The sequence below is a fragment of the Oncorhynchus masou genome, chromosome 15 (assembly GCF_036934945.1).
Source record: "Oncorhynchus masou masou isolate Uvic2021 chromosome 15, UVic_Omas_1.1, whole genome shotgun sequence".
Classification (NCBI taxonomy): Eukaryota; Metazoa; Chordata; class Actinopteri; order Salmoniformes; family Salmonidae; genus Oncorhynchus; species Oncorhynchus masou.
In genome coordinates this window covers 38200558-38266587 of record NC_088226.1, presented here as the reverse complement: position 1 = coordinate 38266587, position 66030 = coordinate 38200558, and the positions used below count along the sequence as shown (strand labels likewise).

The 66030-nt window shown below is 44.9% G+C and overlaps 2 protein-coding genes across 2 annotated transcripts; one reads left to right on the top strand and one right to left on the bottom strand.

The window, feature by feature from the left end:
- Positions 1–35970: 35970 nt before the first annotated feature.
- Positions 35971–37548, top strand: psmg4 (proteasome (prosome, macropain) assembly chaperone 4). Its single transcript, XM_064989235.1, has 3 exons — positions 35971–36245; positions 36429–36504; positions 37355–37548. Exons 1-3 carry the CDS (start codon positions 36069–36071, stop codon positions 37474–37476), a joined length of 375 nt encoding a protein of 124 aa, XP_064845307.1. The 5' UTR covers positions 35971–36068; the 3' UTR covers positions 37477–37548.
- Positions 37549–37687: 139 nt separating this feature from the next.
- On the bottom strand, positions 37688–64877 carry LOC135556222 (solute carrier family 22 member 23). Its single transcript, XM_064989234.1, has 10 exons — positions 63849–64877; positions 61690–61793; positions 61138–61292; positions 55694–55880; positions 50530–50657; positions 48076–48178; positions 45729–45955; positions 45244–45276; positions 44865–44988; positions 37688–40116 (listed from the first exon to the last, which is right to left on the bottom strand). The coding sequence occupies exons 1-10, from the start codon at positions 64284–64286 to the stop codon at positions 39672–39674; spliced, it is 1944 nt and encodes a 647-aa protein (XP_064845306.1). The 5' UTR covers positions 64287–64877; the 3' UTR covers positions 37688–39671.
- Positions 64878–66030: the final 1153 nt, after the last annotated feature.

Below are 66030 nucleotides of genomic sequence, written 5' to 3'. Positions count from 1 at the left end.
CATTCAAGGGAGGCCATGTAGTGTAGATCACCGATTCTACAGTGAGTATTTCTCCTTTGGCAAGATAATCCATCCATCTACCAGGTGTGACATATCAAGAAGCTGATTTAACATCATGATCATTACACAGGTGTATCTTGTACTGGGAACAATAAAAGACCACTCTAAAATGTGCAGTTGGCATGCTGATTGCAAGAATGTCCGCCAAAACTGTTGCCAGAGAATGTAATGTTAATTTCTCTACCATAAGCCACCTCCAATGTCATTTTAAGACCACGTGTAACCACGTCAGCCCAGGACCTCCACATCTGCATGATCGTCATCCTCACATATTAGCATTTTCTTACAAGTCTTTATTGACACGTGCTTCTATGTCACATTTACAAAGACATCTGAAGTGGTAGCCAATATGTTCAAACATTGATTAACATCAACCTAGACCAATTAAACTGGTATAACACTTTCACTCACAGGTGGCCAAAAATAACTAATTCAAAGCCACTCCCCGACTAAGCCATGCCTCCAATATAATTTCCCAGTGTGACTTGCCTTTTTGAGTAATTTGTAGCGTTACCACCCATGTCAGCATTTGTTCGTGACAGAGACAAATTTATTCAAATCCAATTTTATTTGTAACTGTAATGCCCGGGTTGTAGTGGAGCAAGAACTCAGGCGCAGGAAATAGAGAGTTCAAGGTAGTGATACTTTTAATTCACCGCACAGGTGAAACCGACACCAACCCAAACAAATGCCCCAAAACACGGGGAACTAAACAGTCCAGACAATACACACATACGCGGACAACCGTGACCTACAGTCGTGCACAAATGTACACCGAGAATAATCCCGCACACCCAGTAGGAGGGCCGACTGGATAATAAAGCCCGACCAATAAACCTAATTAATCACAGGTGTAACTAATAAACAGACAAGGGGGAAAAAAGGATCAGTGGCAGCTCGTAGGCCGGTGACAACGACCGTTGTGCGCCACCCGAACAGGAAGGGGAGCCACCTTCGGTGTAGACCTTAATGTGAAATTCTTACTTATAAGCCCTTAACCAACAATGCAGTTTAAAAAAAAATAAGAGTTGAGCAAATATTTACTAAATGAACTAAAGTAAAACAATTACTGAGTAACAATAAAATAACAATAACGAGGATATATACAGGGGGTACCAGTACCGAGTCAATGTGCAGGGATACAGGTTAGTCAAGGTAATTGAGGTCATACATATATAGGGGTAAAAGGACTATGCACTTTGTTGAATTTGTTCATTTTCTGTCCTGTGGACTTCACCACATTAGTTCTTACTGTTGTTGAATGTTATCATTACAAGTAAAGTGATTATGACAATACGTTACATATATCATGAGGCTTTACTTTGATGTCCAAGATGAACCCTAACACAGTGGTGTTAGGAACCTCCTGGGTGACATGCCGCATAGGGCCAGCAAGTCTGATTATGTTGGCTTACAACATGATGTGTAATTCCAATTGGAATCCAGCCAAAGTTAAGACATCCAACAGTTCTAATTTTCATACACCCACAACCTGCATTCTGAATGTCTATCATTAGGAACTGTAAGGGGTGCGTAACTGGTGGTAGGGAAGTCAGACGCAGGAGAGCAGAACTAGGTAATAGCCGGAGCAGTTTAATTCCAAAACCAACGGCATCAAGAAAATAACAACTTGGGTACAAAAGCCAACTTGCACCAGTCAACATGTGCACAAGTACTTACAAACAAACAATAACACACAAAGACATGGGGGGAACGGAGGGTTAAATACAGAACACGTAATGAGGGAATGAAAACCAGGTGTGTGGGAAAACAAGACAAAACAAATGGAAAGGCGATGGCTAGAAGGCCGGTGACGTTGACCACCGAAACACTGCCCGAACAAGGAGAGGAACCGACTTTGGTAGAAGTCATGACAGGGACATTGATAAAAAAGACTACCTAAACCATTTAAACTAGAACTACCATTTTAGTAACAGGTGCAATAAATCTAACTAACTGATTGAATTAGTTTAGAAAAATGTATGTTATTTATCTTTGTGTAACATAAGCTCAATCAATCAATCAATGTACATGCAACAACACAAATATTAAAAACAATCCTAAAAAATCTAGCTGCATATAGCAGATAATGATGGTGAAACAATGTGATTTTCATGGTCCACAGAGTAAAACTGACCCAATCACACCCTCACACTCAACACTGATTATTAACATCAACACTGGGGTTATTTTACACAACTGTTGTTAATTTCACTGTTAGATAGTTCATTTAAATCCGGAATCAACACGTACACAAAAAAATCTACATTAAGTAACACAATTTGCTGTGCAGATACATGCATTTGCAGTAGGTGTTCAACCACATTAGGTCTATAAATTGAAGAAAGAAAAACATTTTTGGACGTCCAGTAGGCCCCGTGGTTTGGCCACAAATCTGTTTCTCACAAAAATGGACTATAGAGTATTCATTCATTATATTCTGTTCTAATTCAATATGCTTCTGCTGCTGTTGTCATTGTGGTAGGTTATTCTATTAAATGTTTTTATTCATGTCAATTACAGTAACCTTTGACGTTAAACATTGTTTCACCCCCACTGTTCTGATGATGCATTTTTAGCAGAGCTTTGGGTCTAGCATGTTCATGCGTGTGGTTTGTGTGTACAGCAGGAGATGGCACGCAGCTGAGAGGAGAGGCGTTCACAATAAAACAGAAGTTTCATGAAGAGAAACATCCATAGAGATATGACGGATGTGTGGGTGTATGGTACAATGGTACTTGGGGGTGAAGAACTCATGCACAGTGCAGAAGTATGAATACCGACACTGGTGAAAGTAAGGGGGTGGAGAGGGTGTTGGACACAGTAATGAGGGAGGTCATGTTCGAATCAACCTAAAAGAAAATGACTTCAACTGGTTACAAGTAAATGAGTTAGGTTCTCTCAATTGAACAAAAACTAAATTTGTTGAAGCCAAATATAGGATTCAATGCCAAATGTTATTTGAGTATTTAGAAACCTATATTTCAATTTGCAACCTATTTCGTTCAACATTCAACTTACTTTTCCTCTTTGTTTAAATCTAATAAATTACACAAACAAACTAATATTTAATTTATAATCAACTAATCTTGTTTTAAGTTCACTTTTTACTATGGAATGTTTAAATTTCCTCAATTCAGTAAGGAGCAATTATAAACAGCTAGCCAACCTCTACCGAATTGAACTCCAACTACCCGGTCAACATTCCGCGTCGCTCCACAGGTAGTATCACATTTTCATTTCACTTCATTACAGTACAACGGTTTGATTTGTTTGATCGTAGCTAGCCAGCTACATAGCCGTCTTTGTATCTAAGACAATTGTGTAGTCTAGAGCGATTTTCTAGGTTAGCTGGCCAGCTATTGTCGTTCTTTTAACGTAGCTAGCCAGCTAGCCCCCGAATAGCAGCACTGTAGTAACTATTACAGTACAACGGTTTGTTTTGTTTGATCGTAGCTAGCTAGCTACATACCCGTCTTTGTATCTAAGACAATTGCGTAGCCTAGAGTGATTTTCTAGGTTAGCTAGCCAGCTATTGTCGTTCTATTAAGGTAACGTAACGCAATCAACCTGCTAGCTAGCCAGCTAGCCCCCGAATAGCAGCACTGTAGAAACTATTACACTCGACGGAACGACTTGATTAGTGTAGTGTCAACATCGCAGCCACTACCAGCTAGCCTACTCCAGCAGTACTGTATCATTTCAATCATTTTAGTCAATAAGATTCTTGCTACGTAAGCTTAACTTTCTGAACATTCGAGACGTGTAGTCCACTTGTCATTCCAATCTCCTTTGCATTAGCGTAGCCTCTTCTGTAGCCTGTCAACTATGTGTCTATCTATCCCTGTTCTCTCCTCTCTGCACAGACCATACAAACGCTCCACACCGCGTGGCCGCGGACACCCTAATCTGGTGGTCCCAGCGCGCACGACCCACGTGGAGTTCCTGGTCTCCGGTAGCCTCTGGAACTGCCGATCTGCGGCCAACAAGACAGAGTTCATCTCAGCCTATGCCTCCCTCCAGTCCCTCGACTTCCTGGCACTGACGGAAACATGGATCACCACAGATAACACTGCTACTCCTACTGCTCTCTCTTCGTCCGCCCACGTGTTCTCGCACACCCCGAGAGCTTCTGGTCAGCGGGGTGGTGGCACCGGGATCCTCATCTCTCCCAAGTGGTCATTCTCTCTCTCTCCCCTTACCCATCTATCTATCGCCTCCTTTGAATTCCATGCTGTCACAGTTACCAGCCCTTTCAAGCTTAACATCCTTATCATTTATCGCCCTCCAGGTTCCCTCGGAGAGTTCATCAATGAGCTTGATGCCTTGATAAGCTCATTTCCTGAGGACGGCTCACCTCTCACAGTCCTGGGCGACTTTAACCTCCCCACGTCTACCTTTGACTCATTCCTCTCTGCCTCCTTCTTTCCACTCCTCTCCTCTTTTGACCTCACCCTCTCACCTTCCCCCCCTACTCACAAGGCAGGCAACACGCTCGACCTCATCTTTACTAGATGCTGTTCTTCCACTAACCTCATTGCAACTCCCCTCCAAGTCTCCGACCACTACCTTGTATCCTTTTCCCTCTCGCTCTCATCCAACACTTCCCACACTGCCCCTGCTCGGATGGTATCGCGCCGTCCCAACCTTCGCTCTCTCTCCCCCGCTACTCTCTCCTCTTCCATCCTATCATCTCTTCCCTCTGCTCATACCTTCTCCAACCTTTCTCCTGATTCTGCCTCCTCAACCCTCCTCTCTTCCCTTTCTGCATCCTTTGACTCTCTATGTCCCCTATCCTCCAGGCCGGCTCGGTCCTCCCCTCCCGCTCCGTGGCTCGATGACTCATTGCGAGCTCACAGAACAGAGCTCCGGGCAGCCGAGCGGAAATGGAGGAAAACTCGCCTCCCTGCGGACCTGGCATCCTTTCACTCCCTCCTCTCTACATTTTCCTCCTCTGTCTCTGCTGCTAAAGCCACTTTCTACCACTCTAAATTCCAAGCATCTGCCTCTAACCCTAGGAAGCTCTTTGCCACCTTCTCCTCCCTCCTGAATCCTCCTCCCCCTCCCCCCTCCTCCCTCTCTGCAGATGACTTCGTCAACCATTTTGAAAAGAAGGTCGACGACATCCGATCCTCGTTTGCTAAGTCAAACGACACCGCTGGTTCTGCTCACACTGCCCTACCCTGTGCTCTGACCTCTTTCTCCCCTCTCTCTCCAGATGAAATCTCGCTTCTTGTGACGGCCGGCCGCCCAACAACCTGCCCGCTTGACCCTATCCCCTCCTCTCTTCTCCAGACCATTTCCGGAGACCTTCTCCCTTACCTCACCTTGCTCATCAACTCATCCCTGACCGCTGGCTACGTCCCTTCCGTCTTCAAGAGAGCGAGAGTTGCACCCCTTCTGAAAAAACCTACACTCGATCCTTCCGATGTCAACAACTACAGACCAGTATCCCTTCTTTCTTTTCTCTCCAAAACTCTTGAACGTGCCGTCCTTGGCCAGCTCTCCCGCTATCTCTCTCAGAATGACCTTCTTGATCCAAATCAGTCAGGTTTCAAGACTAGTTATTCAACTGAGACTGCTCTTCTCTGTATCACGGAGGCGCTCCGCACTGCTAAAGCTAACTCTCTCTCCTCTGCTCTCATCCTTCTAGACCTATCGGCTGCCTTCGATACTGTGAACCATCAGATCCTCCTCTCCACCCTCTCCGAGTTGGGCATCTCCGGCGCGGCCCACGCTTGGATTGCGTCCTACCTGACAGGTCGCTCCTACCAGGTGGCGTGGCGAGAATCTGTCTCCTCGCCACGCGCTCTCACCACTGGTGTCCCCCAGGGCTCTGTTCTAGGCCCTCTCCTATTCTCGCTATACACCAAGTCACTTGGCTCTGTCATAACCTCACATGGTCTCTCCTATCATTGCTATGCAGACGACACACAATTAATCTTCTCCTTTCCCCCTTCTGATGACCAGGTGGCGAATCGCATCTCTGCATGTCTGGCAGACATATCAGTGTGGATGACGGATCACCACCTCAAGCTGAACCTCGGCAAGACGGAGCTGCTCTTCCTCCCGGGGAAGGACTGCCCGTTCCATGATCTCGCCATCACGGTTGACAACTCCATTGTGTCCTCCTCCCAGAGCGCTAAGAACCTTGGCGTGATCCTGGACAACACCCTGTCGTTCTCAACCAACATCATGGCGGTGGCCCGCTCCTGTAGGTTCATGCTCTACAACATCCGCAGAGTACGACCCTGCCTCACACAGGAAGCGGCGCAGGTCCTAATCCAGGCACTTGTCATCTCCCGTCTGGATTATTGCAACTCGCTGTTGGCTGGGCTCCCTGCCTGTGCCATTAAACCCCTACAACTCATCCAGAACGCCGCAGCCCGTCTGGTGTTCAACCTTCCCAAGTTCTCTCACGTCACCCCGCTCCTCCGCTCTCTACACTGGCTTCCAGTTGAAGCTCGCATCCGCTACAAGACCATGGTGCTTGCCTACGGAGCTGTGAGGGGAACGGCACCGCAGTACCTCCAGGCTCTGATCAGGCCCTACACCCAAGCAAGGGCACTGCGTTCATCCACCTCTGGCCTGCTCGCCTCCCTACCATTGAGGAAGTACAGTTCCCGCTCAGCCCAGTCAAAACTGTTCGCTGCTCTGGCCCCCCAATGGTGGAACAAACTCCCTCACGACGCCAGGACAGCGGAGTCAATCACCACCTTCCGGAGACACCTGAAACCCCACCTCTTCAAGGAATACCTAGGATAGGATAAGTAATCCTTCTCACCACCCCCCTTAATGATTTAGATGCACTATTGTAAAGTGGCTGTTCCACTGGATGTCAGAAGGTGAATTCACCAATTTGTAAGTCGCTCTGGATAAGAGCGTCTGCTAAATGACTTAAATGTAATGTAAATGTAATAAACACTAACGGTCAAAAGTCTTAGAACACCCACTCATTCAAGGGTTTTTCATTATTTTTAAAATGTTCTACATTGTAGAATTATAGTGAAGACATGAAAACTATGATATAACACATTTGGAATCATGCAGTAACCAAAAAAGTGTTAAACAAATTCAAATATATTTTAGATTTTAGATTCTTCAAAGTAGCCACCCTTTTGCCTTGATGACAGCTTTGCACACGCTTGGCATTCTCTCAACCAGCTTCACCTGGAATGCTTTTCCAACAGTCTTGAAGGAGTTCCCACATATGCTGAGCACTTGTTGGCTGCTTTTCCTTCACTCTTCTGTCCGACTCATTCCAAACCATCTCAATTTGGTTGAGGTTGGGGGATTGTGGAGGCCAGGTCATCTGATGCATCACTCTCCTCCTTTGTAAAATAGCCATTACACAGCCTCGAGGTATGTTGGGTCATTGTCTTGTTGAAAAACAAATGATAGTCCCACTAAGCCCAAAACAGATGGGATGGCGTATCGCTCTAGAATGTGGTAGCCATGCTGGCTAAGTATGCCTTGAATTCGAAATAAATCCCAGAAAGTGTCACTAGCAAAGCCCAACCACACCATCTCACCTCCTGCTCCATGCTTTACGGTGGGAAATACACATGTGGAGATCATCCGTTCACCCACACCGTGTCTCACAAAGACACAACGGTTGGAACCAAAAAATCTCAAATTTGGACTCCAGACTAAAGGACAGATTCCCACCAGTCTCGTGACCATTGTTCATGGTTCTTAGCCCACGCAAGTCTCTTCTTATTATTGGTGTCCTTTAGTAGTGGATTCTTTGCACCAATTTGACCATGAAGGCTTGATTCACACAGTTTGCTCTGAACAGTTGATGTTGAGATGTGTCTGTTACTTGATCTCTGTGAATCATTTATTTGGGCTGCAATTTCTGAGGCTGGTAACTCTAATGAACATATAATCTGCAGAAGAGGTAACTCTGGGTCTTCCATTCCTTTGGCGGTCCTCCAGAGAGCCAGTTTCATCATAGCACTGTATGGTTTTGCGACTGCACTTGAAGAAACGTTCAGTTTTTGAAATGTCTGTATTGACTGACCCTCATGTCTTAACATAATGATGGACTGTTGTTTCTCTTTGCTTATTTGAGCTGTTCTTGCCATAATATGGACTTGGTCTTTTACCAAATAAAGCTATCTTCTCCATACCCCCCTACCATGTCACAACACAACTGATTGGCTCAAACACATTAAGAAGGAAAGAAATTCCACAAATGAACTTTTAAGAAGGCACACCTGTTAATTGAAATGCATTCCAGGTGACTACATCGTGAAGCTGGTTGAGAGAATGCCAAGAGTATGCAAAGCTGTCATCAAGGCAAAGGGTGGCTATTTGAAGAATTTCAAACATAAAATATATTTTGATTTGATTAACACTTTTTTGGTTACTACATGATTCCATATATCTTATTTCATAGTTTTGATGTCTTCACTATTATTCTACAATGTAGAAAATTGTAAAAAAAAATAAAAATAAAGAAAAACTCTTGAATGAGTGAGTGTTCTAAAACTTTTGACTGGTATTGTACATTCCTTGCACAATGAGAAGTACCTTTTTGTCCAATGTGAAATAATGTTTCCAAACTTACTCTGCACCTTTACAGTAAGCAACCATAACTCCATAAATAAGTAACGACTACCTTAACACAGAAACCCTATCAGGGTCATTATCTTCACATGTAATTATGCAAGAATTACAAAGTGTAAAGATGTCAGTGGATAACAAATACAACAGACCACATTAACTAGAATGACATTAGTTTTCATGGGTGGGCAAAAAAAAATTGGGAAGCCAGGCCCTTGTGCATTGAACAGAGGTGGGGGCAATGTAGCAGCGGCAGTTTATCAGAATAGTTGGAGGTGTGGCTTATTGGGGATAAGCCACACCTTCAACTATTCTGATAGACTGCCGCTGCTACATTGCCCCCACCTCTGTTCAATGCACTTGTGCATGAGGTGTTGAAAGCAATTTAGAAGCTTTCACTACATTTTTTAAATCAAACTGATAATGCAGATTCCTTATTTCATTTCAGACAAATTTAATTGAATACGTTCAACAAACCCAATTTTCCATTTCAGTAAAAGCACTTCAGATGAACAACAGCACCATCCCACATTGTACAGTGTGAGGTGGCAGAAGAGGGTAGTAGGTTCATAAGATTTGAGGAAATGATTATGAAACAAGGAAGAGGGGGCATTTTCTCTAAGAGTTGGAGGTAAATGGAGAACAGAGGTACATTTCCCACCTAGGAGTGTGTTTCAATAAATAAAGCTTAAAATAAATGTAGGCTACAGAAAGGCATGTGAGAAAGGACTGTACAACAGGCCTATAGGCTACTCGTATGGAAGATCAAACCTGCCATAATTAGAAATGAATAAATAAATAAATGCACACTTAAATAAGTAAATGAGCAAGGAAATACAAAACTACTGACCTACATACAGTATATATTTGTATTAAATGATTGATCTACTATCATCAAACGTCTGTGGGTGGTATCTAACACACCATTGGTTGGTTTGTCCTAAAAAGTAAACATTTGAACTACACACACAAATCAAATCAAATGTATTTATAGAGCCCTTTTTACATCAGCAGATGTTACAATACTTTAGGAGATCACTGTAGCTACAGTAGCCCAGTTCTTCTGGCAGGTTGTACAGCTGCAAGTGATAACAGAGTGTCCTGGTGCAGCACACCATAGATAATAACCCTTTGGGCAATCATAATCATACTGTTTTCAACTGGTCGTTCAGTACAGTACCGTTTCCATTTAATTAAACATTGAACACCCTGCTGTCCTACAGAACGCACCCCAGGCAAATCCAAATTGAGCAGAGCGCCGTGACATTGATCAAGCAATTGTCTGTTAGATATCACCCACATATGTTTTCTTGACAACCCCTCATTGTCATTTTGGATGAAGCAAAGTAAAAATAAATAAATTAAGAAATAATATACATTTTAAAAAATGAATGAAAGTGGGAATAATTACTCTATATGTGCATTTATTTATTTATTTATTTATTCATGTATTTATCTATTTATCCATTTATTTATTCATTTATTTGTAATTATGGCAGGTTTGATCTTCCATAGTATGAAGGCCAGGTATTGAAGATGCATTTGACAAAGATTTGTGGAGCTTTGACTAACATTTACCAGTAATTCAAAACTATTTGATTTTTCATGTCTTTATTTCTATTTAATCGTTTACATATTTTCATGTTATTTCAAAATATTTTTTTCTGAATCAATTGTTATTTTATTAACATAGTTTATTTGCTCAATTGCAGTAGAATTAAATTATATTGTAATTACATGTTAGGCTAATTTGAGCTAGTGAAAGATTCCCGTCCGTACTTTAGCCAAAACGCACACTTGTGTCGGCAGGAACTTCAAGCTATTGATTCAACAAAACAAACTTTACTTTATACGTTAACCTGATGATAATTGTGAGTCAAGTGTAAACCGTTCAAAGTGATTTAGAAACATTTTTGAAAATTGCTTGTTATTGTGGGGGAGAGGACTTTGCAATACAGTTAGCAAAAAAAAAGCTGTGCATGGTCCAGCTCTACTGGTAATTAAAATGAAGTGTTCGTGTCAGTAAATATGATGTCCATTCTACAGTAGCTAGCTTGCTAACTCTTTGCAAATACTGCAGTGTTCTATGTTTGTGGTTAGCAGTTCACTACCTAGAATAGTCTATGGCACCAACACAGCTGTCATGCTTGTTGTCTGGCTTTCAGTGCAGTTTCATTTAGGGACAGGAGATGGTGTTGTTCACTCAGCTCAGGCTTCAGTTGCGTTGTTTGACAAGTAATAACAATTTGATTTGTGATACTTCTATATGTCATATATTTCCACTTAAAATACATACGAATTGTCAGTATTATTCATCAAGTAGATATCTAATTGTTTTTTGTTTTTTTCCCACATAGTACCTCAGTGGTATCAGGCAGACCGTGTGTGAATGGAGTGGATCTCTTCTACCAGCAGGCTGGAACAGGAAAGCATGCTGTTTCACTACTTCCTGGAGCTCTGGGTAGGTAACAACACTAGTAACATGGTCCCCAGGCTATAAGTGTCTGGTGCACAACACTCTGACCTGTCACTTCATCCAAACTTGTCCATTAACTGTCTAAAGTTGTAGATGATGAGCTCTTTCAAACGTAAAGTAGCCTAAATCATGAATGTCGCACTACTGATTAAGGCGTCTGCCCATCAGAGCATCAACACTAATTATAGTGACTTTGATGCTGAGAGGTGACTGATGTTGAGAGGACCTCAAACCTATTAGCCTACAGTTTGACAACTTCATAAATACCATTTTTTTCTGCCCTCAACAGTAGAATAGAAACCTTTGTTTGTTACCGGTGTTGTGCGGGTTAAATGTTCTGTGAAGCTGTGTGTGTTCTTATCACAGAAAGTGCTCAGACTTACTTTGGGCCGCAGCTCAAGACTGTTATAGTTTTTATTGATTGCTTAGGCACTGTCTTTGAAGCTATAGGCTATTTTTGCAAAACTCTACACACAAACCAGAAAACCTTACACCAAACCAGCAAAACATTATACATCTCTTGCAAAAGCAAACAATTCTTGCAAAACTCTTCAAACTCTTTTTTTAAAAATTGTGTTTTTGTATCAATACAGTACACACAAACCATCAATTGAATAAGCACACAAAGCACCAACTACGCATTTGATAGTATAAATGAAAAACACTTGTGGCTTTTTCTTTTTCTGTGTGCAGGGTATAGCAGTTTGCAAGTTTTGTCATACATGAGGTTCTAAAAATGTTCAAACACTCCTCAAACGACAAAAGCACAGTAGAAGAAAACAAAAACATTTGTGCTAGAAAGAAAATAACAGAATAGAATGAGGCTACATCTCGCCTTCTTTGTGGGTTTGGCCATAAGACTTCATCCACATCACATGCGATGTTGTCTTGAGCTAGTCAGCGTGGAAAGTATCGCCTGGAGTGCCTTATCCAGGCCTGGCATGACCCCTGACCGATGTCTCCACAAGCCTTCTCTATTGCCTGTAGAAAGAGTATGTGTTGGTGGGGCTGGAGATCATACACCTTCCAATGCCATGCAGAGAATAATTATTCTATTGGATTCAAGAACGGAGAGTATGGGGGGGGATTGAGTGCGATGAAAAGTGGGTGACTTGTGAACCAATTGCGGACCACAGCAGCCCGGTGGAAACTAACATTGTCCCAGATGATAACGTACCTGGGATGCTCTGGCCCCTGGTCATTAGGGATTAGTCTGTTGTGGAGGGTGTCCAGAAATGTGATAATGTGTGCAGTGTTGTATGGGCCTAGAATTGCATGATGGTAAGGATGCCATTTTGACTAATAGCCGCACATATTATGTTGCCACCACGTTGTCCCGGGATGTTGATGATGGCACGGTGTCCGATGATATTTCTGCCGCGGGCCCTTGTTTTTGCAAGGTTGAAACCTGCCTTGTGCACTTATATTAGCTCATGATGCACTTCTAGCTCCATGTCTCTCTGAAAGAGACAAAACAAAACAATGTAGCACAGTATGAAAAGACAGGCATCAGTCAATATGATGTAGCACCATACACTTCCAGATGCAGTACCAATGACAGGATAGTATAGCTTACCTGCACATATTCATATCTAAGTTGTTTAACACGGTCTGAGTTTCTTTTTCGAAAGGAACTCTGTATAGCTGCTTCATCCTAATTATGTTGCGTTTCAGTAGACGAGACAGTGCATAGAGACTCACTCTGTTGACGTTTTGGAATATGGTGTTATATGCCATTATGTGGTCCTGCAGTTCTGAGTCTGATGCAGTTAATTACAATGACCATATTTACAATGTGGGTCTCCTGCTCTGGGGTGAACAGTCGACCTCTTCCACCAGTTCTGTAAAAACATTTGAATGGTTTTAGTGATCCTTCTCATTATGGAAGTACAATACATATTACTGTACCAGTAAGACTACAGCACTTACAGTTACTTACCGGTTCTCATTTAGAAATACCCGGATGATACCTGCAACAGTATAGCGGCTCAGATTTGGTTGAGCCCATTGCACAGCCTCCCTCATGCTCATCCCATGGTTGACAACATGGTCAACCACAGTCACTCTGATTTCATCAGTTATTGTGTTCCTGACTCCCCTTCCTCTACTTCTCCCCTGTCCTCTTCCTCCTCCTCGTCCTCCTTTAGTTCTCACCCCTCTTACTCTTTGTCCAATATTGGCCTCCATTGTTGTCCAAACCAAATGTTTACCTGTGGCCTATTTATAGTGTTCTGATTTGTAAGTGAACTCATTATCTAATAGTGTTTTCACATGTGTCAATGTGGAAAGGCAATTGGCGAATAATATAGGCTCTTTCTGGTAATACATTTTCTTATCAAAAGTTACAAGTACAACGTGATATTGTTTACTAATTAAAAAAGCTTTCACTTTGTGACTATTCATATGCTATTCCTCCCAAGATGGCGTAGCAGTGCAGACGTAGTTTGTCGTCCTCTTGTTTACTTTTGGTATTTTTCATATTTTTTGTATATATTTCAATTTATTTTTCAATCTCTTTTGAAATTTTGAAATTAAATATACCTTCCGGTAACCTGCCTCACTCAATGTGACACGGACCCGCTATATTTTTTAGACCTTATCGCCAAAACCATCAGAAGCTCGCCATCAGCAGCTAACCAGCTAATTAGCTACTAGTTATTTAGTCATTGTTAGCCATTGCTAGCAGCCTTTACCTTCTGCACAAGCACCAAACGTTTTTTTTAGCCTGGATAATACCTGCCAGCCTCGGACTGTTTTTCTCCTACAATAACGCTGGATTCCTGCCGTAAATCCTGGACCATTACTCCTGATCATCACAGCTGGCTTGCTGCCACCGAGTGACCCAGCCCCGAAGCTAGCCCTGAGCCAAGCCCACCTCCCGGGCTACTCAGCCGATGCCTCCCGGACTCTACCCCCAACATGGCTAGAATCCACTACTCCACCGGATACTTGCCGTAAGCTCTGGACCTTTGCATTGGATCATCGCTGCTAGCTAGCTGCTACCGAGTGGCTATAGTGGCTAACGCCCCTGCCCAGAAGCTAGCACCTGTTAGCCGCAAGCCAGGCGCATCTCCCGGCTAGCAAAAAAAGTTACTACAACTACAATACCTCTTTCGCCATCTGGACCGGACTCTTTGTCGACATGGCGCCCCGCCGAACCACCACGACGGGTCCGCAGACGTAATTCCATCCACTGTGCCCACAACCGGCCTTTGCCTGAGGTCGGAGCAGACGATTCTACTTACCGCGGCCTGCTAACTTCAAACGCTGTGTCTCCCACGTGCTAGCGTAGTAACGACTACCCCGTGACTTCCCTGTTCCATCTATTGTTGTTCACTGGACCCTGTGATCACTTGGCTACATAGCTGATGCCTGCTGGACTGTTCATTTATCCCGGTACTCCACTTTGTTTATTTGTTGTTTATCTGTTGACCCTAGCCCCGAACTCAGGCCCTGTGTGTAGTTAACCGACCCTCTCTGCCCATTCATCGCCATTTTATCTGCTGATTAGCTGTTGATGTCTTACCCATTGTTGTCTTAGCTAGCTCTCCCAATCAACACCTGTGATTGCTTTATGCCTCACTTTATATCTCTCTCAAATGTCAATATACCTTGTATACTGTTGTTTAGGATAGTTATCATTGTTTTCGTTTACTACGGAGTCCCGAGTCCCACTCTACATGCCTCAGATACCTCCTTTGTCCCGCCTCCCACACATGCGGTGACATAACCCAGTATAACCAGCGTGTCCAGAGATGCAACCTCTCTTATATCATCACTCAGTGCCTGGGCTTACCTCCACTGTACCCCCACCCCACCATACCCCTGTCTGCACATTATTCCCTGAATCTGTTCTACCACACCCAGAAACCTGCTCCTTTTATTCTCTGTCCCTAATGCACTAGATGACCAGTTTTGATAGCCTTTAGCCGTACCCTCATTCTACTCCTCCTCTGTTCTCCGGGTGATGTGGAGGTTAACCCAGGCCCTGCGTGTCCCCTGGCGCTCTCATTTGTTGACTTCTGTAACCGAAAATGCCTTGGTTTCATGCATGTTAACATCAGAAGCCTCCTCCCTGTTTAACTCACTGCTTTAGCAGACTCTGCCAACCCTGATGTCATTGCCATGTCTGAATCCTGGCTTTGCAAGGCCACCAAAAATGATTAGATTTCCATACCCAATTACAACATTTTCCGTCAAGATAGAACTGCCAAAGTGAGAGGAGTTCCAATGTACTGCAGAGATAGCTTGCAAAGTTCTGTTATACTTTCCAGGTCTAAGCCCAAACAGTTCGAGCTTCTAATTTTAAAAATGAATCTCTCCAGAAATAAGTCTCTCACTGTTGCCGCCTATTATAGACCCCTCTCAGCTCCCAGCTGTGCCCTGGACACCATATGTGAATTGATTGCCCCTCATCTATCTTCAGAGTTCGTTCTGTTTGGTGACCTAAACTGGAATATGCTTAACACCCCAGCAGTCCTACAATCTAAGCTAGATGCCCTCAATCTCACACAAATTATCAAGGAACCCACCAGGTAAACCCTCAATCTGTAAACATGGGCACCCTCATAGATATTATCCTGACCAATTTGCCCTCCAAATACACCTCTGCTGTTTTCAAACGGTCAAACGACCACCCCTCATCACTGTTAAACGGTCCCTAAAACAATTCTGCGAGCAGGCCTTTCTAATCGCCCTGGCCCCGGTATCCTGGAAGGATATTGACCAAATCCTGTCAGTCGAGGTTGCCTGGTTGTTCCTTAAAATTTCCCCACCATCTTAAATAAGCATGTCCCTTTCAAAAAATGTAGAACTAAGAACAGATATAGCCCTTGGTTCACTCCAGACCTGACTGTCCTTGACCAGCACAAAAACATCCTGTGGTGGACTGCAATAGCATCGAATAGTCCCCGCGATATGCAACTGTTTAGGGAAGTCAGGAACCAATACACGCAGTCAGTCAGGAAAGCAAAGGCTAGCTTTTTCAAGCAGAAATGTGCATCATGTAGCTCTAACTCCAAAACGTTTTGGGACACTGTAAAGTCCATGGAGAACAAGAGCACCTCCTCCCAGCTGCCCACTGCACTGAGGCTCGGTAACACGGTCACCACCGATAAATCCATGATTATCGAAAACTTCAACAAGCATTTCTCAACGGCTGGCCATGCCTTCCTCCTGGCTACTCCAACCTAGGCCAATAGCTCCGCCCCCCCCGCAGCTACTCGCCCAAGCCTCTCCAGGTTCTCCTTTACCCAAATCCAGATAGCAGATGTTCTGAAAGAGCTGCAAAACCTGGACCTGTACAAATCAGCTGGGCTTGACAATCTGGACCCTCTATTTCTGAAACTATCCGCCGCCATTGTCACAACTCCTATTACCAGCCTGTTCAACCTCTCTTTCATATTGTCTGAGATCCCCAAGGATTGGAAAGCTGCCGCAGTCATCCCCCTCTTCAAAGGTGGAGACACCCTGGACCCAAACTGTTACAGACCTATATCCATCCTGCCCTGCCTATCTAAGGTCTTCGAAAGGCAAGTCAACAAACAGGTCACTGACCATCTCGAATCCCACCGTACCTTCTCCACTGTGCAATCTGGTTTCCGAGCCGGTCACGGGTGCACCTCAGCCATGCTCAAGGTTGTAAACGATATCAGAACCGCCATTGATAAAAGACAGTACTGTGCAGCCGTCTTCATCGACCTTGCCAAGGCTTTCGACTCTGTCAATCACCATATTCTTATCGGCAGACTCAGTAGCCTCGGTTTTTCTGATGACTGCCTTGCCTGGTTCACCAACTACTTTGCAGACAGAGTTCAGTGTGTCAAATCGGAGGGCATGCTGTCCGGTCCTCTGGCAGTCTCTATGGGGGTGACACAGGGTTCAATTCTCGGGCCGACTCTTTTCTCTGTATATATCAATGATGTTGCTCTTGCTGCAGGTGATTCCCTGATCCACCTCTACGCAGACGACACCATTCTGTATACTTCCGGCCCGTCCTTGGACACTGTGCTATCTAACCTCCAAACGAGCTTCAATGCCATACAACACTCCTTCCGTGGCCTCCAACTGCTCTTAAACGCTAGTAAAACCAAATGCATTCTTTTCAACCGTTCGCTGCCTGCACCTGCACGCCCGACTAGCATCACCACCCTGGATGGTTCCGACCTAGAATATGTGGACATCTATAAGTACCTAGGTGTCTGGCTAGACTGTAAACTCTCCTTCCAGACTCATATCAAACATCTCCAATCTAAAATCAAACCTAGAGTCGGCTTTCTATTCCGCAACAAAGCCTCCTTCTCTCACGTCGCCAAACTTACCCTAGTAAAACTGACTATCCTACCGATCCTCGACTTCGGTGATGTCATCTACAAAATAGCTTCCAACACTCTACTCAGCAAACTGGATGCAGTTTATCACAGTGCTATCCGTTTTGTTACTAAAGCACCTTATACCACCCACCACTGCGACCTGTATGGTCTAGTCGGCTGGTCCTTGCTACATATTCGTCGCCAGACCCACTGGCTCCAGGTCATCTACAAGTCCATGCTAGGTAAAGCTCCGCCTTATCTCAGTTCACTGGTCACGATGGCAACACCCACCCGTAGCACGCGCTCCAGCAGGTGTATCTCACTGATCATCCCTAAAGCCAACACTTCATTTGGCCGCCTTTCGTTCCAGTTCTCTGCTGCCTGTGACTGGAACGAATTGCAAAAATCGCTGAAGTTGGAGACTTTTATCTCCCTCACCAACTTCAAACATCTGCTATCTGAGCAGCTAACCGATCGCTGCAGCTGCACATAGTCTATCGGTAAATAGCCCACCCAATTTACCTACCTCTTCCCCATACTGTTTATATTTATTTACTTTTCTGCTCTTTTGCACACCAACATCTCTACCTGTACATGACCATCTGATCATTTATCACTCCAGTGTTAATCTGCAAAATTGTAATTATTCGCCTACCTGCTCATGCCTTTTGCACACAATGTATATAGACTCTCTTTTTTTCTTTTTCTACTGTGTTATTGACTTGTTAATTGTTTACTCCATGTGTAACTCTGTGTTGTTGTCTGTTCACACTGCTATGCTTTATCTTGGCCAGGTCGCAGTTGCAAATGAGAACTTGTTCTCAACCAGCCTACCTGGTTAAATAAAGGTGAAATATATCTATTTTTTTTAACTAATAAAAAACACTCTTCCATGTTTTCTTTAAGGAATTTGAACAGTACATTAAGACCATTCTACATTCTTTCAAAAGCAAGCTGTTAAAACAATCAATATATGTGTATCTTTTAAGGTCTTTGTATAACCTGTAATTTGTTGTACAACCTAGCATATGTTATCATTGTCTGTTTGTATACTTATTGTACGTATGTATACTGATGTTTCTGCAATAATAATAAATAAATATATATATATAGTACCAGTTCAAAGTTTGGGCATACCATGTAGTTACCAAAAAAGTGTTATATTAGAGATTCTTTGCCTTGATGACAGCTGTGCACACACTTAGAATTCTCTCAACCAGCTTCATGAGGTAGTCAGCTGGAATGCATTTCAAGTAACAGGTATGCCTTCTTAAAAGTTAATTTGTGAAATGTCTTTCCTTCTGAATGCATTTCAGACAATCAGTTGTGTTGTGACAAGGTAGGGCTGGTGTACAGAATATAGCCCTATTTGGTAAAAGACCAAGTGTTATGTACTTGAGTGAAGACCCAAAAGCGGTTTTAACAGAAAACAGAGTTCTTTAATGGAAAAACAGGAATGGCATAAATCCTCTTCCAACGTAGTCAATGGAACAAAAGAACGTAGTATAATGCAGGATGCACCTGCCAGGCAGACTCCGACAGGATAGGACAAGGTGGAAGCAAACGGGACGACAGCTTGCTTCTGGTATCAAAAACACAAACAAGAATCAGACACTGAAAGTAGCAGGAACAGAGAGAGAAATAGAGACCTAATCAGAGGGGGAAGAGAGAACAGGTGGGGAAAGAGTGAATGAGCTAGTTAGGGGAAATGTAGAACAGCTGAAGAATGAGAGACAGAAAAGGTAACCTAAAAAGACCAGCAGAGAGAGACAGAGTGAAGAGAAAGGACAGGAACAGACATAACAAGACATGACAGTACCCCCCCACTCACCGAGCGCCTCCTGGCGCACTCGAGGAGGAAACCTGGCGGCAACGGAGGAAATCATCGATCAGCGAACGGTCCAGCACGTCCCGAGAGGGAACCCAACTCCTCTCCTCAGGACCGTACCCCTCCCAATCCACTAGGTACTGATGACCACGGCCCCGAGGGCGCATGTCCAAAATCTTACGAACCCTGTAGATGGGTGCGCCCTCGACAAGGATGGGAGGGGAGGGACGAGCGGGGGGCGCGAAGAACGGGCTTAACACAGGAGACATGGAAGACCGGGTGAACGCGACGAAGATAGCGGGAGAAGAAGTCGCACTGCGACAGGATTAATGACCTGAGAAATACGGAACGGACCAATGAACCGCGGGGCCAACTTGCGAGAAGCTGTCTTAAGGGAAGGTTCTGAGTGGAGAGCCATACTCTCTGACCGCAACAATATCTAGGACTCTTGGTCCTACGCTTATTAGCGGCCCTCACAGTCTGCGCCCTATTACGGCAAAGTGCCGACCTGACCCCCTTCCAGGTGCGCTCGCAACGCTGGACAAAAGCCTGAGCGGAGGGGACGCAGGACTCGGCGAGCTGAGAAGAGAACAGCGGAGGCTGGTACCCGAGGCTACTCTGAAAAGGGGATAGACCGGTAGCAGACGAGGGAAGCGAGTTGTGGGCGTACTCTGCCCAGGGGAGCTGTTCTGACCAAGACGCAGGGTTACGAAAAGAAAGACTGCGTAAAATGCGACCAACAGTCTGATTGGCCCGTTCGGCTTGACCGTTAGACTGGGGATGAAAGCCGGACGAGAGACTGACGGAAGCCCCAATCAAACGGCAAAACTCCCTCCAAAATTGGGACGTGAACTGCGGGCCTCTGTCGGAAACGACGTCAGAAGGAAGGCCATGAATACGGAAAACATTCTCGATAATGATCTGAGCCGTCTCCTTAGCAGAAGGGAGCTTATCGAGAGGAATGAAATGAGCCGCCTTAGAGAATCTATCGACAACCGTAAGAATAACTGTCTTCCCCGCTGATGAAGGCAGTCCGGTGATAAAATCTAAAGCGATGTGAGACCACGGTCGAGAGGGAATGGGAAGCGGTCTGAGACGGCCGGCAGGAGGAGAGTTCCCAGATTTAGTCTGCGCGCAGACCGAACAAGCGGCGACAAATCGACGCGCGTCACGTTCCCGAGTGGGCCACCAGAAACGCTGGCGAATGGAAGCGAGCGTACCCGAACGCCGGGGTGGCCGGCTAACTTGGCAGAGTGGGCCCACTGAAGAACGGCCGGACGAGTAGGGAACGGGAACGAACAGAAGGTTCCTAGGACAAGCTCGCGGCGACGGAGTGTGAGCGAGTGCTTGCTTTACCTGCCTCTCAATTCCCCAGACAGTCAACCCGACAACACGCCCGTCAGGGAGAATCCCCTCGGGGTCGGTGGAGACCTCAGAAGAACTGAAGAGACGAGATAAAGCATCAGGCTTGGTGTTTTTGAGCCCGGACGATAAGAAATAACAAACTCGAAACGAGCGAAAAACAGAGCCCAACGAGCCTGACGCGCATTAAGTCGTTTGGCTGAACGGATGTACTCAAGGTTCCTATGGTCAGTCCAAACGACAAAAGGAACGGTCGCCCCCTCCAACCACTGTCGCCATTCGCCTAGGGCTAAGCGGATGGCGAGCAGTTCGCGATTACCAACATCATAGTTACGTTCTGACGGCGATAAGCGATGAGAGAAAAACGCGCAAGGATGGACCTTGCCGTCAGAGAGAGCGCTGAGAAAGAATGGCTCCCACGCCCACCTCTGACGCGTCAACCTCAACAACAAACTGTCTAGAGATGTCAGGTGTAACAAGAATAGGAGCGGATGTAAAACGATTCTTAAGAAGATCAAAAGCTCCCTGGGCGGAAACGGACCACTTAAAGCACGTCTTAACAGAAGTAAGGGCTGTGAGGGGAGCTGCCACCTGACCGAAATTACGGATGAAACGACGATAGAAATTAGCGAAGCCCAGAAAGCGCTGCAGCTCGACGCGTGACTTAGGAACGGGCCAATCAATGACAGCCTGGACCTTAGCGGGATCCATCTTAATGCCCTCAGCGGAAATAACGGAACCGAGAAAAGGGACAGAGGTGGCATGAAAAATGCACTTCTCAGCCTTCACATAAAGACAGTTCTCCAAAAGGCGCTGGAGGACGCGTCGCACGTGCTGAACATGAATCGAGAGAGACGGAGAAAAAATCAGGATATCGTCCATGTAAACGAAAACAAAAATGTTCAGCATGTCCCTCAGGACGTCGTTAACTAGTGCCTGAAAGACAGCTGGAGCGTTAACGAGGCCGAAAGGAAGAACCCGGTATTCAAAGTGCCCTAACGGAGTGTTAAACGCCGTCTTCCACTCGTCCCCCTCCCTGATGCGCATGAGATGGTAGGCGTTACGAAGGTCCAATTTGGTGAAAAACCTGGCTCCCTGCAGGATCTCGAAGGCTGAAGACATAAGAGGAAGCGGATAACGATTCTTAACTGTTATGTCATTCAGCCCTCGATAATCCACGCATGGGCGCAGGGACCCGTCCTTCTTCTGAACAAAAAACCCCGCTCCGGCGGGAGAGGAGGAGGAGACTATGGTACCGGCGTTGAGCGAAACCGACAAATAATCCTCGAGAGCCTTACGTTCGGGAGCCGACAGAGAGTATAATCTACCCCGGGGGAGTAGTTCCCGGAAGGAGATCAATACTACAGTCATACAACCGGTGTGGAGGGAGAGAAGTGGCCTTGGAACGACTGAACACCGTGCGCAGATCGTGATACTCCTCCGGCACCCCTGTCAAATCGCCAGGCTCCTCCTGTGAAGAAGAGACAGAGGAAACAGGAGGGATAGCAGACATTAAACAGGTCACATGACAAGAAACATTCCAGGATAGGATAGTATTACTAGACCAATTAATAGAAGGGTTATGGCGCACTAGCCAGGGATGACCCAAAACAACAGGTGTAAAAGGTGAACGAAAAATTAAAAAAGAAATGGTTTCGCTATGATTACCAGAGACAGTGAGGGTTAAAGGCAGCGTCTCACGCTGAATCTTGGGGAGAGAACTACCATCTAAAGCGAACAAGGCCGTGGGCTCCCCTAACTGTCTGAGAGGAATGTCATGTTCCCGAGCCCAGGTCTCGTCCATAAAACAGCCCTCCGCCCCAGAGTCTATCAAGGCACTGCAGGAAGCAGATGAACCGGGCCAGCGGAGATGGACCGGAAAGGTAGTGCGTGATCCAGAAGGAGAGGCCTGAGTAGTTGCGCTCACCAGTAGCCCTCCCTTTACTGATGAGCTCTGGCTTTTACTGGACATGAGGTGACAAAATGACCAGCGGAGCCGCAGTAGAGACAGAGGCGATTGGTGATTCTCCGTTCCTTCTCCTTGGCCGAGATGCGGATACCCCCCAGCTGCATAGGCTCAGCATCCGAGCCGGCGGAGGAGGGTGGCAGTGATGCGGCAGGTGGCAGTGATGTGGAGAGGGGAGCAACGGAGAACGCGAGCTCCTTTCCACGAGCTCGGCGACGAAGATCAAACCGTCGCTCAATGCGAATAGCGAGAGCTATTAAGGAGTCCAGACAGGAAGGAACCTCCCGGGAGAGGATCTCATCCTTAACCTCGACGAGGAGACCCTCCAGAAAACGAGCGAGCAAAGCCGGCTCGTTCCAGTCACTAGAGGCAGCGAGAGTGCGAAACTCAATAGAATAATCCGTTATGGATCTATTCCCCTGACATAGGGAAGACAGGGCCCTGGAAGCCTCTCGCCAAAAAACAGAACGGTCAAAAACCCGTATCATCTCCTCCTTAAAGTCCTGATACTGGTTAATACACTCAGCCCTCGCCTCCCAGATTGCCGTGCCCCACTCACGCGCCCGTCCGGTAAGGAGAGAAATGACGTAGGCGATGCGGGCTGCGCTCCTGGAGTAAGTGTTGGGCTGGAGAGAGAACACCACATCACACTGAGTGAGGAATGAGCGGCACTCAGTGGGCTCCCCAGAGTAACACGGCGGGTTGTTGATCCTGGGCTCCGGAGACTCGGAAACCCTGGAAGTGGGCGGTGGATCGAGGTGGAGTTGGTGAACCTGTCTTGTGAGGTCGGAGACTTGGACGGCCAGGGTCTCAACGGCATGTCGAGCAGCAGACAATTCCTCCTCGTGTCTGCCTAGCATCGCTCCCTGGATCTCGACGGCGGAGTGAAAAGGGTCCGGAGCCGCTGGGTCCATTCTTGGTCTGATTCTTCTGTTATGTACTTGAGTGAAGACCCAAAAGCGGTTTTAACAGAAAACAGAGTTCTTTAATGGAAAAACAGGAATGGCATAAATCCTCTTCCAACGTAGTCAATGGAACAAAAGAACGTAGTATAATGCAGGATGCACCTGCCAGGCAGACTCCGACAGGATAGGACAAGGTGGAAGCAAACGGGACGACAGCTTGCTTCTGGTATCAAAAACACAAACAAGAATCAGACACTGAAAGTAGCAGGAACAGAGAGAGAAATAGAGACCTAATCAGAGGGGGAAGAGAGAACAGGTGGGGAAAGAGTGAATGAGCTAGTTAGGGGAAATGTAGAACAGCTGAAGAATGAGAGACAGAGAAGGTAACCTAAAAAGACCAGCAGAGAGAGACAGAGTGAAGAGAAAGGACAGGAACAGACATAACAAGACATGACACCAAGTCCATATTATGGCAAGAACAGCTCAAATAAGCAAAGAGAAATGAAAGTCCATCTTTACTCTAAGACATGAGGGTCAGTCATTATGGAACATTTCAAGAACTCTTAAAGTTTTGTCAAGTGCAGTCTCAAAAACCATCAAGTGCTATGATGAAACTGGCTCTCATGAGGACCTCCACGGGAAAGGACGACCCAGAGTTACCTCTGCTGCACAGGATAAGTTCATTAGAATTACCAGCCTCAGAATTTGTAGCCCAAATAAATACTTCACAGAGTTCAAGTAACAGACACATCTCAACATCAACTGCTCAGAGGAGACTGTGTGAATCAGGTCTTCATGGTCGAATTGCTGCAAAGAAACCACTACTAAAGGACACCAATAAGAAAAAGACACTTGCTTGGGCCAAGAAACACGAGCAATGGACATTAGACCGGTGGAAATCTGTCCTTTGGTCTGATGAGATCAAATGTGAGATTTTTGGTTCCGACCGTCTTGTCTTTGTAAGACGCAGAGTAGGTGAATGGATGATCTCTGCATGTGTGGTTCCCACCATGAAGCATGGAGGAGGTGGGATGGTGTGGGGGTGCTTTCCTGGTGACACTGTCTGTGATATATTTAGAATTCAAGGCACACTTTACCAGCATTGCTACCACAGCATTCTGCAGCAACAGGCCATCCCATCTGGTTTGCGTTTAGTAGGACTATCCTTTGTTTATCAACAGGACAATGAACCAACACACTTCCAGGCTATGTAAGGGCTATTTGACCTATTTGAGTGATGGGGTGCTGCATCAGCTGACCTGGCCTCTACAATCACCCAGCCTGAACCCAATTGAGATGGTTTGGGATAAGTTGGACCACAGGGTGAAGGAAAAGCAGCCAAAAAGTGCTCAACATATGTGGGAAGTCCTTCAAGACTTCAAGACAGCGGAAGAAATTTGAGAAAGAGGACAATGATAAGTCACCATGACTCGGCGTAAAATTGCTGGAGAACGAGTCCGACGAAATTCACACCATTCGTGAGGACGTCAACATTCACATTACCCACGCCCTCACTCAAATCCCTGTCCAGGGAACACTTGATCTAGTTGATTAGTTGAACACTTGATTAGTCTAAGAGTTTAACCACGTGGTATGGTTAAAAGATTCAGCCATCTACTCAAACCTTAGCTTATACTCATGTTTATGGTCTCTACACAAACCTCTGCCCTCTCATGGTAAGCTGGTCTGCAACCTTTAGCCATCCCGTAATTGAGCTCGGTCTGGTGATAGAAAACCCAGGTGGGGTTTTTATTTGGGACATAGAAAAAGGCTGTCTCATGACGCCAGGTCCCTGTCTGTGCCCCTGAGGGTGTGCCAATGACTTGGTGAAACTTTTTAGGGAATTGGAGTGTCCTTCATTAAACAGTCCAAAATCACATTACACAACTTCACAAACAGTATCATCCTCATTCATTCATCTTATACAACAATTAGATGTAAGCCTCATAACTGAGGCTATTGTATAAACAGTGTTATGGTAATGTGGCCGTATTTGTCTCCCAGATAATCAAGGAATGCAACATTATGTACAGTGTTCCCGTGTGGCCCATTTTGAAACCAACGGGTAAATTGAGTCTTACCATTGACTATAGACAACTCAACAAACTGGTTCCGTTGTCTCATTGGCCAATGGAACAGCTCGACCAAGAGTTGCCAAAGGTGGCAAACGCCAAGGACTTCTCCACCCTCGATGTGGTGAATGGTTTCTGGACCATGACAGTAGACCCTTGTGACCAACACCAGTTGGTTTTCTTTTTCTCTAACAAATCAAATCAAATGTATTTATTAAGCCCTTCTTACATCAGCTGATGTCACAACATGCTGTACAGAAACCCAGCCTAAAACCCAAAACAGCAAGCAATGCAGGTGTAGAAGCACGGTGGCTAGGAAAAACTCCCTTGAAAGGAAGAAACCTAGAGAGGAACCAGGCTATGAAGGGTGGCCAGCCCTCTTCTGGCTGTGCCGGGTGGAGATTATAACAGAACAGGGCCAAGATGTTCAAATGTTCATAGATGACCAGCAGGGTCAAATAATAATAATCACACTGGTTGTAGAGGGTGCAACAGGACAGCACCTCAGGAATAAATGTCAATTTGCTTTTCATAGCCGATAATTCAGAGTATCTCTACCGCACCTGCTGTCTTTAGAGAGTTGAAAACAGCAGGTCTGGGACAAGGTAGCACGTCCAGTGAACAGGTCAGGGTTCCATAGCCAGAGGCAGAACAGTTGAAACTGGAGCAGCAGCATGACCAGGTGGACTAGGGACAGCAATGAGTCATCAGGCCAGGTAGTCCTGAGGCATGGTCCGAGGGCTCAGGTCCTTCGAGAGATAGAGACTGAGAGAAAGAAGAGAGAGAATTAAAGAGAGCATACTTAAATTCACACAGGACACCGGATAAGACAGGAGAAATACTCCAGATAACAGACTGACCCTAGCCCCTGACACATAAACTATTGCAAAATAAATACTGGAGGCTGAGACAGGAGGGGTTGGGAGACACTGTGGCCCTGTCCGACGATACCCCCGGACAGGGCCAAACAGGTAGGAAATAACCCACCCACTTTGCCAAAGCACAGCCCCCACACCACTAGAGGAATATCTTCAACCACCAACTTACCATCCTGAGACAAGACCGAGTATATTCCACGAAGATCTCCCCAACGGATTCGCCAATGTGGACAGGACAATCACGTCAGTGACTCAATCCACTCAAGTGACGCACTCCTCCTAGGGATGGCATGGAAGAGCACCAGTAAGCCAGTAACTCAGCCCCTGTAATAGGGTTTGAGGCAGAGAATCCCAGTGGAGAGAGGGGTACCGGCCAGGCAGAGACAGCAAGGGTGGTTCGTTGCTCCAGTGCCATTCTGTTCACCTTCACACTCCTGGGCCAGACTACACTTAATCATAGGACCTACTGAAGAGATGAGTCTTCAATAAAGACTTAAAGGTTGAGACCGAGTCTGCGTCTCTCACATGGATAGGCAGACCATCCCATAAAAATGGAGCTCTATAGGAGAAAGCCCTGCCTCCATTTGTTTGCTTAGAAGGGGGACAGTAAGGAGGCCTGCATCTTGTGACCGTAGCATACGTGTAGGTATGTACAGCAGGACCAAATTGGAAAGATAGGTAGGAGCAAGCCCATGTAATGCTTTGTAGGTTAGCAGTAAAACCTTAAAATCAGCCCAAGACTTAACAGTAAGCCAGTGTTGAGAGGCTAGCACTGGAGTAATATGATACAATTTTTGGGCTCTAGTCAAGATTCTTGCAGCCGTGTTTAGCACTAACTGAAGTTTATTAAGTGCTTTATCCGGGTAGCCGGAAAGTAGAGTATTGCAGTAGTCTAACCTAGAAGTGACAAAAGCATGGATACATTTTTATGCTGCATTTTTGGACAGAAAGTTTCTCATTTTTGCAATTTTACATAGATGGAAAAAAGCTGTCCTTGAAACAGTCTTGATGTGTTCATCAAAAGAGAGATCAGGGTCCAGAGTAATGCCGAGGTCCTTCACAGTTTCATTTGAGACAACTGTACAACAATCAAGATTAATTGTCAGATTCAACGGGTCTCTTTGTTTCTTGGGACCTAGAACTAGCATCTCTGTTTTGTTCGAGTTTAAAAGTAGAATTTTTCCGCCATCCACATCCTTTTAAACACAGGCTCCCAGGGAGGGCAATTTAGTGGCTTCACCATGTTTCATCAAAATGTACAGCTGTGTGTTGTCCACATAGCAGTGAAAGTTAACATTATGTTTCCGAATGACATCACCAAGAATAAAATATATAGTGAAAACAATAGTGGTCCTAAAACGGAGCCTTGAGGAACACCGAAATTTACAGTTGATTTGTCAGAGGACAAACCATCTACAGAGACAAACTGATATCTTTCCGACAGATAAGATCTAAACCAGGGCAGAACTTGTCCATGTAGACCAATTTGGGTTTCCAATCTCTCCAAAAGAATGTGGTGATCAATGGTACCAAAAGCAGCACTAAGGTTTAGGAGCACAAGGACAGAAGCACAGAAGACATTTCGTATACATTGTTTGTCTTCAGGAAGGCAGTGAGTTGCTGCACAACAGCTTTTTCTAAAATTTGAGAGGAATGGGAGATTCGACATAGTCGGGTAAAGGTTTGGCTTTTTCAAGAGGCTTTATTACTGCCACTTTTAGTGAGTTTCCTACACATCCGCTGTATAGGGAGCCGTTTATTATGTTCAACATGGGAGGGCCAAGCACAGGAAGCAGCTCTTTCAGTAGTTTAGTTGGAATATGGTCCAGTATGCAGCTTGAAGGTTTAGAGTCCATGACTATTTTCATCAATGTGTCAAGAGATATAGTATTATAAAACTTGAGTGTCTCCCTTGATCCTAGGTCCTGGCAGTGTTGTGCAGACTCAGGACAACTGAGCTTTGGAGAAATGCGTCAATTTAAAGAGGAGTACGTAATTTGCTTTCTCATGATCATGATCTTTTTGTCAAAGAAGAATTTATTTATGAATTTATCACTGCTGAAGTGAAAGCCATCCTCTCTTATGGAATTCTGCTTTTTAGTTATCTTTGCGGCACTATCAAAAATAAATTTGGGATTGTTCTTATTTTCCTCAATTAAGTTGGAAAAATAGGATGATCGAGCAGCAGTGAGGGCTCTTCGATACTGCACTTCGATACTGAACAAGCTCTTCACGTTCAATCATTGCCCGTTCAGGTATGCGAACTCCCCCTCAGAGTTCAACATCTTCCTGCACCAGGCAATGCCAGACGCAGCCACCAGGGGGATGATAATCTATGTGGACGTCATTCTCATAAGGAGTGAGACTTGGTCACATCACCTCAATGAGATGGACCATGTTCTTACCCAACTCGAGGCAGCAGGGGCTAAGTTGGCCATCATGAAAGGACAATGGTGCAGGACAAAGGTAAACTACGTTGGACTTCTGATGGGTGCTGGGGGCATCCTGCCACAGTCTAATAGAATCCAAGCAGTCTGCAAAATCAAAACACTTGCAAACCTTCATGAGGTGCGCAGCTTCTTGGGAGTATGTAATTACTCCCGTCAATTCATCGATAACTACATGTATGTCGACTTGTCGAAGCCTTTGACCCGTCTTCTTCAGAAAGACACCCCGTTCGTTTGGGATGCCACTCACGACGAAGCTGTAACTTCCTTGAAAAACCTGCTTTGTGAGGCACCCTGCCTGGTATACCTCAACAAAGATGTTCTTTTTGAATGTTGGTTTCTCAGAGCACTGCCTTAGTGCTGGCTTGTACCAAAAATATGACCAAGACAGACATGGGGTTGCTTACGCAAGCAAACCACTCAACCCTGCCGAACACAAGTGCTCAGACTGTGGAAAAGCGCTGCTGTCAACCGTCTGGGTGGTCAAGCACTTCACCAGTTATGTCGGCGGACAGAAGGTGATCATAGAAACATGTCACCAGCTGGTGACCTTTCTGAAAAGCCAACAAATCTGTGAAGGTGCTGTACTCAACAGCAGAATAGCGGCTTGGCTTATGATGCTGCAGAGCCATGAAGTGATAGTCAACTCCGCAAAATAAAAAAACCTGCCTTTGGGCGGGGCTTTGGCGGTCTGATGATGATGAAACCAAATTTGCACCATTCTTGTGTAATGTAGCTCCGCCGTTGCCTTCGAACCATCACTACTTCAAACAGAATGTGTGTCTCGGCATGCCGATGGCATTTGTGAATGGCTGTTCTTACCGTCATCTAGAAGTCTTGCAAGCTGGTATGGGATTGGTATGGCACCTCGACATTCCATGCAAACCTCTTTAATTTCAGCTAGGCAACAAGACCAGCTTGTTGCAGAAGTTGCTGGCGTACTTATCACACTGCAAACGGCAGTGAAACACGATTTTCAGAACTAGAAATCTGCACTGACTTAAACTACGCCAGACTCACCTTCTTATGCCACTTGGTGTTTTGGAAACAAAAGCACATGACTACTTCAAGAGGCAAATAAGTGAAAAACACAGAGCTAATTCTAGCTTGTGATGACCTCATAACCAAACACGACATAGAGGTGTATTCAAGTCAAGGGACACTCCAAATTACCTGGTCGTGACAAACTTGCCAACGACCATGCCGACAGTATGGCGAAATCTGGTGCAATTCACTGCACCCTAGGGTGTTCGATGCTCGAGACGCAATGATCACCGAGGTGCCCATGGTGTCTGCGGTAACGCGTAGCCATGTAGCACCGCGGGAAACATCTTCGCACGAACATAATGTGTTTTCAACTCATTCATTCCTGAACGGTGAACTGGTAGCAATGCAACACCAAGATGAGTCCCTCACCACTTTGATGGCTTTCTTGTCTGATCCTGTCAATCACCCAATGTCCGAACTGGCTTTGGCAGGCTCACACGACTTGCATTCGATGTACGCAACTAAACAGCACCTCACACTTGTAGATGACCTACTGGTTTATGTTTCAGAAACCGACGCCACACAAAGGTGGGTGGTTCCTAAAACACAAAGGGGGTTAATGATACCTCATGCCCACAATGAGCCATGTGGAGGCCATAGGGGAGTCAAGGCTACATGTGAAACATTGTAACAGGTGGCCCACTGGCCTCACATGGAACAAGACCTTCCACCCACTTCCTTCCACCCACTCCACAGAGCACCATTGCGTCTTACCCCTGGAGCTCGATCCAGATCGACTGGGTTGGCCCAGTTGCTAGGTCGGTAAGAGGCAAATAGTATCTCCTCACAGTGACGTGTGCATTCACCAAGTGGGTGGAGTGCCTGCCCGCAACCAATGACACAGCGGAAACCACATTTTCAGCCGTTTCGGGCTTGCCAGGAGAAACCGTGGACTGCAACAGAGGAACCCACTTTTCGGAAGCTGTAATGACCAAACTGTGGCGGCTACTGGGAGACAGAGTTAACCTCCACATCTGGCACCACCCTAGGAGCTCCGGCAGGGTAGAAAGGAGCCCCCAGACAATCATCAGAATCCTGAGGAAATACATGGCAGCCAACCACAGAGATTACGACGTCAAACTCCCACTGGTACTGATGGCGATCAGAGCCACAGGCAACAGGTCTACGGGAATAACACCATTCAAGATGATGACAGGCCAACAAATGATACTTCCACTGCATCTTCTGTACCAACAGGGGCATGTCGCCGCAGCCACCGCCTACACGACTCATCAATACGTGATGGACTTGTGAACCCACCTCCAGTCTTCCATTGCGCACGCTCAAGGAAGGTTGGAAAGAAGTTCAAAAGGTGACACGACCCATTACGACAAAAAGGTCTCACACCACGTGATCGAGGTTGGGGATAAGGTGTGGTACGTCATATACACCAAACCTGTGGGCGTCATGACAAAGTTCCTGCCCCACTGGACGGGGCCACGTGAGATTTTGGTGAAACAGTCACCTGTAGCTTATCAAATCAGAATCAGCAAAGGTCGACAAAACAACACGTTCAAGTGGGTCCACAGGAATCAAATGAAGTTGTACACTCCCCCCATGGGAATAGAAGGGTTGCAAGCCAGCACCGAATAGATAGAAACCTAGCAAAGTCAGAGGTACTAAGAAAATTGCTAAGTGTCCTCAGCTGATCCCTTCAAGGAGATCAATAAGTTGCACCTTACCTTCTCTTCCCAGCTACAAGATATACGTTCGTTGTCACTGTTGATATTGTACTGCCCTGTGCTGTTCGAAATAAGGAAATCGGCAACATTTGTTGTGTCACTACGTTTCCGTTTACAAAAACCAAACCACTGAAATAATCAAACAATATCTCTAATTAATCGTTTTTTGTAGGATGGCGTTCCTTTGGCTGATTCTGACACTGCGCCCTAGTCAAAACCAACCCAGCAGATGTACTCACGAGCAGACCCCCAAAGGGAATCGTTCTCCGTGATAATCTAGGACTCCTTATAACCAACTGCAGAGTACACACACAGAGGTTGTATTTTTACTGACGTTGCCGGTTGTTGAACTGGAGAATATCTATAGATTGAAAATGGTTCTAAATGTAGGATTTTGGCACGACAGCACCGTTGTGAAAATTGCCACACCCGCAGTCGTAGCTTATCAGGAACACAATGGGGGGGTGGATGTGGGGGTTTTATGACACCTCACTCGATCGTAAACCATAGGCAGCAGACGATTCCTTTTGGTGCCTAGTTTGGGTGATTGGAATGTCTGTGTGCCTTATGAAGAGTTCACTGCCCAAGAACTTCAACATCAAACAATGGACGTCGGGAAAATATATTTTATCCTCCGAATGTTAGTAATTATGAGAAATGGAATGTGAAAGATTATTGTCTATTTTGTGAGATCATTAAAAGTAATGTCAACATTTTCATGTTGAAGGGTATATCATGTTTACATAATATCCAGGATAAAGAGAATGTTTTTCTGATGATAAGACTGTGATTTTACTTCTCTGACAAGATCATTGTAAATTGTGATACCTTGCCTCGTAACTAGACACGCCTCAGGGAACCCAGAGAGCATGTCAATGTGGTGTAAACGCCCCCTTTTTAGTTGAGAATTAGCATATCAGACTAGAAGGGCCACAAGCTGCAGCTGAGGTCTATGATTAGTCACAACCCCGAAATGCAACACAAGGTTGAAGAAGACAAAGGAACCTCTTAACAATCAATGCTATGGTTGAGTAGCTGTACTATATCTAAGATGGTGAATTTAAGCAGGACCATCTGGTTATTCTCTTCAAATCATTGTTTGTCTATGCGGCTTTCATCACCACTCTGGGATCATCGACACGGCTGATTAGCCGTCCTCAGGAGACCACTCTTCCAGAACGAGTGCAATTAAACAGACAACTAAGAAGGACAGTGCGACATCTTGTGGACAATCAGAGACTTACACCCGCGAATGAAGGAGAGGGCCATCTAAAGAACAAGGCCTCCATCGAACCCTTATTACCAAGCGCAACCTAGCCCACGAAGGCCTGGGCCCAGCAGAGATATCCGATGAAGACCTTCACGTAAATACATGCATTACGTCTTACCCATAATAGCGGCAATTCGGGGCAAGTTATTAGGGATAAACAAAGCTTAGTTACAAATGTATCCAAGTGTTATTTCTCTTTCTCTCTCTCTTTAAATCTCCATATTGTGTAACCAGTGTCATATTACACTAGTCCGCTAGCGACTCGACATCAAAGAATTGTTACCGAAACCAGAAGAGAGCCGTGAGTTGTAATGATTTAGTTATAAAAGATTCCCACGGAAGTCATTTCAATTTCTGTTTATGTCCTAAAAGAAGAGGACATCTAAAGTGTGGACTTTTCAGTTGTTTGACATAAGCATATACACTGTTAATAATTAATATTTAGGCCTAATTAGCCATTCGTAGGATAATTATATTACCGCAGACTACTTCTATTATTTTAGTCCCTTCCAGCCCTCATACAGACTCCATGAACACAGTAATGGGTGTCATTCTTTAATTTTTATTTGTTTCTTTGTTATTGGGATGATATAAATGCTGTAAGACTGCTAAACTCTTTGCTATCGTTTCGTTGGTTGTATTCAAGCTGCATATAGTGAGTTATTTGTAACTTTTCACCATATACTATAAAATTGTAGACCTGCACCAGGCTGGGAAGACTGAACCTGCAATAGGTAAGCAGCTTGGTTTGAAGAAATCAACTGTGGGAGCAATTATTAGGAAATGGAAGACATACAATACCACTGATAATCTCCCTCGATCTGGGGCTCCATGCAAGATCTCAATGAAGGAGTGGCTTCGTAAGAAGCATTTCAAGGTCCTGGAGTGGCCTAGCCACAACCACATAGAAAATCTTTGGAGGGAGTTGAAAGTCCATGTTGCCAAGCAACAGCCCCAAAACATCACTGCTCTAGAGGAGATCTGCATGGAGGAATGGGCCAAAATACCAGCAACAGTGTGTGAAAACCTTGTGAAGACGTTTGACCTCTGTCATTGCCAACAAAGGGTATATAACAAAGTATTGAGATAAACTTTTGTTATTGACCAAATACTTATTTTCCACCATAATTTGCAAATAAATTCATTAAAAATCCTACAATGTGATTTTCTGGATTTTTTTTCTCATTTTGTCTGTCATAGTTGAAGTGTACGTATGATGAAAATTTACAGGCCTCTCATCTTTTTAAGTGGGAGAACTTGCACAATTGGTGGCTGACTAAATACTTTTTTGCCCCACTGTATTTGGGTATACGAGAATTGAGTTAAGAGTTACAGGGTGTGTTGAGTGGTGGTTTCCCAGGCAGGCCATTGGTATGGTGCAGAAACAGATGGGGTGAAAGTAGTAGTGGAATGGGGTAGTGGGATTTTAATGAGTGTAAGTGCCAGCTGCAGAGAAGTACCTGGGTGTATGAGATTTTACTGCGGGAAGAGTTATAAGATGGTTCTCAGATTTTTATGAAATAGTGGTATATCGGTGTAGGGTTGGTTGGTGGTGCAATTATTAGATATATATTTTTCTTCCTTTTTATTTTTGTATCACAAATGTAACGTGATTGATCACACACTACCGCACAGTAGGATGGCGGCATGCACAAACAAAATGTGTGAACGCTACAATACCAAAAAATGTGGATAATGGTACACCACAGGGGAGCGTGATTAGTCCTCTGTTGTTCTCAATCATGGTCAATGATGTTTACTCTCAGGTACAGCCAGATATTGGGAGGTTGTTATTTGCAGATGACGGGGCCTTATGGAAGAGGGGAAGAAATGTGCCAAATATAGTCAGGAAGGTACAGGAAGCAATTGATGAGGTTGAGCGGTGGGCATTAATGTGGGGATTCAGGTTCTCTGTAGAGAAAACTCAGACAGTGTTCTTTACCTGGAGGAAGGTGGATGATGAGATATGCTTTAGGGTATATGTCAGAAACTTGGAGAGGGTGGGGGCCTTCAGGTTCCTTGGGGTATACTTTGACACTAGACTGACCTGGGCAGAACACATTGTGAGAGTTGTGGGAAAGTGTAAGAAGGTGCGAAATGTGATTCACTGTCTGATGGGGAAGGAGTGGGGGGCTGGGCATTCCTCATTGAGGACCATGTACGTTGCATTGATCCGACCTGTAATAGACTATGGCAGTATACCGTATGGTTCGGCAGCCCGGACATCATTGGAAAGGCTAGATGTCAAACGGGCAAGGACTATGTAGTGGGGCATTTCGGACATGCCCAGTGGCTGCACTACAGGTGGAGATGGGGGATATGCCATTGCAGATTACTATTGACCTTGCAGTGAGTGGAGGAAGTCAAGCCAGACATAGTAGTTATTTGTTCTGATTCATGTGCAGTGTTAATGAGTCTCCAGTCCTTTAGGTTACGTAGCAAACAAGATCTGTTTTATGAGGTGCTACAAACCCATGGCAGGATTAGACAGATGGGTATACAGATAAGATTTACTTGGGTCCCAGCCCATGTGGAGGTGGAGGGGAACGAGGCAGTTGATGTGCTGGCTGATGTACAAGCACTTAGAAGTGGGGATGTTAATGTTTTAGTTTCGATGAGCAAGACAGGGGCAAAAAGCCTGATATGGACAGTGATGGTGCAGAGATGGCAGGAGCAGTGGAATAGAGATACTAAGAGCAGTCATTTATTTCAAGTACAGAGGAAAGTCGGGGAGGGGAGTACGGCAGGAAGAGAAAGAAGAGAGGAGGCTATTTTTACAAGATTAAGGGTGGAACACAACCAGTTGAATAAGTCCTTAATTGTGATAGAAAAGCTTCCAACATGAAAGTGTGATTACTGCTTGGAAACAGAGACCGTGGAGCATGTATTACTACAGTGTGGGAAGGATCAGAGGGAAAGAGAGAGGCTGAGATCTAGTATGAAGGAGAAGGGGATACAGGAAATTAGTTTAAAGAGTATATTTTGTTATTTTAGTTTCCCTGTCTCTGGCCCACACTCCACTACAGTAGGTGGCGGTATTGCAACTTTACGTTGGATGCCAACCACCGATAAACCCAACCTTAGAAGAATACCAACGACGAAGAAAACAAGGAAGTGACTTGTTGTTTATGGACGCACATGAGGTGGTTGAAATAATGGTCTGGTATCATTGTCTTCATATAAACATCTATTCAACATGAACATAGCAGAAAGTGGAGCAGTAGGCGATGCCATTACAGTGCACGATTTCTCCGAGAAGATTCTCGAGCAAACGGTTCACTTTCACGTCATAAAACTCAATGGAGGATTTTTCCTTTGGGTGGGCTCGAACCCCGTCTTGTCCAACTTGGCTGTTTCAATGGAAAGTAAATTTGTGAGTAGTCTACTGTAAATATATTGTTTTAAATCAGACTAGCTAACAGAGATGGATTGTTAGTTAGCTTCACCGTGCAATGGTGTTAGCTAGCTACGCTACTATAACGTTATTCTAACGGCTGATGATGCTATTTGTAATTTAGCTAACCTAACCTGTGTTTATTTATATATATATATTCAGGATTCGATGCCGCTGTCTACGTTAGTCCTGGGGGACCCATCGGACACCACTCCAAATTCACTGGCCCAGAGATTGAGTAAGCACCCTTTCATCCTGTCAATATCATATCTCTCTCATGGGTACTTGTTGTCTCTGAGAGCAAGAGGTTTTACTCTGCTCCAAATCTGGCCACGGATTTTTGTATGGGGGTCAATGTGTGTCGAATTTGGTCAACAAAAAATGTTATAGCTATTTGATCAAATTAAACGTTCGTGATGGTTAGGCAACAACTTGAGGTCAGCAGATTATGATTTTTCAATGCAGATACCAATTATTGGAGGACCAAAAAAAGCAGATACCGATTAATCTACCGGTGTGTGTGTGTGTATATATATATATATATATATATCTCTCACATTTTGTCAGTATCAGGCCAGTGGTGTCTGAGATTGCATGTGACTTACATATGTACTAACGTTTTACATACGGAGACGGACAGATCGATAGTCCTCCTCAATTTCATTATGGGGGACAACAAACCACCAATTCATATACACTCACACATAAATACACACAAGCACAGTCTCTGTATGTCATGAATTTCTAGATTTTGGTATTTGCTGAGTTAGTTTGTTCAAACTCATCCAAGTAAAGAATGGGAAGCTAGATATTTAATCCCTGACGCCTCTATTGTTACCCAACACGAGGCTACTAACATCAAAATGATCTGATGGCAATTTTAGGCTGCCACAACGTTGTTTATACGGTCAAATCTGTCTAACCATCAATTATATAGGGATTTCGTTGATAGCTATATGTTCTTCAGAACAATAAGCATCTAGCTTTCGGTTAAACTACTAACCAGTATTATGTTCTATTGTTGGTGTCAGTTTTCACCATCTGAAACGCCACTAACCCAGCTGTCCTCCGTCTCCTTTGTGTTTCAGCTAAAAGGACTAAGAAACAGGTGTATGTGAGCTACTGCCTGCCCACGACTGACTCCAACCTGTCTCTGCTGGTAGAGAACAGGATAAAGAAAGAGATGGAAGTTCACCCTGACAAGTTTTAACCCCCCCCCTTATTTTTTTTTACTAGTTTAATTGTTTTGTACCAAAATAAAACAATGGAAAGAAAAACAACATTACCTGTCTGGAATGTTCTGTCGATTGCTGTTTTAGCACTCATGAGTGAGATCTAACCAGAGACGTCTCTGTGTCGAGGCTGCAGGCACACTATATTTTCTGTGCCCACTGCCCACAAACTCAGTCTACAGACATGTATCCCCTCCAGTAGTTCATTTATTTTACATAATCAACAAGTTCATTATCAAAACAACATTTATGGCTTTAATATAGCAAATGCATCATATATAAAAAATAAACACGTACAAAATATTAGTGGTTGACAATCGATCACTCATGGAAATTCATTTTATTTACCACAACATTTCATTGCTGAAAACATTTGCAAATAAACCATACAAGGTGTCAAAATATGTGCCATTTGCTTCAAATATAGTTCATGGTAGAAATGTATAGAGTGTATACTTGGCCTTTTTAAGGTCATCTATACGTGTGACAAAATGTGCTATGAAAACTATTTGATATGCATAGTACATAAAATGTATGATAGTCCATGCATTGTCAATGGATGGCACATTAATACATACCTTACATTTGGTATTCAATCATTTGTAAGAGTATAAAGTTTGTATACAAACACTGTCAGCCACAGCTATTCTAACTAGATCATTCTATTGCATTCTAACTTAATCTATTCTAGACACTAACCATTTCAAAACCCCTATAGACATTGTGATTCATGGCATGGCCAGACATTATTTAACCGTGCTAGAGAGCGGTTTAAACAAGTACTAAAAACAGCAATATACAACTAACGTTTTTTACCAGGTGAAAATTAGCTTAAACTAGAGGTATGTCAAGTGACAATAATCCCCTTGGCAACATGACAAAAAATAAATACTGAATTACTGATAGATTATTTTCAGTCACCTGTCCAGTTGAAATCAGAGGATTTTTAAAACTGAACAACCATTGTGATAAAGCCATTCAATAATTGAGATGTTTCATAGTGGTAGCAGTAGACAGTCTGCATCCCAAATAGCACTCTATTCCCTATGTAGTGCACTGCTTTTGACCAGGGCCCATAGTGCTCTGGTCAAAGGTCAAAAGTAGTGAACTATGTAAGGAATAGACTGCTATTTGGGACGCAGACACACTACTAACTAACTGGACATTAGTATTGTCCACTCAACACTCGATGCCTTTGATTTTTCCATAGAATATGGAAATAAAAACACAAAAAGATTCAAAGTCCAAACTCATTTCCTAAGCCATCACAGTTTCCTTAGGTTTCCGGCTGTCATTCACCAACATTTAATAGGGGCTGCAATTCTCAGTTTTCTTAAGTATTTACATTGATTATACTACTACTAAGGATAAAGTGCCAACTTGGACTTTTGACAGGGGGGTGGAGGCAGAAATTCACAATTGAACCCATCAAGTAGGCTTCAGTATATAGGCCTGACCTCTCCTTTTATTACACTTAGAGTGCAGCAGTTTCACCCAAAACCAGTGTCTCAAATGAGCTGACTGGCACATTTTGATTACATTTGATTGAACTTTGAATTTTAGTGCAAAAAAGTTACGCTAATAGAATTTGAAATGCATAGAGCACACATCACCGTTGAAAGACATTTCAAATGAAACATGTCTGCTCTGCTGCTCTATATGTGTCTCTCTATGTCTTTAGAGTACACCACTCTGCTTATAACGTACAACTGACACCATGACATCCCTCCCCAGCATGGGACCATGGTACCCATAGACACACTGCCAACCCGTGGCAACAACTACCCTATGGGCACAAATAGATGTAAGTCATTGTAATGAGTTTCTGTTCATTGCAAAGACATACACAGGTGTGTGAATAACTCCATCGTTCGTTTCAAGAATATCCTGTTCTATTGCAGGCCCTCAAATACTTCAGAAATCATATTAATAAATCATATTGAGTGTCTGAGGGTGATAATGAGAGGGTCATCATTTCTCGATTAAACCAAACGGAAGGTTTTTTAAAGTTTAAAAAAATGAAAGAGTTCCTCATGGAAGAATCTTACCAGCAGGACTGAATGAATCAGACCAGTCATGATAGTGACCAGGAGTGGGACAGTTCAAGATATCCCCACAGCACAGTCTTGTCCTATCCTCGGTCTGTGTGTGTCAGGGGGTGGGGTGTTTGCTGCTACAATGACCCTCCCACGCCATTCACCACCATACTATTACTGATCACCTCTCCTCCGGTAGCGTACGCAAAAGACGTAGGCACTGCTGCAAGAGCAGTAGCAGCTGCTGCTGTGGCGCCCCCGGTGGCCGTGAGACGCAGCGGCGTATCACGGACGCGGGAGTATAAGTCCCTATCCCCAGGCTTGGTGAGAAGGAGGTGCTGTTCTCCAGGCCGGTGGATGAGCAGGGGCTGGCGGGTGTAGCTCTCCCCGTCCACGAGGCTCTCTGGCAGGGGTTGGTTGCGCGGCTCAGGCAGCAGTAGCAGGCAGATGATACACAGCAGGGTGCAGGCGGCGAAGATCATGTGGTGCAGGAAGTAGCCCTTCTGGTTGTGAAGCTCCATGATAGGGGCCGTCAGCATGCCGAAACCAGCACTGGCCAGGACCAGACCCAGACCACCACCCCTGACGAGAGAGGGAGACAAAGAGGGAGAGTCTAGTTTCAGAAACGGCTAGCCAAACACTGAAACCAGACAACATAAAAAAAGATTATCAACCTGGAATCGGGTACAAGTAACATTGTAATAGTAAATCGGCACACTCCAATTAGTATGATATGTTACGTTTCGTATGGTATCTTAGCAATTTCTTCTTAGCTAGCTACATAGCCGTCTTTGTATCAAAGATAATTGCGTAATTATCGCATTTCGTCGTCCTAACGTAGTCTACACTGCTATCTGCCCAGCAGCTAGCTAACGTCCACCGTCTACTAGCACTGTAGAAACTATTACACTCAACTGAACGACTCGATTAGTGTAGTGTTAGCTAGCTACATAGTTGTCTTTGCTGTCTTCGTATCAAAGATAATTGTGTAGTTTAGATTGTGTAGACTTAGAGTGATTATCTTAATTTACCGAGGTTAGCTAGCCAGCTATTTGTCGTCCTTAACGTAGGAGATACTGCTAGCTAGCTAGCCAACAGCTAGCCAACGTCTACCGAATTGAACTTCAACAACCCGGTCAACATTCCGCTTCGCTCCACAGGTAGTATCACATTTTCATTTCACTTCATTACAGTACAACGGTTTGATTTGTTTGATCGTAGCTAGCTAGCTACATAGCCGTCTTTGTATCTAAGACAATTGTGTAGTCTAGAGCGATTTTCTAGGTTAGCTAGCCAGCTATTGTCGTTCTTTCAACGTAACGTAACGTAATCAACACTGCTAGCTAGCCAGCTAGCCCCCGAATAGCAGCACTGTAGAAACTATTACACTCGACGGAACGACTTGACTAGTGTAGTGTCAACAATGCAGCCACTGCCAGCTAGCCTACAAAGTCAACAACGCAGCCACTGCCAGCTAGCCTACTCCAGCAGTACTGTATCATTTCAATCATTTTAGTCAATAAGATTCTTGCTACGTAAGCTTAACTTTTCTGAACATTCGAGACGTGTAGTCCACTTGTCATTCCAATCTCCTTTGCATTAGCGTAGCCTCTTCTGTAGCCTGTCAACTATGTGTCTATCTATCCCTGTTCTCTCCTCTCTGCACAGACCATACAAACGCTCCACACCGCGTGGCCGCGGCCACCCTAATCTGGTGGTCCCAGCGCGCACGACCCACGTGGAGTTCCAGGTCTCCGGTAGCCTCTGGAACTGCCGATCTGCGGCCAACAAGGCAGAGTTCATCTCAGCCTATGCCTCCCTCCAGTCCCTCGACTTCTTGGCACTGACGGAAACATGGATCACCACAGATAACACTGCTACTCCTACTGCTCTCTCTTCGTCCGCCCACGTGTTCTCGCACACCCCGAGAGCTTCTGGTCAGCGGGGTGGTGGCACCGGGATCCTCATCTCTCCCAAGTGGTCATTCTCTCTTTCTCCCCTTACCCATCTGTCTATCGCCTCCTTTGAATTCATGCTGTCACAGTTACCAGCCCTTTCAAGCTTAACATCCTTATCATTTATCGCCCTCCAGGTTCCCTCGGAGAGTTCATCAATGAGCTTGATGCCTTGATAAGCTCCTTTCCTGAGGACGGCTCACCTCTCACAGTCCTGGGCGACTTTAACCTCCCCACGTCTACCTTTGACTCATTCCTCTCTGCCTCCTTCTTTCCACTCCTCTTCTCTTTTGACCTCACCCTCTCACCTTCCCCCCCTACTCACAAGGCAGGCAATACGCTCGACCTCATCTTTACTAGATGCTGTTCTTCCACTAACCTCATTGCAACTCCCCTCCAAGTCTCCGACCACTACCTTGTATCCTTTTCCCTCTCGCTCTCATCCAACACTTCCCACACTGCCCCTACTCGGATGGTATCGCGCCATCCCAACCTTCGCTCTCTCTCCCCCGCTACTCTCTCCTCTTCCATCCTATCATCTCTTCCCTCTGCTCATACCTTCTCCAACCTATCTCCTGATTCTGCCTCCTCAAACCTCCTCTCTTCCCTTTCTGCATCCTTTGACTCTCTATGTCCCCTATCCTCCAGGCCGGCTCGGTCCTCCCCTCCCGCTCCGTGGCTCGACGACTCATTGCGAGCTCACAGAACAGTGCTCCGGGCAGCCGAGCGGAAATGGAGGAAAACTCGCCTCCCTGCGGACCTGGCATCCTTTCACTCCCTCCTCTCTACATTTTCCTCCTCTGTCTCTGCTGCTAAAGCCACTTTCTACCACTCTAAATTCCAAGCATCTGCCTCTAACCCTAGGAAGCTCTTTGCCACCTTCTCCTCCCTCCTGAATCCTCCTCGCCCTCCCCCCCTCCTCCCTCTCTGCAGATGACTTCGTCAACCATTTTGAAAAGAAGGTCGACGACATCCGATCCTCGTTTGCTAAGTCAAACAACACCGCTGGTTCTGCTCACACTGCCCTACCCTGTGCTCTGACCTCTTTCTCCCCTCTCTCTCCAGATGAAATCTCGCTTCTTGTGACGGCCGGCCGCCCAACAACCTGCCCGCTTGACCCTATCCCCTCCTCTCTTCTCCAGACCATTTCCGGAGACCTTCTCCCTTACCTCACCTCGCTCATCAACTCATCCCTGACCGCTGGCTACGTCCCTTCCGTCTTCAAGAGAGCGAGAGTTGCACCCCTTCTGAAAAAACCTACACTCGATCCCTCCGATGTCAACAACTACAGACCAGTATCCCTTCTTTCTTTTCTCTCCAAAACTCTTGAACGTGCCGTCCTTGGCCAGCTCTCCCGCTATCTCTCTCAGAATGACCTTCTTGATCCAAATCAGTCAGGTTTCAAGACTAGTCATTCAACTGAGACTGCTCTTCTCTGTATCACGGAGGCGCTCCGCACTGCTAAAGCTAACTCTCTCTCCTCTGCTCTCATCCTTCTAGACCTATCGGCTGCCTTCGATACTGTGAACCATCAGATCCTCCTCTCCACCCTCTCCGAGTTGGGCATCTCCGGCGCGGCCCACGCTTGGATTGCGTCCTACTTGACAGGTCGCTCCTACCAGGTGGCGTGGCGAGAATCTGTCTCCTCGCCACGCGCTCTCACCACTGGTGTCCCCCCGGGCTCTGTTCTAGGCCCTCTCCTATTCTCGCTATACACCAAGTCACTTGGCTCTGTCATAACCTCACATGGTCTCTCCTATCATTGCTATGCAGACGACACACAATTCATCTTCTCCTTTCCCCCTTCTGATGACCAGGTGGCGAATCGCATCTCTGCATGTCTGGCAGACATATCAGTGTGGATGACGGATCACCACCTCAAGCTGAACCTCGGCAAGACGGAGCTGCTCTTCCTCCCGGGGAAGGACTGCCCGTTCCATGATCTCGCCATGACAACTCCATTGTGTCCTCCTCCCAGAGCGCTAAGAACCTTGGCGTGATCCTGGACAACACCCTGTCGTTCTCAACTAACATCAAGGCGGTGGCCCGTTCCTGTAGGTTCATGCTCTACAACATCCGCAGAGTACGACCCTGCCTCACACAGGAAGCGGCGCAGGTCCTAATCCAGGCACTTGTCATCTCCCGTCTGGATTACTGCAACTCGCTGTTGGCTGGGCTCCCTGCCTGTGCCATTAAACCCCTACAACTCATCCAGAACGCCGCAGCCCGTCTGGTGTTCAACCTTCCCAAGTTCTCTCACGTCACCCCGCTCCTCCGCTCTCTCCACTGGCTTCCAGTTGAAGCTCGCATCCGCTACAAGACCATGGTGCTTGCCTACGGAGCTGTGAGGGGAACGGCACCGCAGTACCTCCAGGCTCTGATCAGGCCCTACACCCAAACAAGGGCACTGCGTTCATCCACCTCTGGCCTGCTCGCCTCCCTACCACTGAGGAAGTACAGTTCCCGCTCAGCCCAGTCAAAACTGTTCGCTGCTTTGGCCCCCAATGGTGGAACAAACTCCCTCACGACGCCAGGACAGCGGAGTCAATCACCACCTTCCGGAGACACCTGAAACCCCACCTCTTCAAGGAATACCTAGGATAGGATAAAGTAATCCTTCTCACCCCCCCCTTAACTGCTTTAGATGCACTATTGTAAAGTGGCTGTTCCACTGGATGTCAGAAGGTGAATTCACCAATTTGTAAGTCGCTCTGGATAAGAGCGTCTGCTAAATGACTTAAATGTAAATGTAAATGTGGTATGTATTCATTTGTGGATGTCCATAATCCGTTTGTCCTATGAAATGTTAAGAAGTATAATTCATATGATATGTTACGAATTCCAATTTGTTACGAATTTGCAAAACATATATGTTACGAATTTAAATTTGTTGTGGCTAACAATTTCTCGGCTAGGGGTTAAGGTTAGGGGAAGGGTTAGCTAATATGTTAAGTCGTTGCAAAGTAGCTAAAAAGTAGTAAGTAGTTACAAAGTTGCTGATTAGCTAAAATGCTAAAGTTGTCCGTGATGAGATATGAACATGCAACCACTCTACCATCGTTTTTGCCTTAAGTAACCTTCTGTTTTTTGTAACCATAGCAAACGTAACATATCATACTCATTTGAGTGTCTCAGACGTATGTTTACTATATTACCAGTCTAGTCTAAGAGACCAGGCTGATATTCCTGAACAATAATAGTCTGTCAAATTGCATTTATATGACACATACAGACTACACCACAAGATGGCGCTAGTAAGCCATTCTAACACAAACATACTTGGCGGGACATCATTTTACCAAATAAGTGCGTTATAGGAATCCAATAACTGTTGGTGTGGGTGCGGTCAGACCATACATAGTGTGTGTGTGTTACCTGATGACGGTGGGAGTGATCTCAGCGCAGAAGAAGATGCTGAGGGTGCTGACGGCGTGAGAGGAGAACATTCCGATGATGGAGAATGCCACCGAGAACTTCCTGTTTAGTGTGTCCCTCAGAACTAACCAGGCAAGAAGGATGAGAAACATGAGAGAGAGAGGAGGTGAGACACATAATGTACATCATAAATATACAAATGTCAATTACTGGGTCTAGTCATAACAGAGAACTGATAACGGAAAACAGTTGGTGTACTGGCCAGCCTTTCATTTTGTTTAACGACTGTTTTGTTGATTCTACCACACAACATCAACAGATGGAGCATGAGCCTGGCCTGTGGAGCGGCAACCCAGAATTTTATAAAGTCAAAGTGTACCTGTGTCATGGCGAAGGCTGTACTTCCCAATCACTGCATTCAAGGCAAGGTCAAGGGTGGGGGAAGAAAAACAGTGAAAATGAGTACAGCCATGAGAAAATCTCATGATTTTTCTGACCGATACAGATCTGATATGAGGACAACAGAGGCAATGATCGGGAAAAGGGCATTCTGGTAGTGACTCCTCTGAATCACTGAAATAACTCCATTATCAGAGTACGTCCTTTGTGTGTAACAGGTTTGGGATATAATGAGATGTTGTGGCTTTGTAATTTCCATGTAAACAACTCTTTGGGGATGATGACTATGAGGGGGATGCCCACATTGCTCACTCATTAAAACATCTGACAAAACGTGGGCTTTCAAAGGCCGGCGGTTGACCTAAAGGTTTATTTCTTGGACATCGAATTTCCGTGTGTGTGTGTGTGTGTGTGTGTGTGTGTCACGTGTGTTAAATGCACAACACATGTCTGTACTCTACTCACAGTTTAGCAGGCCCAGCTGCAGCAGTGATGCCAGGGCGGTGATGATCATGAAGGTGAGGAGTCCGCCCCGACGTCCCATGAACGCCACGGCCGGGCACAGTGCCAGGCAGGTTGCTACGGCGATGCCGGCCATGGTGTAGTAGTCGGCATTAAACATGGCCGATACAGGGGCCTCTGGGTCCATCATACTGCGGGCAAAACAGTGGTGGATACCGTACCCCGTCAATCTACAGAGATACACACATAAACACATTATTGGTAAGAGCAAAACAGTGGTGGATACCGTACCCCGTCAATCTACAGAGATACACACATAAACACATTATTGGTAAGAGCAAAACAGTGGTGGATACCGTACCCCATCAACCAGCAGATACACACATAAACACATTATTGGTAAGAGCAAAACAGTGGTGGATACCGTACCCCGTCAATCTACAGAGATACACACATTAACACATTATTGGAAAGAGCAAAACAGTGGTGGATACCGTACCCCATCAACCAGCAGATACACACATAAACACATTATTGGAAAGAGCAAAACAGTGGTGGATACCGTACCCCATCAACCAGCAGATACACACATAAACACATTATTGGAAAGAGCAAAACAGTGGTGGATACCGTACCCCATCAACCAGCAGATACACACATTAACACATTATTGGAAAGAGCAAAACAGTGGTGGATACCGTACCCCATCAACCAGCAGATACACACATAAACACATTATTGGAAAGAGCAAAACAGTGGTGGATACCGTACCCCATCAACCAGCAGATACACACATAAACACATTATTGGAAAGAGCAAAACAGTGGTGGATACCGTACCCCATCAACCAGCAGATACACACATAAACACATTATTGGAAAGAGCAAAACAGTGGTGGATACCGTACCCCATCAACCAGCAGATACACACATTAACACATTATTGGAAAGAGCAAAACAGTGGTGGATACCGTACCCCATCAACCAGCAGATAGAGAGAGACACATGTAGTGGAGGTGAGTGGGATTGACGCTAGTGCGATGAAGTAACTTAAAATCAGTGTCACCCTCCTCTTGGTCTCAGGGTTATGACATTGGTTTTCCAAGTGGGAGACCTGGGCTCAGATCCTACCAGTTACACACACACACCATCAGTACTAGAAGCAAGACGCTGGTACGGAGCCTTGTCTTCGTGGGGAACCGAGCTCATGTGTAATTCATGTTCTGTTTGGCACATTGCCCTCTGCCTTTTAATACGATTTTTACTCTGCATTGTTATTCGTCATTTACTGTGTATTTATTCCTCATATCACTATTTTTATTATTTTTTATCTTTAACTCTGCATTGCTGGAAAAGAGCCGTAAGTAAGCATTTCACTGTTAGCCTACACCAGTGGTTCCCAAACTTTTTATAGTCCCGTAACCCTTAAAACATTCAACCTCCAGCTGCGTACCCCCTCCAGCACCAGGGTCATCATGGTAAGCCTGCCACACACACACTAGATACGATACATTTATTAAACATAAGAATGAGTGTTAGTTTTTGTCACAACCCGGCCCGTGGGAAGTGACAAAGAGCTCTTATAGGACCAGGGCACAAATAATAACATAACGATAATCAATAATTTTGCTCTTTATTTAACCATCTTACATGTACAACTTTATTTGCTAATCGGAAATTGTGAATAACTCACCACAGGTTAATGAGAAGGGTGTGCTTGAAAGGATGCACATAACTCTACAATGTTGGGTTGTGTTGGAGAGAGTCTGTCTTAAATCATTTTTCCACACACAGTCTGTGCCTGTATTTAGTTTCCATGCTAGTGAGGGCCGAGAATCCATTCTCACATAGGTACGTGGTTGCAAAGGTCATCAGTTCCTTAGCAGGAACATCGGGGGCATCAATTCCTCCACTATGTCATGGCTGTTGCTCCATCAGTACAGATACCAACATTAGCAGCAGCTACATTTGGCTACATACGGACCGTTAGTGGAATTCCCGCGAGAGAGTAACGGTTAATGTGATTGGATGTTCATTATTTGACGAGGCTACCTGTATTTGACATTGTGTTGTTATTTCACTGAACACTAGATAGTTTAATTTTATTTTTGGCAGTGAAACGAGGCTACTCAGGCGAGGGACAAAAATTCACTCAAATGTATACCCCTGTTGGAAAATATTAATGGACTGTTTGAAAATGTGAAGGGAAAAAAAGTACACTTGTTTGTATTTTATTTGGCGTACCCCCGATGGCAGTTTGGGAATACCTGGTCTACACCAATTGTTTGCCAAGAAAAACAAGATTTGACTTGATTTTACTCAGCTGCACACAGAGAGAGAGAGAGACTTACGAGTTGACACAGAGCACCACGATGTTCTTCCAAAAGTTTCTGGTGCTGGTCATCTTGATGATGCAGGTCCTCTTTGGCTTCTTATGCAGCTCATGTTCCAGTTCTGGTGGTGAGACACAACATGCTGTAAGACCTTCCCACTGGCAGGGCAATACACACACACACACACACACACACAGACACAGACAGAGCCAGCCAGCCAGCACCTCGGGAAATCCACACCACACAGACTCTTTGGTAATGTTCTTCTGTTGGTGGACGTGTGTGTATGAGATCTGAAATAAAACACTTTCTTTTATTGATCTAGCAGTACCTATTAATCTGCTACCAGCTTTAAAATATTTTCTCAGATTTTATATCTGTGTGTGTGTCTGGGATTAAGCTGTGCAGATATTTCATCAAATTTAACTAGAGTCCTGCAGTTGCACATGTTAAAACGAACGTGCATAGTCCGTGTGTGTCACTGTGTTGGAATGACTGAATCCATTGCATAGACATTTCATAACTGAAATCAGAGACCTGCTGCTGCATGTTGTGTATAACCACAATACAATCCGTGCAAATGCAATTGACAATGTGTTGTTGTGAGTCTACGTGTGACATCCCATACGTACGGTTGGAAGTTTACATACACCCTAGCCAAATACATTTAAACTCAGTTTTTCACAAATCCTGACATTAAATAAAATTTTAATCCAAGTAAAAAATGACCTATTTAAAGTCAGTTAGGATCAACACTTTATTTTAAGAATGTGAAATGTCAGAATAATAGCAGAGAAAATGATTTATTTAAGCTTTTATTTCTTTCATCACATTCCCAGTGGGTCAGAAGTTTACTTAAACTCAATTTGTATTTGGTAGCATTGCCTTTAAATTGTTTAATTTGGGTCAAACGTTTCGGGTAGCCTTCCACAAGCTTCTCACAATAAGTTGGGTGAATTTTGACCCATTCCTCCTGACAGAGCTGGTGCAACTGAGTCAGGTTTTTATGCCTCCTTGCTCACACACGCTTTTTCAGTTCTGCCCACAGATTTTCTATGTGATTGAGGTCAGGGCTTTTTGATGGCCACTCCAATACCCTGACTTTGTTGTCCTTAAGCCATTTTGCCACAACTTTGGAAGTATGCTTGGGGGCAACTTCCTGACTGATGTCTTGAGACGTTGCTTCAATATATGCACGTCATTTTCCATCCTCATGATGCCATCTATTTTGTGAAGTGCACCAGTTCCTCCTGCAGCAAAGCACCCCAACAACATGATGCTGCCACCCACGTGCTTCACGGTTGGGATGGTGTTCTTCGGCTTTCAAGCCTCCCCCTTTTCCCTCCAAACATAACGATGGTCATTATGGCCAAACAGTTCTATTTTTGTTTCATCAGACCAGACATTTCTCCAACAAGTACGATCTTTGTCCCCATGTGCAGTTGCAAACCTTAGTCTGGCTTTTTTATGGCGGTTTTGGAGCAGTGGCTTTTTCCTTGCTGAGAGGCCTTTCAGGTCATGTCAATATAGGACTCGTTTTACTGTGGCTATAGATACTTTTGTATCTGTTTCCTCCAGCATCTTGACAAGGTCCTTTGCTGTTGTTCTGGGATTGATTTGTACTTTTCGCACCAAAGTACATTCATGGAGACAGAACGAGTCTCCTTCCTGAGCGGTATGATGGCTGCGTGGTCTCATGGTGTTTATACTTGCGTACTATTGTTTGTACAGATGAACGTGGTACCTTCAGGCGTTTGGAAATTGCTCCCAAGGATGAACCAGACTTGTGGAAGTCTACAATGTTTTTGTTCTGAGGTCTTGGCTGATTTCTTTTGATTTCCCCATGATGTCAAGCAAAGAGGCACTGGGTTTGAAAGTAGGCCTTGAAATACATCCACAGGTACACCTCCAATTGACTCAAATTATGCCAATTAGCCTATCAGAAGCTTCTAAAGCCATGACATAATTTTCTGGAATTTTACAAGCTGTTTAAAGGCACAGTCAACTTAGTGTATGTAAACCTCTGACCCACTGGAATTGTGATACAGTGAATTATAAGTGAAATAATCTGTCTGTAAACAATTGTTGTGAAAATGACTTGTGTCATGCACAAAGTAGATGTCCAAACCGACTTGCCAAAACTATAGTTTGTTAACAAGAAATTTGTGGAGTGGTTGAAAAACAAGTTTTTATGACTCAAACCTAAGTGTATACTTCCGACTTCAACTGTATATTCTGCATGGCCAGCTACAAACCAGAGGTGTGTGTAGACACTGATGGAATAAGTGTGGTTCTGTTTAACTCAGGGTTTTTCCTGCCTCTCCATCTCTCCTCTTTCTGTCTACTTCTCCATATCCCCTCGTTCTCTCCACCTCTCCCATCTGTGTATCATCACCTACCACGTCTCTAGCTCTCCATCTCTCTTCTTTTTCGATGTCTGTCTACATTTCCCTGTCTCTCCATCTTCCTCACCTGCTAGAATACCGCTGGGTTCAGTTGTTATGTCGACCTGGTTCTTCCTGGCGATGCGGAGCATCATGGCTTTAGAGCAGCCGTAGTGCTGGGTGGCCAGGAGCCAACGCAGAGACTCTGGGAAGATCCTACAGAGAGAAGAGGAGGAGGGGGGGAGTAAACATGAGAAAGAGAGAGAGAGAATGACAGAAGGAAAGTGAGAGAAAGATTGTATTGTCTGAGACTGCAGTGTGCAGTGTACTGTTCAAGCCAAAACCTGGTCCTGATGAGCAAGTCTTTATAGGCTAGTGGCAAGGTCCACCATATTTTTAGATACCCCTACCCGAAGTAGAACAATACACGACCATGTATTTTTACACCCCTAATGTCTCCCATTTATGAAATGGATATTTGTGTAAAGATATTTGACTGCAAAAGTGGTTAAATTGATAGATATTGTGCCACAACCCCTAAATTCCAAAAGTGCAGAATAATGCCTGGCTGGAGGGGGGAAGGACACCAAAAGCTGTAACCTACATACACAAATAAACAGCATTAGGGTATCTTAATGCATAGGCCTGTCACCCCACAGACACAACAGGCGGAAATGTCAACTATGAATATTTAAGATGAATGTATGCTTTACTTTTTGTGAACTGGTTAATAGACAACCTTCCAAGTCAGATTGTCTCTCATTCACTGCTGTATGGTCCTGCCTGACTACATACAGTTACACATGTGTTTTGTTGTTGTGGCTATGGTAATCTGCTATAAGGAAATCAAGTGGGTTCAGACATAGTCATTTGATTTTTGGGGATTCAAGGTTCCTTCCCAGTGGGCATAGACGTCAATTCAACGTGTATTCCACGTAGGTTCAACGTCATTTCATTGAAATGATGTGGAAACAACATTGATTCAACAAGTGGGTGCTCAGTGGGTTGAACGATTTTGTTATTTAAGGCCCTACTCTTGTAATTTAGTCAGGGTCGAATGGCCTCCTGACCTTTGGCAGTCCAGTTCCATGGTGTCTCTGTCATTATTAACTGCCAGAGGGGAGGAATTATTATGGAGTGGGCCTATCGAGAACAGTTCTGGGAGGTTCAGGATAAGCATTGACATTCGAGAGGTGCAATTCCTACCATAATATGTGAAGGCCTCGTAAGTTGATGGCATTTCTTGTCAATGAGTGTCAGATTGTGTCGGTTCATTATAGTGAACACCTGCCTTATGTGCTTCTCATCATGTGTGGTTGCATTCTACACACACTCCATAATGTCACCAAGTTAACATACAGCACCTCCATGGCAGACAGACAGGATGGGGGACATGGTTTTCTGGAAAAAGCAATGTGCCAGCTCAACCTGAATAGCATAAGAGTGCCCCCCCCCCCCGAACATCCCAATGTGGACCACTAATGCAGTGAGCCAGCGGAGAGTCATGTTGGATTCAGGAGGCCGTAATGGACTAGTCGTGAATCAAAGCTCCCTTCTAAATGATAAAGAGGTGACTTAAAGAGCTCAATACTGGAGGCACAAGTTATACCACAGTGGGGGAAAGATGTAAAGTTAGGGAGAGGGTGTCAAGAGTCCAGGGTTGTATTTGCTCTCCTTACGCTGGAGCCTCCGAGTTGCCTCATTGATCCCCAAAGAGGCTATTAACTTTGACAAATTAATGTTGCCATGCCAAGCAGTCTGTTGCCCTTTCTTCACTGAACAAAAATATAAACGCAACATGTAAAGTGTTGGTCCCATGTTTCATGAGCTGAAATAAAAGATTGAAGAAATGTTCCATACACACAAAAAGCTTATTTCTCTCAAATTTTGTGCACACATTTTACATCCCTGTTTGTGAGTATTTCTCCTTTGCCCCAATAATCCATCCACCTGACAGATGTGGCATATCAAGAAGCTGATCATTACTTGTGCTGGGGACAATAAAAGGTAACTCTAAAATGTGCAGTTTTGGCACACAACACAATGCCACAGGTGTCTCAAGTTTTGAGGGAGCGTGCAATTGGCATACTGACTGCAGGAATGTCCACCAGAGCTGTTGCTAGAGAATTGAATGTTAATTTCTCTACCATAAGCTGCTTCCAACGTCGCTTTTAGATAATTTGGCAGTACGTCCAACTGGCCTCACAACCGCAGACCACATGTATGGCGTTGTGTGTGTGAGCGGTTTGCTGATGTCAAGGTTGTGTACAGAGTGCCCCGTGGTGGCGGTGGGGTTATGGTATGGGCAGGCATAAGCTACAGGCAACGAACACAATTGCATTTTATCAATGGCAATTTGATTGCACAGCAATACCGTAATGAGATCCTGAGACCAATTTTTTAAAAGATATCTGTGACCAACAGATGCATATCTGTATTCCCAGTCATGTGAATTCCATAGATTAGTGCCTAATACATGTACAGTGCCGTGCGAAAGTATTCGGCCCCCTTGAACTTTGCAAACTTTTGCCTCATTTCAGGCTTCAAACATAAAGATATAAAACTGTATTTTTTGTGAAGAATCAACAACAAGTGGGACACAATCATGAAGTGGAACGACATTTATTGGATATTTCAAACATTTTTAACTAATCAAAAACTGAAAAAGTGGGCGTGCAAAATTATTCAGCCCCCTTAAGTTAATACTTTGTAGCGCCACCTTTTGCTGCGATTACAGCTGTAAGTCGCTTGGGGTATGTCTCTATCAGTTTTGCACATCGGGAGACTGAATTTTTTTCCCTTTCCTCCTTGCAAAACAGCTCGAGCTCAGTGAGGTTGGATGGAGGGCATTTGTGAACAACAGTTTTCAGTTTAGCGCCTCTTCAACCTCAGGAGGCTGAAGAAATTCGGCTTATCACCAAAAACTAGAAGCACAAGCATTTCGCTACACTTGCATTATCATCTGCTAACCATGTGTATGTGACAAATAAAATTTGATTTGATTTGACTACTCTCTTCACAGAACAGCGCAAACTGGCTCTTGCCGGAATAGAAACGGAGTGGGAGGCCCCGGTGCGCAACTGAGCAAGAGGACAAGTACATTAGAGTGTCTAGTAGGAGAAACAGACGCCTCACAATTCCTTAACTGGCTGCTTCATTAAATAGTACCCACAAAACACCAGTATCAATATCAACAGTGAAGAGGCGACTTCGGGAGGCTGGCCTTTCTAGGCAGAGTTGCAAAGAAAAGGCCATATCTCAGACTGGCCAATAAAAAGAAAAGATTAAGATGGGCAAAAGAACACAGACACTGGACAGAGAAAGATTGGAAGAAAGTGTTATGGATAGACAAATCTAAAGTTTGAGGTGTTCGGATCACAAAGAAGAACATTTGTGAGGCGCAGAAAAAAAGAAAAGATGCTGGAGGATTGCTTGATGGGATGATCTGGGGGTGCTTTGGTGGTGGTAAAGTGGGAGATTTGTACATGGTAAAAGGGATCTCGAAGAAGGAAGGCTGTCACTCCATTTTGCAACGCCATGTCATACCCTGTGACGGAGCTTAATTGGAGCCAGTTTCCTCCTACAACAGGACAATGACCCAAATCACAGCTCCAAACTATGCAAGAACTATTCAGGGAAAAAGCAGTCAGCTGGTATTCTGTCTATAATGGAGTGGCCAGCACAGTCATTGGATCTCAACCCTTGACTGTATGGTACGTAAGAAGTGCCCATCAAGCCAATCCAACTTGTGGGAGGTGCTTCAGGAAGCATGCGGTGAAATCTCTTCAGATTACCTCAACAAATTGACAACTAGAATGCCAAAGGTCTGCAAGGCTGTAATTGCTGCAAATGGAGTATTCTTTGACGGAAGCAAAGTTTGAAGGACACAATTATTATTTCAATTAAAAATCATTATTAACAACCTTGTCAATGTCTTGATTATATTTTGCAACTCATTTCATGTCTGTTTTCATGGAAAACTTGCCTAGTTAAAAAAAAAAAAAAAAAAAATTGATCACAATAGCCACAACTTTAAGAAAACGTAAACGTACCTATTTTTGTCAGGACCATACAACAGTGAATGAGAGCAACATTGACTTGGAATGTTGCCTTTTAATCTGCTACCAAAAAGTAAAGCTTGCGTTCATCATAAATATTCATAGATAGATATTTATGCCTATTGTATCTCTGTGTTTACAGGTCTATATTTCCAAGATGCATTAAGATGTCCTAATGCTGTTTTTTGTTTATGTAGTGTATTGTATTTCACATTTGAGCAATGTCAGAGCTTGCAATATTGGGTTACATGAGATTATGTGGCCAATCCCCCCTCCAGCCAGGCATTATTCTGCACATTTTGAGTTTAAGGGGTGTGTCACAATATCTATCAATTTAACCACTTTTGCAGTCAAATAAATTTACACAACCATCCATTTTATAAATGGAGACATAAGAGATGTGAAAACATGGTTGTGTTTTGTTCTACCTCGGGTAGGGCTATCCTTTTTGAGGACTGGCCACTAGCCTATTAATTATCCTGTAACCCCACAGCATGGTGGAATCCCTGGGATTTTCTCATTTGAGCAAAAGTCTGTCCTCCGTCCTCTTTGCTTCGTCCTCTCCTCTCTCTTCTGAGTGGTCGAGGAGAGTGTCAATTTGTTAGTAGGCAAACGGAAGAGGGTCCTCCCCTCCTCGATAGCCACCTTCCATCGAGGATAGACTACTCATGTGTATCATACCAATGAATAGTTTTGAAATCTGCCACACCCCCTCTGAATCAGCTTTTGTTTTGTCAAAGGAGAAAAACATGCACACATTTAAAATCAATATGCTACTTATTGTTTTATCTATGAACTGTCTTGCATTACTAACAAAGAATGTTTTTAAGCACTTTACACATTTATTTTAGGTCATTTGCTTAATGACGCGAGAGTGGAGTGGAACAGTCTCATTTGAAGAAAACGCATTTCCAACCACATTCACTCTTCTCGGTTAACTTAGATTTTTTTTTAAAAGGATTTCGAGAGGGGACGGAGGTGAGAGGACGCATGAGGTAAGCAAATCTAATTGATAAAAGACCCCTCAGTGTGCTGAGCTACTTCATGAGTGGGAGGAGCCACTCCCTAAGTGGGTGTGGCAATCCCCTTAGTGGGAAGGACTCCATGGTACATTTAATTTCAACCTCTAACTCTCGGATGATTGTCTCAACAGAATGGTGGTAACATGTAAGACATTTGGGCGGGGCTCTTTACCAGACGTAGGGCAGCATCAGGATGAAGGGGCAGATGATCATGATCTGCAGGACCTGCCAGTCATCCTGGTCCGGCCAATCACGACACAGAGCAGCCACCCCGGGCATTACCAGCTGACCGCCCACCATGAGGAAACTGGCCACCATGGTCATGGAAAAACGCCAGCCTGGCAGGCACAGCTCAATCCCTATGGGGGAGGGAGTGAGGAGAGAGAGAGGGGAGAGAAGTTAGACATATAGTCACCATGGCCATGGAGAAGTGCCAGCTTGGCAGGCACAGCCCAATCTCCATAGAGAGAGAGAGGGAGCGGGACAGAAGTTACAGCCAGATAAATTGGGCGGGTTCAGTGAGTTCAGTCTCGGGGGTTTTTGTATGTTTTTGCTCTTAAGGGCTTTTCATCCTACTGAGACGAACCTAGCTGAGCCCAATTCAAACTGTACTGAGCTGTCCTGCTTACAAATCCACCATTGTTGCTGAAACAGTGCTGAAAAGGACAATGTGGGGGGATAAGAACAGTTCTGTTCAGGTAGCCACGATAGTGTGAAAGGGGTAGGGTATACTGGCATATATTACTGAGGTATAGTGCTGTTGCTCTTTGATGTAGCTTAGGTGTTCAACCTACAGCTCATTCCCTCAATTAATAATTGAATACCTATCTGTGTCACTAAATTCCCTCAGAAGCCGGCAGTTAACCAACCGTTAACAACCAGTTTAGAACCAGTGAACCATGAGCTCGCCTTTCTGTCAGAAATCCACACTATGGCCATTCTCAAGGGTTCAGTCAGTTCAGTCAGTGAGCCATTTCACAGTCACCGCCCATCTCTTCCCTGATTGGGCTGTCATCTCATCCCTCTACCGGCTACCCCGTGGTACAGACCAGATGGTCCACTCCAGATGGCAAGGTCTATTTGAATGCGACCAGTAGGGGGGTTTAGGAGAGGGGGGCGGGGGGGTTCTATGCTGTATGCTCACTAACCAGGGCTCATGTAATGTCACTTCCCATAGCAGAGATGACAGAGAGGAGGGAGAAAGGAAAGAATGCAGAGGTTGCAGAACACATATAAGTCCCTCTCTTAAGAGGAGAGGAGAACTTCCTCCATTCATCAGCTCATCACTGGTTGAATAATAATAAACCAGAGAGAGGGAGAAAGAGAGAGCGAGAGAGAATAAAAATTGGTCAGTCCTATTCTCATTTCTCATCTCCTCCGTGACCTGGAAACCAATAAATGGTTGAGGAGTGTGTCAATTAGTTAGTAGGCAAACGGAAGATGGTTCTCCCCTCCTCGATAGCCTCCTTTTGGCAGGGAAGCACAAGTGTATCCTACCGTGGAAGTGTTTTGATCCACACCCTCTTTGAACCAGCTGTTGTATTGTCAGAGGAGAAATGCATGCACACATTTCAAAACGAAATGCTACTTTTTTAAATTTTTATTACATTACATATTTATTTTGGGATCCACCCCTGTAAAGGGGAGAAGAAGCTTCAAAGCTTCTCATTTCATACAAGAGCATTTTCGTCCATGTTCTCTCTCCTTGTCACCTCTCATCGATTACCTTTGACCTTTTCAAAAGGAGGCGAGAGTGGACCCAGGAGTTTAATTGAGAAAATGCCATAGAGACTGAAAAGGGGGAGAAGTGTATTGCAGCAGGGGAATATCTCCCCTTCCTCCTCCCCCTGTCATTTTCTCTCTCTAACTACACTAGGGAGGAGAGCTAGGAGTCAGCTGATACCTGAAGATTGAGAACACCCACTCCTCTCCCCTGGAGCCCAAACACAAAGTTCTCTCTCTCGCTCTCTCTTTCTGTGTGTGTGTGTGATGAAAGTCTGCCCACTCAGCACAGCCCCCTCTGTTCAAACAGAATAAGACCCAGAGCCCAAGTCCAAACCACCTCCTCATTAGACAGATACTGTAGCAGTCTGTATTACACTAGTTTCATGTACTGCTCACAATAAAGATGTCTCTAGAAGAGCCTGGTATATAATTACTTGCTAAATATAGCAGTAACCCCTGCTGCCTCCCCAAAAATGTAACCCCTTAGGGAGGTGTCATTATTTCAATTTGTATTTATTTAAAAAAAAAAATCTTTATCTTTAACTGTTTATTGTTGGAAAAGGACCGGTAAGTAAACATTTCACTGTTTTTCACGAAGCATGTGACAAATACAATTTGATATGGCACACACACACACACACAAACACAGCACTGTGAGTCAGGCAGGGACTTTTGTTCCAGCTTAAAGGGAGAAAGACTCCTCTTGTGTCGATTACCTCACTGACCCCCCTTCTCTCCTTTCTCTCCTCCCCTCCTCTCCTAATCTCCTCTGCTCTCCCTCCCCTCCTCTGCTCTTCCCAAGGCTGATCCCTCTCTCTCCCTCCCTCCCCCACTTCTCTCTTCTCAGCTGAAGTGACTCTACCCTCAAAAGCTCTCACTCCCGCCCTGTCCTCTTCCCCCACCCCCTGGCCTTGTTCCCCTCCTACTCCTTTCACAAGGAGGCAAACCTCTGACTAAGGCGGAAATCGATCAGCTGCAGAGAGAAGAGAGAGATAGACCTATGAAAAGACTTCCACCCTGCTACCATACAGCGGGTAAATGCAAGCACTCCCATGACTGTGCCTCAAAAACCCAACGTCTACCTGGCCCACCACTCAACCCTGGACTTGCACAGCCTTTATGACCAGGTCCTCCTCTACAAAGCAGCAGTGTTCACCTTCGCCTAGGCCCTAAAGACATCTGCATGCTTCCCAGTTGAAACAGTTGTGCATATATTAGACTCCGGAGAGGTTTCTTTGGGTTGTTCGGGTACACACATTTTTTTCTGGAGGCAAGCCGAAGTTCGGAGCCTAAGTGTTTGCCCCTCCGTCGGTAATTGGTCAAAAGTAGGGATTTTTCAATAGAGTCTTTGTTGATAGACGACTTGTTTTCATGCACATTTTTTAAATGAAAAATACTGCACCAAACATCTTAGTTAAAGCTCTAAAGCAAAAACTTTAAAATGAATGACTTATTTAGTAAATAATGTTTCTGCTCCCGTCTCTTATGACCAAAAAGAGCTTCTGGATATTAGAACAAAGATTTTTTCATTAAGTCTGACGCTAAGAATATACTGCTGCTCACGGACCAGGCCCAAATCCCAGTAGATCCAGGTGCCTTTTGAGAATTTGTTGGCGAATGGGTAACCCACCTCTACATCTGTCCTATTGACCAACATGCAATCACTGGAGAATAAACTGGATGAGCGCCGTTTGAGACTATCCTACCAACGGGACATTAATAACTGTAATATCTTATGTTTCACCTAGTCGTGGCTGAATGACGACATGATAATATTCAGCTCGCTGGGTTTTCTGTGCATCAATAAGACAGAACAGCTACCTCCGGTAAAGCGAGGGATGGTGGTGTGTGTCTATTTGTCAATAACAGCTGGTGCGCGATCTCTAATATTAAGGAAGTCTTGAGGTGTTGCTCGCTTCGAGGCCATCAACACTGAAGTATGCATGAGAGCACCAGCTGTTCCGGAAGACTGTGTGCTCATGTAGCCTATGTGAGTAAGGCCTTTAACGACAAAACCTTTTTCCTCCCCAGGAGACTGAAAAGATTTGGCATGGATCCCCAAATCATCAAAAAGTTCTACAGCTGCACCATTGAGAGCATACTGACTGGTTCCATCACCGCCTGGTATGGCAACTGCTTGGCATCTGACCGTAAGGCGCTATAGAGTACATCACTGGGGCCAGTATCTGTAATACTTTTGTAAAAATGTCAATATAACAGTTTTTGCCATGTCATTATGGTGTATTGTATGTAGATTACGGAGTTTTTTGAATATTATTTTTACTCCATGCTGTAATCGCTGCCGAAGGTGCTTCAACAAAGCACTGAGTAAAGGGTCTGAATACTTATATAAATGTGATATTTCTGGGGAGTTTTATATACATTTGCAAACACTTCTAAAAACTAATTTTGCTTTGTCATTATGGGGTATTGTGTGTACATTGACGAGGGGGACATTTTTTAAATCAATTTTAGAATAAGGCTGTAACGTAACAAAATGTGGAAAAAAGTGCTATGAGTCTGAATACTTTCCCCCGGAGGCACTGTGTGTCCTACAAACACATGCTGAGTACTGTTAGAAGCGTAAGAACTGTGGAGCCGATGATAACAGTCTGAGATACAGCCGGTCCAAAGAAACCTAAAATGTACTTATTTTTTATCCCCATTTTACTGTTCATAAAAAGGTTTGATCTTTTACCTTTTTGCAACTTTCCATGCCTTCATTTTTTTCTATCTCTCCTTGTTGTAAATATATATCCCCCGTCCAATTCACAGTTTGTCCACTAGATATCAGTAGGAGATCACATGATGTTGAGAAGTTGCTAACACTAAGATTTGAATCAAATTTCCAAAAAGACAAGGGCTGTAGCTTTCAAATTATATGTAACTTTCTATTTTCTTGCAGGGCCCAAACAAGAGTTTAAAAGGTTAAGAAATGCTGATATTAGAGAAAGAACCTGATCAGGTGAAAAAATGTAATGGCAGAGTTTTTAGCAGAAGTCATGATGGAGGGAAAAAAAACGCTTTGTCAGCCTCCCTTCTAGTATGGCCTGGTATCAATGACCTCTCACACACACACACACACACACACACACACACACACACACACACACACACACACACACACACACACACACACACACACACACACACACACACACACACACACACACACACACACACACACAGAGAAAACATGACTTAGAGGTTTTAGACAGTCCTTTGTTTGATGCCTTCTGAGACAAACACACAAACGACACCAATCTAAAGACAGCATCCACTTTGCGAATGCGAGGCTACACATTCACAAACACATGCATAGTACACAACAAAACGATTTAAACTAGAAATCCTATATTCATCACATTTTAGCCTCAAAACCATCTCCCCCCTTAGCCCCAACCTCAAACTGACTGACTAATCTCTCTGGTGATAAAAGGCCTAGGGGGCAAGGGAGATGAGTGGGGGGTTGGAGGTTAGGTGGTAGATGGTGTAGGAGGTAGTAGGATAGAATCCCAGGCATCGCTGTAGATAAAGGACAAGATAGACAACACTGATGTCCCCATCAAGGGGTGGGGTGTCAGTATGCCAGACTTTGTCAAGGTCCCCCCATCAAAGACCATTAAGTGATAGTTCATGCTAATCATATTATTCATGCTGTGTATTTAATCGAATTAGACATTGTTGATGCCTTATCAAAGCCCATTGAGGTTTAAAACGAATTTGCCCCCCCCCCCCTCCATCTATAAGGAGCTTCTTGAACAAGGGACCAACAAAGCTCTAATTTACCAAAGCACATCTATCAATCTGATACAGGTAGGAAACAGGAAGCAGAACGTCTAGAGCAGGAAGTATGAAGTAGATACCAGGAAGTGGAGGTGCCCTACTTACTCAGTATGTAGAGGGAGAGAGTGAGGCCAGCTAGACAGAAACCCTCAAAGAAACGCAGTGTGCTGAACATAGTCACGTTGAAGGAGAACGCTACGCTCAAACCAAACACCAACATGAACAGCACCGAGACGATCAGAACAGGTTGACGACCGAACCTGAGAGAGGGGGAGACGGCGGGAGAGAGAGAGGGGGGGGCAGACATAGAGAGAGAGAGAGGGGGCAGACATAGAGAGAGAGAGAGGGGGCAGACAGAGAAACAGAGTGAAAGTGAGAGAGATGGCATGAAATGGAAGTGGAGAGGAAGAAATTAGTATTTTGGTCTGGAAGAGAACATTCCAATCCTCTACAGTCTGTTTGGTTCAGAGGTCAGCAGGTCATTGGGTCAGAGTTGTGAACCAGTTATTCTATAGCCTCTGTTGCCTACAGACAACCTCAACACGGAGAGCAGTGGGTGTTTTAACACAAGACGATGCTCTATTCTGAGATGTATGGGAGGAGGGGATGCAGCCACAGATGTGAAATGAAAGAAGGGGACAGTGCAGGGTAGTGTACCAGTCGGCTACGACTCCCATCACCAGGTAGCCGAAGATAGATCCCACTAGGAAAGAGAACTTAGCGATGTGAACCTTCCAGGCTGAATCACACACCAAGTTCCACTGCAGGGAGAGAAAGAGAGAGAGAGAGAGGAAATTAAATATATTGTTAACAATATGAAATAATACCTCAAACAGCCTTGTTGGTTATGAGTATTTTGTATCACTTTTTACCCCCAACCCATCTTATAATTCCACTAGTTCCTGATCCAACAAAAAATCTATATTTTCATGGTAAATTTATTTGGTGGTGAAAGAAAGAGAGGGACAAACATACACCATATATCTATCAACAGCATTATATCCCACCGCAGACAGCACAACAGGAAGAGTAATGAGTTATTCGTTAGAAATAGAGAAAAACAACTAAAAGATCCCTATGCACAATTTGGTTGGAGTTTTTATACCCTGAGAACCTGTGTGCAGATGGAAGGCACAGACAGCACAGAGTGGTGTGATTTATCAACACTGTCTGTCTCTCTTTCTTCCTCGCTCTCTCTCTCTCTCTAATTCTCCCTTTGTCTCTCACACAGTCTTTCTCTATCTCTTTCTATCCCTTGCTCTCTCTCTCTCCCTCCCTTTCGCTCTTTTTTTCTTTCCCTCTGTTATGCTCTGAATGTGTTGATTCTTCATGAAGGTCGATTTGGAGTTTTGAGTGTGCAAACATGTTGTAATCTCATGTGTACCATTCAAACATGCCCCACAAGGAAACCAGAGATTTTGTGTGTGTGTGTGTGTGCATGTGAGGGAGAGTGATATATGAAATGATAGATTGAGAGTGAGATTGAGAGTGAGAGAGCTTTAGTGTGTATATCCATGTCTCGGACCTGGGCAGCTTTTCCAAAAACAGCTTTTTGGAACAGTGGCCTGTGAAGGTGTGTGTGTGTGTGGGGGGGGGGGGTGTCTGTGCTTACTTTCAATGTGTGCATTTTGGTGTGTGTGTGATGTCAAGCAGCTGTTAGTGAAGGAGTATGGCTGTTTAACAGTGACTCACACCCTGCTGAGCCCCCAGCTTTGTTCCAGAGCAGAGGGAGTGAGAGAAGAGGAGGGGGAGAGGAATGGAGGGAAAGATAGAGAGAGGGAGGGACAGAGAGAGAGAAGAGAGGGATATAGAGTTGGAGGGAGAAATGGAAGAGAGAGAGAGAGCAGGATGGGAGAGGGAGCAGAGAGAGGGATGATAAAGAGCAATACAGGGATTGAGAGAGATGAAGAGAAAGAGGGAGATGGAGATAGATGGAGGGGGAGAGGAAAGAGAGGAGAGAGCGGGAGGGAAGGAGAGAGAGAGAGAGAAGGAGAGAGAAAGAGACAGAGAGAGAGAGAGGGAAAGAGAGAGGATAAGAAGGAAAGAGAGATGATTATTGGGTATGAGTGATAAGTCTGCAGTGGCCTGGGTAGTGTGAGATAAAGAAAGACACAGTCTGTAATAGGTGTATCTAATGGCTATTTAAACTCAGCATTATCAGAGAAAGCAGATGTCTGGCACTGTACACACACACACACACACACACACACACACACACACACACACACACACACACACAGTAAAACACTCATAAAGGATCACACACACTGAAACCTTATCTCATAGAAGTTTAAGATTCAATTGATTGTTTGTCAAACCTGCTCATATGCTGGTTCATGTGTTGGGGTAACAAGAGACAGCGTACACCTACTCTTCTCCTATGATGGATCGCTGAATAATCACATTTCCTGCTCTCATTAGCACCACAGAGGCTACACTGCCACATATATCACATTAAACACTGAATAACTAAATTAGCTTGCATGGATAATTATACTCCAGAGTGCAGTGTGTTTTTGATCATGCCAATTCAGGTCACAGGATAAATTAAAGTGGTTTGAAAATGAGTTACCGTGTGCTCTGAGAGCAAACTGTGACCTGTTTTACAGTAGGCCTATGGCACAGAATGGAACACTGGACAGAGTGCATGCGCTGTCCATGGTGCTGGGTAGGCTACATTTCTTTGAGAATTAGCTTGTGCCCGCCCTATAGTTGCATAGGATGCAGTGTTGGTGATTCTGATGATTATGCCTATTATGTATTTTCAGATGCAGAAATTATCAGAAGGAAGGTATGGTATATGGAGCACACGTTACCTTGGTAACCACGTTCTGACTGAGTCCCGTCTGCAGCTCGAGTTTCCACTCCTTGCACTCGCACTCCATGCCGCCGCTGTAAGGCACGGGTTGACCAATGTCTCCGTTCGTGGCGGTCACCGGTAACTTTGAAGAACCAACAGTCCAATTACTTCCATTAACAAGAGGCTGCACGCACGTGCCTTTTGGTTGCGCCAAAAGGAAATAATCCGAAAACTGGCTAAATCCGATAAATAAAGCCGGTATCCACGTCAGAACAACGAGCTGTTTTTGGTGTTTCCCAAATCCCCCGAGAGACGGTAGTACCGAGCCGTCGACGTGCGGCAGGAGTCTAGGTGCCTGTGTCTGCTCCAGCGGCATGAAGCCATTCTCCGGTGGCGGTTGTTCCCGGTCCTGCGGCTGCGCCTCCGCCACCGGCCGCTCTGGTCCCGCTGCCATCTATACAACAAAGAGATGCCAACCCCCACAGCCAAACTCCGGGCGCTCTGCGTAAACCCTTTGTTACAAAGGAAACCCCGAGCGCAGGCAGACCAATCTTGTGTGTCCAACAAAGACGCATAGAATGAGGTCTGGAAGATTACCGAGCGGTTGGTCATCTCACCATGGTGCTCCGGTTAGAATGGGCCGACCGAATAACATTTTCAGGTGGAGCCTGGGTCTCAGGGGGAAGCCGAGGTGAGGACACAGGCAAGGTGGTGGCTCGGAGAGGCAGGCATGCTTACATGTGCTTTGTGTTCCAACCAGGTATAGCATCCATGTGGGGCTAACACACAGGCAAAGAGGTGTGGGGGACCGATCAGTCTAAACTCCAGGCTGCACATCTGCTAGCCCCTCCACGCGCTCCACAGGTAACACACCTGTCCAATCCTTGACCCCTCGCAGGTATTGTGATGGTGGTGGTCATTGCTCCAGTTTACAGACAAAGCCAACCGTTATCCTACATCTCGTCCGGCTCTCAAACAATAAGAGATCACCGTTTGATTTCCATGAACAGGTAGCCTATTTCTCTATTCGTCTGGGTCTCCAGTCCTGAACAATTCGATCCCACACCCAGTCTCTGAGATAGAATCAAGCCCCGCCCGCCCTGGTCGTGCACCGCGCTGTGATTGGTCAGTGTTTACGGGGCGATTGCACCACTCACGCGCAATTGGGCATCGGTGCCGTAACCCAGGCATACCAAACCGCAACAAAGATCTCCTTTGTTTAGCCCATGTCCCATTTCCCATAAAATAATAAAATGAGTTTATGCGAAATACTACAATTACTGTTTATTGCCGATGAGGGTAGATTAACTGAAGATGTGTTGGAAGCTATAATGATTTGTGTCAACTAAAGCGAGCGAGGGGCTCCCAATCACAGTCTACCGAGCACCCCATATGGCTCAGTTGATTATAATATCCATGTCAGAATGTCTGACTCAGAAATAGATAATAACGTTTGCCTTTCTGGAGATGACAATAGCCTGTCACTCAGGTGGGTTGCAGCTGCAGCCTACTGTACAATTATCACATTGTCGCCTCCGCAAGGTGATGTGTGGATAGTATGACGCCAGAGGGCGCCAAATGATCACAAACTAAGGGCGAGTGCAATCAGAGATCAGTACATAATAACGAGATACTCGTGTCTCCGCCCTAACAATGGTAGTCGTTTTTCTAAAGGCGGGAAGGCAGGCGAAACGTTTTGGTCCAAAATACGTCGATAGAAACCGAATTGGGCTTATATTTGACATATTTTGGCAAGAGTGAAACCTTTCTCTTCGCCTCTTCCTCTCTGGTATAATGCATTGCCTAATGTTTGACAGTAGGCAGGTTCCATTGACCCAGGTTTAAAGCCAATTTATGCTTGCTTGGAAATGTGGTCGCAGGCGCCTATGGAGGGTGTGACGCAATGACGGAGCCCCTGTCGGCATGCAGAGGCCAAATTGAGCTCCGTACCACATCGCTGTACGCCTTCCAAATTTGTAACAATGCGGAGGGCTCCATATAGCGCCGTATAGCTCCACATTGACATGACTGGTAGGAGGGGGCGGGAGGTCCTGTATAAAACAAATCTCAATTGACAACTTCCTTCACAACAGCTACAGCTCACATCACCTTAAACGCTGCACAGACAAAAGTCGGCAGATATATGTGACGGATGTGAAATAGCTAGCTCGTTAGCGATGGTGCGCGCTAAATAGCGT

Coding starts and splice junctions, on each gene's coding strand:
- psmg4 (XM_064989235.1), top strand. CDS start 36,069: ATGAACATAGCAGAAAGTGGAGCAGTAGGCGATGCCATTACAGTGCAC. Junction 36,246..36,428: donor TTTCAATGGAAAGTAAATTT/GTGAGTAGTCTA, acceptor ATATATATTCAG/GATTCGATGCCGCTGTCTAC. Junction 36,505..37,354: donor TTCACTGGCCCAGAGATTGA/GTAAGCACCCTT, acceptor TTTGTGTTTCAG/CTAAAAGGACTAAGAAACAG.
- LOC135556222 (XM_064989234.1), bottom strand. CDS start 64,286: ATGGCAGCGGGACCAGAGCGGCCGGTGGCGGAGGCGCAGCCGCAGGAC. Junction 45,956..48,075: donor GTGGTGCTCTGTGTCAACTC/GTAAGTCTCTCT, acceptor GTATCTCTGTAG/ATTGACGGGGTACGGTATCC. Junction 40,117..44,864: donor ATCACTCCCACCGTCATCAG/GTAACACACACA, acceptor CTCTCTCGTCAG/GGGTGGTGGTCTGGGTCTGG.